Source organism: Carex rostrata, chromosome 2 (genome assembly GCF_964058835.1).
Source record: "Carex rostrata chromosome 2, lpCarRost1.2, whole genome shotgun sequence".
Classification (NCBI taxonomy): Eukaryota; Viridiplantae; Streptophyta; class Magnoliopsida; order Poales; family Cyperaceae; genus Carex; species Carex rostrata.
This window is the reverse complement of record NC_135919.1, coordinates 11,094,802-11,147,900: the sequence shown is the minus strand read 5'-3', so window position 1 is coordinate 11,147,900 and position 53,099 is coordinate 11,094,802. Positions and strand designations below refer to the sequence as shown.

The window sequence follows — 53,099 nt, the reverse complement described above, 5'->3', positions numbered from 1 at the left end:
AAACCGAAATTGTAAAAAAATACAACTAGGAGTTACACTCCATGAATATGGGCATCGACCCATGTTTTTCCTAAAACATAAGAAATTGTTCAAAATTCAACCGAAATATATAACAAAATTTCAAACAAAGTTTTTGAGACAAAGTCAATAATTCACATCATACTATGTGATAACAAATAAAATTAAATTAGAATTGCAAGATTTTCAGATAGTTCTTTTTAAAAAAAAGGTCATTATTCGTACAATTCTTAGTAATTCACAATATATCAAGTAAACGTTCCTATTATACTAATTAATCATTTTCATTTCATTAAGGAATTAATTTGATTATTGACTGATGATTTTTATTTCTCAGCTCCAAAATCGATGTGATAATTTTTATAGTACTAAGTGATAATTCAGAACATGGAAAGTAATAATTTCAAAAATGATTTGGTAGTTGTTTGCAACCTAAGAAAATCGAGATGCAACATGACTTTTGTCAAGTATATTGTAAGCATTACAAATCGGTGATGTAAATAACGGTATCCGGTTGTTGGACGGACATGGTACTGTCAAATGATTAATCGGTCATAATCGAAAATAATTGGTCATAATCGAAAATAATCGGTCGATTAGTCGAAAATAATCGGTCGATTAGTCGAAAAAATTCGTAATAGTCTGATCACCATCAACGACTAATCGACCGATTAATTGGTGTAAACATATGTTTTTTACAACACTTACAAATAGTATCAGATTGATTCAGGTAAAAAAATCAAATTGAAGACAAAAAGCTCTTATAAATACGGACCCCGTATAGGAATCTCTTTTATCAATATATTCCTCTGAGGTTCTGAATAGAAGTTTAAATCCATATATATTCTCCATCAAAACAAAAAAGTCATGAAATAAAGAAACAGAAAGTTGAAAAGAATAACGGAGGAAACATGAGAGAAGAGGTCATTGCGAGAGAGAATAACTGGGTCCCCCGTATTCGACCTCAATCATAAGTTGTGGGATGAGATACTGAGGCGAAGTTTGTGAAATTCGGATGATGAGATACCTGATAGAGTGTTGATTTTATGATTTCCGAGGAGATAATATTTTTTGAATATGTTTGTTATGTTTTTACAAGAGTTCCTATCTCTATTTATACAAAAATTTTATCTAAGTTACCATTTGTACTATTTTGCTATTTATGCCAATACGATACATGTTACCGTTTATTTTATTTCTATAAAAGTATATTTCCTATTTTGTCTATTCTTGATCCTTTGATCTATGATGAGTGTCTGAGATCAATCTTCTTGATATTCTTCTTTATTTTCAACATAGACTCAGATTAAATTCGAATAGTTTAACTTAAGTTTGCACAAATATTTAAATAAAGGAAGCTGATAATTGTACCCCCAAACAAAGTACCCGTGCGCGTCCTCCAATCTTCTAGAATATCGAAGACAAAAAGATTAGGTTTTACTTCATACAGCGTAATAACAGTACCAATCTTTTTTTATTGTATAGAATTTCGCTGCATGAAGAGAAAAAAGCTCTGTTAAACAAATTTAACAAAAGCACCGCCAAATGCAGCGAAATAATCGTATAATTTAAACATATAAAGAAAAGCGTTTAATCTACTGCGTTCAAGTGTTTAACTTTCATTGTAAATGAGTTAAATTTTTATTTTTAAAAACAAAAATGAATCCCCGAATTCGTCCCCGAGCAAAAATTTACAGATCTAAACTGGAACGAATCCCCAAGCGCATCCCTGAGCACGAAATTTACACCTCTAAATTTGTATTAATCCCCGAGGGCGTCCCCCAGCACAAATTTTCTTCATTTGTGCAGAATGTGCCAAGAATAGTACATGTGAACAAGTAAAGCATGTAAACCGATATGTACTGGCAAGCAAACAACATAAACAAAGCATGGAAAAATTGTTACAAACATATAAACCTGTGTTTACAAACACATTTTAAAACATATAAACCTGTGTTTACAAAAATTAAAAAAAATCTGTGTTTACAAACATATATATGAACCTGTATTTACAAACACATTTTAAAGCTTATTCTTCAAACACATTTTAAAGCATATAAACATGTGTGTAAAGCAAGTAAACCAATATATACTGGCAAGAAAACAACATAAACAAAACAATACAAATTTGTGCATATAAACCTGTGTTTACAAACACATTTTAAAGCATATAAACCTGTATTTACAAACATTGAAAAATTTGTTACAAACATATAAACCTGTGTTTACAAAAATTAAAAAATCTGTGTTACAAATATATAAACCTGTGTTTACAAACACATTTTAAAGCTTATTCTTCAAACACATTTTAAAGCATATAAACCTGTGTGTAAGGCAAGCAAACCAATATGTACTGGCAAGCAAACAACATAAACAAAGCATTGAAAATTTGTGCATATAAACATGTGTTTACAAACACATTTTAAAGCATATAAACCTGTATTTACAAACATTGAAAAATTTGTTACAAACATATAAACCTGTGTTTACAAACACATTTTAAAGCATGGAAACTTCTATTAAAAAGCAATAAAACTACTAAGAAACAATAATTGCTAGCAAACTTATCAATTATTTTATGTTGTGAAAAATATAACTTTTCACAATAATGACAATTTATAACCATGCAAACTCGTATTAAATAATAATGAAACTACTCTTCGAAACAATCATTATTAGCAGACACATCAATTATTTTATATTCTCAACATAGAACTTCTCACAACAATGACAATTTGTAAGCAAACAAACATGTATTAAATAATAATGAAACAAGTACTTCGAAATAATAATTGTTAGCAGACTCATCAAATATTTTTAAAAGAAAGAAGAAACGAAGCAAAACATAAACAAAATAGAACTTCAAAATGGATGCTCTTTTTTTAGTTATTAAATATCAAAAATAATTTGTTTAACTTTAATTAAAATTTGTGCTTATCATTCAAATTAAAACCAATCCCCGAGCTAGTCCCCGAGCTAATCATTATAACTTGTACTTTAAAGTACTTATAACTAGTTTAACTAGTTAAAGTACTTAATTAGTTAGAAAATGATTAGAGGATCGTTAACAATATGGGGGACTAATTCGAGGATTGGTGATTACAACTGTTCCTAACAAACTGTCCATGAAATTAAAACACAGTACAAAAGCATGTAAAGTTGACGTTTAAAACAATCAAATTAAACCGAAATTTTTATAAATACCCAAAATAATTAACAAATTACGGAATCTATCCCCTTGTTGGTGAAAATTCGAAAACTAGCCAATCCGGTTAACCAATAACCGGATTGGGCCCTTCTTTCCGGTGGCCCAATTCCCAGAATAGTGAAAATGGGTCCGGTTATTGGTTAACTGGAAATGTGGGAATATGCATTTTTTTTTAAATGGAACAAACCCGGTTAGTGGTGCACCGGTTTTGGCCTTTCTTTTTTTTTTTTTTTTTGAAAACAGAATTTTTTATTTTTTATTTATTTTTTGTATTAAAATATTAGAAATGTTGAATATATTTCCTTGAAAATAGATGGAATACAATATAATTTGATTTAGTAGAAAGACTGCAACAAATAACTCGGATCAATATTTTTCAGGCCGGATTTTTCGCGGCTGTAAGAAAAATTAATATATTTCTTTATGTATTATTGGAAAAAAATAAAAATGCTTAGATTCTGAGTTATTGATCCCGGTTCAAAAGTCACTTCTAGGTAATCCAGAAAATATTGTGATATTTCTAGTACATTTAATTTATTAAAAGTTGTATCTATTTTTGAAAAAAAACAAAAACTTTAATTTATTTAATAGTTGTTATTCAAAAAGAATTCTCAAAATAGATACAACTTTTAATAAATTAAATGTACTAGAAATATCACAATATTTTCTGGATTACCTAGAAGTGACTTTTGAACCGGGATCAATAACTCAGAATCTAAGCATTTTTATTTTTTTCCAATAACACATAAAGAAATATATTAATTTTTCTTACAGCCGCGAAAAATCCGGCCTGAAAAATATTGATCCGAGTTATTTGTTGCAGTCTTTCTACTAAATCAAATTATATTGTATTCCATCTATTTTCAAAGAAATATATTCAACATTTCTAATATTTTAATACAAAAAATAAATAAAAAATAAAAAATTCTGTTTTAAAAAAAAAAAGAAAAAAAAGAAAGAAAGGCCAAAACCGGTGCACCACTAACCGGTTTTGTTCCATTTCAAAAAAATACATATTCCCACATTTCCAGTTAACCAATAACCGGACCCATTTTCACTATTCCGGTAATTGGGCCACCGGAAAGAAGGGCCCAATCCGGTTATTGGTTAACCGGATTGTCTAGTTTTAGAATTTTCACTAAAAATGTGATAGATTCCGTAATTTGTTAATTATTTAGGGTATTTATAAAAATTTCGGCAAATTAAAATTGTAATGCGTTAAAACAACAATTTATTAATTAATGGCAAATTAATAAATTATCGTTATTAGCGGACGGTTAAACCCAATTAAACCAGTTCGGGGACAGGCTCGGGTTTGATGGCTCGGGGTACAAAAATATTTCTCTTAAATAAAAGAGGAGAAATGAGAGGATTGATCAAAGTGAGAAAGATATTAATTGTTTTTTTTAGAAAAAAATATGGATCTAAGTCCACATTTAATTCTATTGTTAATTCCATTAATAATGGTAAAAATTACAAAAGTTTTAAAACAAAAGAAAGGTAAAAGCTCAAACAACTGAGTCTGTTGTGAATGTAAACAAATAAAATAAAATAAAATAAAAATGAAATTTAAAGCTGAGATTTTTTTTTTAAAAAAGGCCAATGCCCATTTTATATTAATGAAAAAAGAGAATTAAATAAAAAATTAAAGGAGTTGAAAGCAATTAAAGGGAGAATGAAAATTTTGCAAAAGAGGTCTATGGTTTTCTTTTTTCCTTCCTTGCCGCATCATGTTTGAACAGTACCAGTTCGGTATGGAATACCAATACTGGTAGATCCAGTTCCCTTTCGGTGTCTGTACCGCATCGTCCCCCTTGTTAGCAGCATACCAGTTGATCCTAATACTCCCTTGGTCCGTACCAACACCTTCTTTTCCCACCTCATTGAATTGCCTTTCTTTTATGATGAATTGCATGATCAACATGCCTTTTTTTTTTTCTTCTGATGTGTGGCTTCATATGACCCGCCTTTTTCTTTGTAGTTATCTCTATTTTTGATATGTCTGGCCATCCCGAATCCGGTTTGCTATTCCTTATATTCTCGTATAACGGCTGCGTATGTACAATCTTCAAACAGGTGCTTACCAGTCTCCACAGCCTCCCTACACAGGTTGAACATACTCACAATTTTCCATCCTCGCTTTTGTAGGTTGTCGTGTGTGAGAATTTTGTTTTTGATTGAAAATTTGCATTCTCGGCGGTGCTTTCACTTACCATATTTTGGAAACCACCATGGTACGCTGATAGTTGTGGGACAAGATATTAATTATGTTTCCATACTTGACATGGGTCATAGCTGTGGGACAAGATACAAAGGCGAAGTTCGTGAAAGTTAGATCTCATGTGGTACCTAATAGGGTCATATTAGATACGAACAGTCGACTTAAGTTTGTACGGATATTAAAACAGAGAAGATAACAGAGGAAAAATGAGATGACAGTTCAAAGTGAGGAAGGTAATAACTGTGTTACTTCACATCGATCACAGTTGTAGGACAAAACACCGAGGCAATGTTCATGAGATTTGGATCAGGTGAGATACTTGATAGGGTAAGATTAGATTTGTATAGTTTAACTCTCTCTTTTTTTAATTAAAAGACTTCTGGTACATCTCAGTATCTTTTAGATATTATTTTTGAGAATTGAATCCTGACATCTTCGTAGAGAGACGAGGCTCGTGCCCCTACACTCGAGAATTTAAGTTTGCATTAATATTAGAAGAAAAAGAATAATGAAGAAAAAAAATGAGAGGATATATCAAAGTAAATAAGAGAATAATTGTCTCCATACTTGTCCTCGATTATAATTATGGGACTGAATATCGAGACAAAGTTCGTAACATTCATATCAGTTGAGGTATCTCATATAGTCAGATTAAATTTGAATCATTTAACTTACCTTTGCACGAATTTTAAAACAGACTTTGAAATTTTTTGTCTAAGTTTTGACTAACATGACTGCATTAGATATCTAATCCATGCTAAAAAGTTCTTGTTTGGTTGTCTTGATTCAGCGGTAAAAACTAAGGAGACTTAATTGTGTGATAGATCTGTCTTAAGGTTTGGACAGATAATTAAGATTCGGATAGAAGAAGGTTAAATTAGAGGATCTTAATCCTCGCTAAGGAGTATGCATTTGTTCGAAAGAATTAACTAAGACAGCTAAAGGAGGTTAAAAGATGTTTAAAGAAACTTAATCTTGTGTTGCATAATGGTCCTGTACGAGTATTCATTCAAATTCGTGGGTGCAAACCATAATTCCACTAAAATAATGGATCATTAACTTGAATGTTTATTGGTGATGATTAGACTAGAGCAAGATCCTTGTACCAATTCTCCAAGATTAGCTCAGTCTTGCTTGTTTCAACCTGTAAAAATAGAGCCACGTGTCTCAAACAGCCATGTCATACTTTTTTCCCCTATCTTCTTAAACACTAGATCATTTTGAAGATAATTACTGACAGACGCAATTATAACACCGTGTGATTTGAAAGACGGAATCCAGATTAATCTATAAACTTCCAAAATTGATGTGACTAGATGGCGATTCTCATTGACTATCGGAGGGAATAAAATTGTAAGAAATTGAGAATCATTTTTTTAAGAGAATCAAATCAATACTGTAGCGGAAATCGATTTTTTAAGATATTGTCTTGTTTTTTCTTCATTATTTGGCACTTTCAAAGCTTTTTCACAGAATTCTCTTCGTGCAAATTCGAATTATTCGCTAAGTGGAGACAATTTTAAGAACAACTAAATTGGAGAGATGTTATGTTTGATCAATGGAGTTTAACTTCTCATAACCTATGCCTCTGCCCCGCATTCAAAAAAAAAAAACTTCTCATAACCTATGGTTGATTTTTTCCTTAGTGTGTCTAGATTATAGAGCAAAATTAGAGTGTGATATGCTTATAAAAAGGGGTTTGTGAGCAGGGGCGGAAACATAATTTGAATTTGGGGGCTAAAATTTTTTTTTTTTTTTTTGGGGGGGGGGGGGGGGGTGGGGTTTGAGGGTGTTAATCGGTATGCATCTGTGTATAACTTGTTGATGCATGCTTGCCCCCCCCCCCCCCCAAGTTTCGTCCCTGTTTGTGAGCAAACTTCCAAAAAGCTATTGAATTGATTTTGATCTACGAATTTAAACCGTTGAAATCTAAATGTTTTTTGACTGATACATGTACATGTAAAAAATTTAAAGTTTCGTATCATTTACTACATAGTCAAGTGGTCAAAATAATGAACAGTTTGTAAATTATTTTTTTAATTGTTTTATGTGTTAATTTTTCATCATTTGTTGACTGCTTGATCATGTACTAAATGAATTTGAAACTTTAAAATTTTACATGTACATGCATCACTCATGAAGTACTTAGATTTCAACTCTCTTGGTGAGCACATCACACCCTAATTTTGCTCCTATATTATATATTTAATGTAGACACGTCAAATATATGAGAGGAATTTCTAAATATTAGATCAGCAAGTGTTAGAAAAGTAGGTTAACATCTTTTGACTAGACACTTGGCGGTGGACCAACAAGCACCGGTACCTAGGGGTGTCAATGGGTACGGTATGGGTCGGGTGGAGACATTTTCATACCCATACCCATTATAATTGATCTTACCCATCCCCTACTCATACCCATTAAAAATTGATCTTACCCTACCCTACCCTTACCCGTTAATATTATCGGGTAACGAAACGGTAGTGGGTGAATAACGGATAATACTAGTATAATAATTAGTTTTATTATATTTTACAAATTAAACATCAAAAACTCATTCATTTTAACACATATATAATTGTATTTCTAATAAAAAAATAAAATAAATATGCAATCAATTCCAACTAAATTATTTTTTATAAAGAATAAAAATTCAAAAACACGAATATACATTTAAGTGGGTTGAAAATTGAATTGAGTATACATTTAAGTGGGTTGAAAATTGAATTGAATATATATTTGAATTTTATAATTACCCTATAGGATAACAGGTACGAAATAGTCATTACCCATACCCTTACCCATTTATTTAACGAAAAAAAATCCTTACCCATACCCGCCTTATCGAATACGATACGGGTCGGATAAACGGCTAAAAAGGTACCATTGGCACCCCTACCGGTACCACACGATCTTGCTCCATTATTAGTTACTAATTAATCACATTCTACGGACTATTAACCAAAAAAAATATATTAATAATCACATATATCACGATTACAGATTCCAAATGGGGAACTCCGTATACGTGCAGGACAACACTATATGAAACATATAATTGCACATATGTTAGGTACGAGAATTAATGCTGACCTAATCTTTTCCTACTACTGGTCCAAATATATTTTCAAAATATACTTATTTTTTCATGTCTTATTTGTCAATATATATATATATATATATATATATATATATATATATATATATATATATATTTTGTCATTCTTTCTTTATCAAAAGATTATAATGTTTAAAATAGTTATACATTTATATCATGTTTTAAAAAAAATTCACTGTACCATCACGAATATTTCGTCGGTAATAATGAAATCCTCAAAAATAACAATCGGTCTTATATCCTCAACAATAATATATTTTTTTTCATTAATACATCATATATTCTTATAGGCCCAATCTTATTTTATGATTCTGCTCCTGTTTTCATCCGAGAGGAGACCCTACATATATTACCGATCCAGGCTACAACGCACCTCAGATCGGGTCTGGTTGGTGTGAAACCAACCCGGCCAATAATTGCCATCTCAGCATATAATTAGTGTTAATTTCTTGTTATGTCCCTTTCTAGGTCCAAGGCGTTTCATTCTTTTATTTACTGTTGTATTCATCCGAAATTGGTTGTAAGCACGAAGTTTGGGGGAACTTGCTTTTGCCACGGATGATCAGCTATATCACAGCGCATGTGCATGCATCAGTTCCAAGTTTCTAAGTAGAGATGTAAATTTGTGTTTGTCGTGAGTAGTGACTACTCACGCTGTGACTTAGGTCACAAATAATGTGGTATACTCTGATCAAGTAAAAAACCTGTGATTTAGGTCACAAATTATGTGGTATATTGTGATCAAGTGAGTTTGTAACGTGTTGTATCATGCTGTGATTAAAATTGCAAAGAATGATCAAAATATTTTAGTCATGCTGTGATTAAACGTGATATAATTGGTTACGTTTGATCACATGTATGGTCACATTTGAACAAGTTGTTTTATTATCATTTTTTTTAATTTTAAGTTTGTTTAAGAAATAAATAAATTGAAAAAATGTCGTAAATGCGGAAAATGTGTACATAATTATAAATAAAGAAAAATGTTGTACAAATATATTTGTGTACAAAAATAATTATTGTCTAAAATTTGAATTGTTGTGTGGAATAGATAATGATATAAATTTATGTTGTTTGGTCACGTGTAGTTACGTTTGATCACATGTCGTGTCATGTCATAACCGTGCTAGTTCGCGTATCGTACTATTTTCTTAAATTACAACACACGACAAGTGAATCATGTTATGCACGTGACCAACACATGTGCCGCAAGGTTTCCTATCAGTTGTGACTTCTATACATTCATAGTTCCAACTTTTTTTTCTTTTTTTTTTAATACAAGCCCATAGGCATTCCTATAGTTCCAACTTTGTATATACGGTATATATTTCATAATTTAATTAATGTTTCAGTCTAGCTTTATATAGGATCACAAGTGCAAGTACAAGATTGGTATTTTATGATTCTATTGTCCAAGTGCATCCTGTGTTATGTTGGTATTAGTTAGAACTAAAATGAAATTTGTTGAATTAATAATGAAAGTTAGAATTCTTCTTTTCCCCCTTTGGAAAAGATGGCCTCTTCGCTTCAGCAACGCCAAGAGCGACTCCAGGCGACTCTCAAGGCGATCAACAACAACAAACACATCCCACCACATCCGACGAAGCCCTCATATGCAACGGTGACAGCTAGGCATGCTATACTAGAGAGAGACTTGAAGGCGCAGAGAAAAAAGGAAACACAGGGAGCAACAGCTCACACCCAGGGAGTACCTCACCTTAACTCTTTTAAGCTCATTAATGGCCATACCAACCAAGGTATGAAAGTACCCCAGGTTCCTGTACAAACCGCACAGAAAACCCAAACTGAGGAAGAACAGGGTTGGATAAAGGTGACAAGAAAACGTAAAACCAGGCAACCCAAGGACACTAGACACAGTAAACCCATTAATCCCTATCTCAAAAAGAGACAGCTGATGTTGAAAGCTCAGGCCAGATGCTTCAAGTGCCTTGAGAAAGGGCATAACAAAAGCCAGTGTAGAAATGCATTTAAGTGTCACAAATGTCAAGGGATAGGCCATCAGTCTAAGAGTTGTACCCTGCTTAAAAAACCTCCTATTACAAATAGAACCAACAAGCAGGAGAACAAACACCAAACTCAACACAAACCTCCACCTGAACTTCAGAAACAAACTAACACAATGAATCTTGAGAACTGGGAATCAATGGAAATGATTAACCCAGAATACGTTAATGTTGGCCGGGACGACGATGTCCGAGTCTTTATGCCGGCAAGAGCAGACCTACGCCCGGCAAATGCAGCCCTAGCAAGGGCAGCTATTGTCATGACAGGGCCCCGAGTTGATAAGAGAACCCTGCCGGCACGCTTGGCAGCAAACCTTGCCGTGTACTTCAACCGTCACCCACACGACTTCAAGGTGCGTAAGGTAGAACCCACTACGGGAGATTTCATTACTATTTTCCCAACTGTTGAAATGAGAAACGAAGCAGTTGAGGTAGGTGTTATCGTCATAGACCAAACCACCGACGTGCAATTGGTACGGTGGACCCCAGCTAGAGGCATGGTAAGGGTGCCGGTTTCACATAGAGCTCGCATAAAACTTCTTAATGTTCCACTTGGACACTGGAACTGGGAAGCACTTGACCACATTGTGTCAGGCTTTGGTTATCTCTTGCGCATGTCAGAGGTGCAAGAAGAGAATGGCAATTATGACGACCTAAAAATTCTCATTGCATGTCATAACCCGGTCACAATACCACACACCATGCTTCTCACAGAGGAGATAAGAGGTGAAGCCTTCTCAGGTGCCATCACCCTTGAGTTGGAAGGTTGGTTGTTAATATCCAACAACCCGAACCCCCCAGATGTCAATGAAGACGAGGTGGACGAGGCACTGCGCCAAAACCGTAACCGTATAGCCGAACGGAGAAGACAGAGGGGCCAAGCCGTACCCAGGCATGCTAGGAGACAGAGAACTGAATATCAAACGGATGGGTCCAGTTCTAGTCGTTCCTGGAGAGGTAGGCAACAGGCAAAGTGGGTCCCAAAAGAACAAAAGATCACGCTTTTGAGAAAGGACACTGAAAAACCGTTTGGAGTTGTTAAAGTACGAGGTGTAGAGTACTCTAAAACCCAGTCTCAACAAGTAGCAGTGTCAGGCCCTTACTGCATTAAAAACCCACCATCATGCGGGATTTTCGTCTCAAGGTACAGAGCAAAAGGTAACAATCAACTTTCCCAAAAAATTCAGCCTTTCAACACACTGTGTGCAATAGTCAACATCCAAAACGTGACAATCAAAGTGTCTCTCACCTACCCCACAACCTTTTCTCCTGGAGACAACCTGGCAAGGTTCAATCCTACCTCTACCCCACTAACTCTCCCTCTACAGACCAACCAGCAGTGGTGCGCACCCACCCAACAAGCCTTCAACTTTGATAGTTTATACTACCAGCCTGGCCCACACCCAAAAATTAAAAAGTTAGCTTTTGAGAAAGAACTTTTTAAGGAGCCCGAAATTGACATGGGCCTCAACCTAAACAAATTCAATAGCGAGCCAGCATTGATCCAATTGGATGAGAATTCAGATTCGGATGGGCCTCCTCCAGGCTTCCCGTTTAAAATTCTAAATCCATCTGGAACTAATATGAATGAAGAGGAAACACTCCTGGGCTTAGACTTTGAGGAAGAACAGTCTACTCTCACCACACCACAGTTCCTTAGGCGCAGTAAGCGTATTGAAGAGAAAAACACGGGAGCCTACACAACAGCAATTGAAAAGGCACAGATCACCCAGGGCTACTCTGACAATAGCGGCCAAGCACCAACTCCAAGGGCCAAGAAGAAGGAAAAGAAGCCGGTCAAACTCACCTATCTAGAGTCGCACGACCCTTTATCTGCTGCTCAGGCAGAGGCCGTGGTCTCTATGGCGGGTGTAGAGCTCGGCCAGGAGCTAGTTGACAAGATTCGTCAGTTCGTACCAGATCAGTTTCAATCCTTTAAGGATTCGGCTTAGTTAATCAAAGCCAATGGGAAAAAAGATGGTAATTTAGTTATCAATGTGTTGCAACTTTCAGTTATTATTATTTTTAGTTTACTGCGGTTTGGGATGTCTTTTTGGTTATTTCACGGGACAGGGGCAAGAACTACTAAGGTTAGCAGACGGGAAGTGTCAGAATCCCCTCTCAGTTAGGATAACTGACTTGTATCACTTGTATCAGACCCTCGGGTCCTTTGTTTTAATGAATTCTGAAGCTACTTTTGTTTACCAATGTCTCACACCATCAAATTAAAATTCTTATCTTGGAATGTGCGTGGACTGAATGAGAAAAACAAGCGATTAGCTGTAAGACAAACAGTTCTGTTGGAAAGACCTCAGTTTATTTGTTTTCAAGAAACAAAAATGGCTTTGATAGATGAACAAATTGTTAAAGAAACATGTGGAAGAAGGCTAAATCAATTTAATTGTCTACCAGCACAAGGTACAAGAGGTGGTATCTTACTGGCTTGGTCAACAATGAATTTCACACTAATGCAAGAACACAGGGGCAGATTTTGCATCACAGTGCAACTCAAAAACATTCTAGACAATTCAAAGTTTTGGATCACAGGTACCTACGGACCCTCTACCCCGGAAGGCAGAGATGTCTACTATCAAGAACTCTCATCCATCAAACCGACTGATGGCTTACCATGGCTAATTTGCGGTGACTTTAATGTCACGATACAACCCGAAGATAGAACCAACAATCAAAACACTTGGAGGGAATCACTACACTTTGCCTCACTAATCTCAAACTTGGGACTTTTGAATATTGCAATGGGAGGAAGGCGGTTTACATGGTCAAATGAACAACAAAACCCGCACATGGCACGACTCGATAGATTTCTGATCTCGGGAGAATGGAATACTGCCTTCCCCAATTCGATACAGCAAGCACTCCCTAACACATCATCGGACCATTGTCCGATACTCTTAACCGCTAGAACATCGTACAAGGTATCTAAAATCTTTCGGTTTGAGAATTTTTGGTTGAACTTCGAAGACTTTAAAGAAATGATCAAGAGAGAATGGTCGGCTATGCCAATTGCAAACACTCCTATGCAGTTGCATGAAAAACTTTGCAAGTTACAGCAACAAATTAAGGAGTGGTCAAACAACAAAATTGGAAATATTAAAATTCAGGTCAACACAAGTAGAGAGTTTCTTGGCTGGCTAGATAAGGTCAAAGAAGACAGACCAACAACAGACCTTGAAAAATTTATCTCTTGTATCATTAAACAAAGATACACACGGCTTTCAACATTAGAAGAACAAATGTGGAAGCAAAGAGCCAAAATTAAATGGGAATTACAAGGTGATAGAAACACGAAATACTTCCACGCTATTGCAACTAACAAGAAAAGAAGGAACACAATAGCTCAGGTGGAATTTCAAGGCACGCAACATTCTGATCATAAAACAAAGGCGGAGGTATTTTTCAGATTTTATAGAGAATTAATGGGCACTGACTCGAAACAAACACCTCAGATTTTCTGGGATAATTTGTACCCGACAAGAGAAAATTTGGAGGAAATGGGAGATCCGATACTAGCAAAAGAAATAGAAGCAGCAGTCAGTAGTTGGCCCAACAATAAGAGCCCGGGCCCGGATGGCTTCACGGGAGAATTCTACAAGAACTTCATGCCCCAAATACTACCCGATCTTCTCAAAGTCTTCACAACAATCACAAACAATCAAACCTCTTTGGCACCACTTGATAAATCATACATCATTCTCCTACCAAAGCAAGATGCGCCGTCTACACCATCAGATTTCCGACCTATTAGCCTGTTACATGGTGTGCATAAAATTTTCTCAAAAATTTTGGCTAACCGTCTTCAGCTACGGTTACAAGAGTTGATCGAAGAAACCCAAACTGGCTTTCTCAAGAACAGAACCATCACAGAAAGCTACATGTACGCACAACATGTATTGCAACACGCAAAGAAAGTCAAAACACCGATAGCGCTCTTCAAGGCAGACATTCGTAAAGCCTTTGATACGGTGAGTTGGGACTTTATCTTACAAATATTGGATAAAATTGGGTTTCCATCACAGTGGCACTCATGGATAAAGAACACGGTCCTAGTTGGCACCTCTCAAATTATGATCAATGGTTTGTTGGGAAAGAAAATCATCTTGAAAAGAGGGGTCCGTCAAGGGGACCCACTCTCACCACTACTATTTATAGTGGCCATGGACTTCCTAGCACGCTATTTTCAGAAATTAACGGACTCTGGTGCAATCCGACTACCCTTTGAGAATATGAAACCATGTCTCCTCTATGCCGATGATGCACTTTTTTTCGTGAAACCAGAAACTCAACAGATACAAGCACTCACGGTGGCATTAACAGTCTTTGAAAGGGTCTCCGGACTACAGATTAACAGTCAAAAGTCAGAATTAATTTTGCCTCAAGAAAATCAGACCGAAGCATTGATCCTAGCCAACATTATAGGTTGCAAAGCGGGTTCCCTACCTTTCACTTATTTGGGCCTCCCACTGTCAAACAAAGCACTCCACAAATCCACATACCTTCCACTAATAAATAGACTCAACAGTAAACTCGCGGGTTGGGCAGCTGCTCATCTATCCATTGCTGGAAGGTTAATTCTCTTGAATGCGGTCTCATCCTTGCCTACATACTACATGACAGTTATGAGACTGCCGCAATGGGTTATTAAGGCAATTGACAAAATCAGAAGGCACTTTTTATGGCATGGGGTCGCAGAACAATCCAACAAAATTCACCTTGCGAATTGGGAATTGGTAACAACACCCAAATCCCTTGGAGGCCTTGGGGTGCCGGACCTCGGTACCTTCAACTCGGCACTGTTAATGAAATGGCAATGGAACTGGCAAAAACCGGAAAGAAACCTGTGGAAACCGATTATACAATACACGGTAACAGTTTTAAACTTCATACCACAAGCACCACTATTCACAAAAACCCTTGTACATGATTATGACTTCTATAACATGTCAACAATTCACAAGCTGGGTAGTGGGTCAGAAATTGCATTCTGGAACCACGATTGGGGTTTGGGTTTCTTAAAGGACAAATTTCCTAACTTGTTATCACATGCCATGGACAAAGAAGCAACAGTACAGTCAATCCTCAACATTGTTCCATTACGCATGAATTTCAGACACATACTGACAACAGAGGCAACTCAAGAACTCACAATTCTGCAACAAAGGCTTACCGATATAAGACTGGTACCGGGTCAGCAAGATGGCTTACACTGGAGATGGTGTAGGAATGGTCTATTTACGGTAAAATCAGCCTATATGGAATTGAAAAATATGCCCAGAATAGCCTCGGAGGTGCACAACATTTGGAAAATAAAGGCACCACCAAGAATAATTGTTTTCGGATGGTTAGTGTGCAAGAATAGAATTCTTACACTAGACAATCTAACACGACGAGGATGGCAGATTGTAAATCGCTGCATTCTATGTAAAAGGCAAGCCGAATCAGTTCGTCACCTATTCTGTGAGTGTCCTTTCTCTCTAGCCTTATACAACATAGCGATCCAAGGTTGGAGAACCATGCAGAGAATAGAACCATTGGACTTCTTACTAGATGTCACAATAGATGAGGATACAAGATCGACGCTACTCATTACACAATTCATACTGTGGCGGGAACGATGTTCTCGAACTTTCCGAGAGAGCAACAAAAACAGGGGACAACTGCTTGAAGAAATTCAAGCAGAGAGGCAAACTTTGCTATGAGAATAGAAATCATGCCTTGACTTTACTTTACTTTACTTTACTTTACTTTAATTTTCATTTCTTCATTTTGCATTTTGCACCTGTAGCTTACTGTTTTTTTTCCTTTGCTTTCCACTTTTTTCATTTAGCTCAAATGTTTTGAGCAAATTGTATCTTTTTTACAATTGCGTTACAAAAACCTTGTAACAAAAACTATCAATCAAATATGGGCTTGACCCTTATTTTTTCTCAAAAAAAAAAAAAATAATGAAAGATAGAGGTAAGTGGGAAACAATGGTCCCAGCCAGGAAAAGGCCCAACTTGAAATTGGGCCCATTGGAAGATGGTAGTGGCCTTGGATGAATTCATTTCACAAGTACAGATAAAAGGACAGATGACAGGACAAAGGGGGCAACTTGGAATAGTGGGGTTGCTTTTATTCCAAGGTCAGGCTTCTTTTAAGGACTTAAAAGAGAAAAAAAAAAATGTGTGTGTTGTGGTGGTGGTTGGGGGTGTGAGTGTGTGCATTAATAGGATGGTTAGGACCGGTTGGGTCGGTCTTGGATCATTGTCAGATTCATAATCGGATTTTAAGTTGTCTTACTTGGGAACATTTTGGGTCTCGAATTGTTCGGGTTTAGATCATTTCTGATGCTCGATTGTCTTTGATCATAGATTATTTTCAAATTTACTACCTTTTAATTTGTTTAATCTGTACATGATCAAAAGAGGTTGTATAAGAAGAACTAGTCTTTGATCTAGTGGCAAAGGCACATGGCCTCTATATGGAAAGTCATGAGTTTGAAACCCGGATGGGAAAAACTCTTTGTCATATTTAGAAGGAAAATAGTTTGATGACTTAACCTCCAACTTTTACTTAAAAAAGAGAGGTTGTATAAGTAGTGGTGATCACATTTTAATAAAACTAGATTGATGAATGCAAATATAACTTCTTATTTCCAAACTTTTGTATATTCACCAAAATGTCATATTGTATAACTGTCTTTCGCAATTCTGAAATCATACGTATTGTAGGTATGAGTACAATTTATGAGTCTACCATGCTTTTCCTATGCTTGCAACACTGTGATGGCACAGCAGTGTTATTATTACAGGAACTCAGAGAGTACTTGCTTGATTACAGTCAGAATGTCAAGCATTTCCAACTGGATAAAACAATTTTACTGTTATTGTAAAATAGGACGGTTCAGCGTGCAGATTAGAACTACACAGTTGAAATCCGAGTCAGAGTTGGATGGTTCGGATATAATTATTATAGGCTCGTCAAATGACAGCTAGGAGCATGCATAAATTAAAGTTTGATGCAACTGGTAAAAATGCTAAAAGAAAACATTACTTGTACCACTTCCATGTATTATTGCTTACTGATTGGTGCCTTTGTCCGGTTCAGTGGGCTACAGCACTTTTTAATTGGATATATATGCACTCAACTTGGCATTTTACAACAATCCTAGAAATTTCTTGGCAAACTACCAGTTCCGTTTTTATTTTTATTTTTTTTTAAAAAGATTGAAGTTATTATAAAATAAGACATGCAAGAAAGAAATGAAACCGATAGAGACGGTACCAGAGGCGTCATTTATAGTTTAGTCAGCATCCAATATAGAAGAAAAAAAGGAGGGATGTCTATATGGGCCCGGTTCAAACAAATTGGTGACAAGAGTAGAAAAGGCACTAGACTCAATGAAACCCTGTACTGATACCGTACCAGTGGTCCAAACAGCCTTTTTTACCAGAATAGATGTCACCATTCCACTTGAAGCACTCCAACCGTACTAGCCACGTGGTCTTCCCACATTGTTTGGACCACATCTGTGCCAGGCGCATATATACCGGACCGTTCTAGTATCCATACTGTACCACAATACACCATTTACAAGTTTGGCAACCAATTTTTTTGCAACTTTAATTTGATTGTAAGAATGACGTAGCAATAAAATATCGCAACCGAATGAGCGGTGGCTTTTGCGCATATTTAGTGTATGGCAACGAATTTGGCGTGATACCAATATCATGTAAAAGAGCAAATTTGGTGTCGTGCCAATAGCATGTAAGGTGTCAAGGGGAGCTAGGATTGAAACATGTAGCCTCAAAGAAATAATTTTGGCATTATAAGTATGTTATGGTTTACTATTTCAGAAAATAATGTAATGACTTTCTTGCTGTGGGATCTACTGGACCACTGCGATAATTCCTACACAAGTAAAACAGGTAAAGAAGATGCTTTGCTTTGGAATAAAGTACACTAGCTGACTAGAGAGAGTAAAGTTTCACATATGATCATTATTCAAGTCGAATTGCAGCTAAGGATCTTTCGGGGCGATAATGCGGCGCCGCGTCACCCTCTAGTACGAACTTCTAGCATTGTGAGCGGTTGGTTATTTTTTTTTTTCTACTTTGCATGTTATGCAAAACAGTGTTCACACTTTTAAAGTAACCAACTGATGATAACAACACTAGCGATAGGGGAAGAGCTAAAAAATCGAATAAGGTGAGACAAAATTTCAAGGATCGAACATAATTGAACAATTATCTTAAACACAAGCATATTTTCATAATTTTTCTATAAAAAACAATTTTTTTTTTAGAATTCCGGATTAAGCAAATACCTCCCCTGGACCCTACTAGCTTCACCCCAGGCTGGCGGCTGGGTGCTGGTACGTCCTAGCTAGGTATCTAACCAGAAAAATATATTACTCTTTACATGCCATGCATTACTGAATTTTTTTTCGAGAGTAGTTAAGACCTAAGAAGATGTTAGAAGTAAACCGCCAAATTACAACTTGTTTGATAAGTGACAAATTGGCTTTCTAATTATCAAGCAAAACTTGATATATGAGTATATGTCACTTTTAAAAATAATGGAAACCGTATATAATTTTATTTCTTTTGTTCGAAAGTATATATCAAATGGGTGACGTATGCTTTGTATCGTCAAATGATTATGAGACAAAATAATGCGGCGTTTATGCATACACGTTGATAATTATTTTGAAAATTTTAGTTACAACGTCCAAGTCTTATCGACAAATATTTCAAGAAGTTTAGAATTTAGACGCTTTTGTAATATCTTTTTGGTTTCCAACTAAAATTAGGGGCATGCATACCATCATCTTATTATGAAAAGAAAAAAAAAAAAGATGCAGATCCAATTCAAGATTTAATTAAAATGGCTATGTTAGAATTTGAGATGGAAATTTTTTTCGAGTGAAGTTGGGGTCAAACCACCCAAATGTTTTTAATATCCACTAGGATTTCTATCTAAGTTTTGAACCTACGGCCTGGTTCTTATTTGAGATGAAATTTGAAAATGAAATATTTCATTAACTAATTGTGATAATGCTTACCAAGTTTGCAGAGATTTATATAGACACACTAGCTGTTTTGTTTTGCCGTACGTATTTGTTACTAGCCATTATAGGCTTTCCGAATTAAACAAATTCCAATTTGATTCAATTTTATTTGGTTGATAATGCAAACTTAAAATAAAATATTGGTAACATTGTGTTTAACAGGGATGCTATCTGAATTTAGGTCATTACTAATTTTATTGGATCCGGAATCACATTAATTAATTTGTCTCCCTTTTAATTAGTTTTGTAATGGATTTGGACAGAAATCTTACATGGATCCAATCCAATTAAACAAGGCTGTTCATTTTTAAAATTCAGGAACAACAGTAAAGTAATACTAACAACACTTTATTGTGAGTGCAATTAATCCTTAAAATTTATCAATTCAGCAAAAAGAGACAAATTAATAAATAAATCCATGTTCCATCTGAACTTGTATTATATAATCCATCAAAATGCATATACAAAATTTAAAGCAGAGGCTTTAATCATATTCAATATAAGCATATCACACACATTGAAAATAATTAGCTAGTGCTTAATTTGCAGCTGATCAAATTCCTAAATATTAGAAAATGTAAGAATCTTAATAGCACATTACAGGGGGGGAACTTTTGTGGCAAATCCTATCCATGATTACCAGAAGTGCCATAATTATTTGACATTCAACACCTGGCTGTAAAATAAGGCTAAATACATCATCTGAAAGCATCACTGGCACCTCCCCACTCGTTGTTTTTCGTGAAATCTTCGCAACTTCTCTACCATTGCTATCTATTACTCTACAACACCTCTTTTCAAAGCAGCCATCTATTGTAAAAGTAGGTCTTAATTTGTTACTGTTAGTGTTGCTGCAACCTATGAATACTTCTAATGAGTCGGTGTTTTGAAGAATAGCACATCGCTTCACAGAGAAAATTGGAAGTTGCGATCCATCATTTGTGCATTCTTCAGTGCTGTAGACATTCCATCGATCATGCATGCTTAGAATCTGCAGTGTTATATACCATAAATTCGGTTAGTCTAAGCTTATATTTTACAACTGATTTCGTTTCTTTTCACCACATAATTACTTTTATACGGTGGCATCAGACAAGAAGACAATGAAGGAATCCTGATTACTTGAACCACTAAACAAAATTGGCTTGAGATATAGGAAAAGCAGCACCTTACATAAAGAACTATTTGTGGGCCAAATTTTGCTAATTTCCTTTATGTTACAAATTATTATGAGGCTACGTACCAGTCATCAAATGTACATATATATATATATATATATATATATATATATAATCCAAATTACATCCTGGATAAGAAAATTATACAGAAAGAAATTAGTATAGTACTGGACCAGTTTAGTAATGTTTCCTCAGGGTTTTGACTATATTATAATTCATTTTGGAAATTTATACAGGAAGGTCGTTGGTCGATTTATTTTGTAGCAACACAAAATGAAATTAATTTTGTCTAAATAGTAGCTAGGCATCTGAAGATACAAACCTGAGGTCTAAGAGCTAGAAGCGCCTTCCCACCCCCATCCAAGAGAAGAATCTCTCTTGTTAGATACTTATGCCGCCTCGAATAGTTGTCAACACGAAATGCCAGTTTTCCTTGGCTGTCAAAAATCGAGAACCCGTCGGTTCCCTGAAATGACATGCTCGACTTCTTCCACACTGTCCATACAGTCGGTTGATTACTTGTCGAAGCCGATGATTCTGCGTTATTATCCGTATTATTCTTCGCCTCCGTAGGATATATCCTGCTCATCTTGTTTGTGTTTGAGTTAATAATAAAATGCTGAAGTGTAGAGAAAGATAAAATGAATGGAGAATACGCAACTGCGTTTACCCTCTCTTTATAGCTAAGCAGAGCTTGTCAAGTTTTCAAAGAAAGAAAAAGTTAGCATTTGAAGTTTAGATTCTCTCCATTTTACAACAATTGGAGACTTCAACTTAAATATTAATTATATATTTTCTGAGTTGAATTCGATTTATTAAAATGCTAATGGGAATCCTTGACATGCGGAAATTGCCATCTAAATCAACTTTCTATTAAAAAAAATTAAGGATATCATCAAAATCATCCATTGTGATTATTTCTTTTTATTAATTCGAAGATAGTATTTGCAATCCACCCGAATACTGCTGTGTTATGAGGTTAGAAAATGAAAAAAAAAATGATAAATTCATATATTTTGTGCTCTAGACAAAAATAATCTTTCTTTATATCTGAATATTTTATCGATTTTTCATTGATTAGTAATTTTAAATTAGTTTAAATGAAAATTATGGTAAAAATATTATCACATTATAAATATATCTTAGAGATTAAGTAACATAAACTTAAAAGTTCTCCTCCTGTTGTGAAAGAGACCCAATAAAAAAGTCCCTCTGCCAACGAAGTATTGAAATATATATTATGTTAAGAAGGTTTCTAGATCACTCTTTAATATTTATTTGTTAATTGAATATCATTTTTACTTCCAAAGAATTATATCACATTTTACTAAAAAAATGCTAAACCTATAGACTACGTCATATAATATTTGTTTGAATTTTGAAACAACAAATGTGACCTAATCCCCATTAACACCGCCTGTCTTGTTTTTTTCAAAATGGAGAGGATTGGAACTCATTAGTAAAGAAAAGGTCTATAAGTTGCAAGGGGATTAATATAGATGGTTTTCTGAATGGGGTTACGTAGGATGAGAATCTCATATCAACTTTATCAAAGAATGTCTAAGTTGGACTTTGTAAGGAACGAGAAAATTAGTTATATAATTATATAAAATCATATTTAATAAGAGAATTAGATACTTCCTATCCATTCTTTGGCCGAAAGTAAAAGAAGTGCATGTATGCAGGATCTTCCTTGCCTCTTAATTCTTAAATTATTAAAGTACAGACTTCAAATGAGTAAATTGGCTATAAAAAATAAAAATAAAAATAAAAACATTAATATCATCAGAACTTGATTGAAAGCCAATATACAAGTGTACTTGATAAAAAAAAATTAAGAAGTCATTATAAGAAAAAAGAATGAAGATACATAAGCGATTGGTGATCAGACATAATATATATTAGGTGAATCATTTTGAAGAATACAAATACATTCTTAATAAAAAATATTAATTACATCTTAACAGCTATGGAGATAAATTGTTCTTATGTTAACCATTTCTATAATTAATTATATGGGGGCTTGACCCCATCTTTCTCTTAAAAAATAAATAAAAACATCTTAACAGTATTTAGACAAACAAAGAAACAGTTTCCACTCTGAATGTACGCTTAAGCTGTTGAGTCCAGGTAATATCACATCAATGTCATTTGACACCGATTTTCAAAATCTATTGGATAGACTTCATACTACATATTCAAACTATTCAAGCCGACCGACTTCATGAGTAATGTGTTTACATGCAAAATTTACAAATTTGTGAAATATTTTAATGTCAATTCAAGCGGACAAAAATTGATGAAAAATGAATGCATTAAAATTAACTTAAAAAAACTCTTCATTTGACCACTTGATATGATATTAAATAAATTATAAAAATTATAAATTTTACATGTAAATACATTACTCATCAAGTATATCGGTCTTTAGACAGTTTTGATTCATCGTTTGAAACCTATCCAGTAGGTTTTGGAGTTAGTGTCATCTAGGCTGAAATGACACCAATGTCATACTGGCCGGACTCTAAACTGTTCTTTGGTGAATCATTTTTAAAAATAGAAATACAACCTTAATTACTTTTTTTTTTTATTAAAGGGTCCCAGTACATCCCAACATCTTTTAGATGTTATTCTCTAGAATTGAACCTGTGTCTTTCTTCAAATTAAAAGACGAGAGGGCTTGACCACTACACTAAGTCTGTAGTTTATATAACGTTAATTACTTAATAGGAAAAAAAAAAATATGAATTACATCTTAAAAGTATTTAGAAAAATAAAGAAACAACTTTCACTCTGAATGTACTAGGAAATGGGGATCTTAATAATTAGGTTGATGAATATATCAATATTAAATGTTAATTGATTGTTTCGTTTTCTTTTCTTTTTTCTTTTTTCCATTTCTGATGTAGATCTGATTAAGTAATGAACTAATCAGATGAGGCATGCAATGACAACTTTAGGTGAAGGAGCATGCATCAGATGCATGTTACCTGACATATGCGTATTTTGGATGTGCATACAGTGTACTCCAAATAAAAATACGCATGAGTAAAGAAATGCTTAATTAACAGTTGGTACTTGAAATAGTAGTTAGGAGAGAAAAAAATTATGAAAAGTTTGGTCAGTTTTAGTTCCTTTATCTGTTCCAATGTAGCAGTTCATGCTTTCCACATCACCTCATTCCTTCAGGTATGATGGCATGTGCATCCCACTGTGTATTACACATATAAATAAATATATAACATCAATTTTATCCTAGCTAATTAAGCCCTTTCTAGTGTAACATTAAAAAGGTGCCCTTGTATAATATATTAAAAAAAAACAGTTTTTTTAGTTTTCGATTTCCTTAAAATATGTCACAACATCATATGTAATATTGTTCATTTAATCCATTTTTTTCTACTAATTTGTACAATCTAATGGTTAGTATTTTTTTTATTAGATTATTAAAAATAATAATTCTAGCATAAATTCAACTTCTATGACATCAATTTATTTTTCCCCAATAAGAAGTTAGGTCAAGCTAAATAAGAGTATAAGACCTATTTTTAAGAGGACCAAGCTAAATTCTTTTAAAATTCTTGTTGTGCTATCTTAATTTGTTCCAGACAGTAAATAATCTAAATTAAAGAAAAGCGTTTTTTTTTTTAATATTTTTAATTAAAAATGATTAGATGAAACAATGGGCCATGGACAAATTAATCCATCATGAATTGACAAATCAATAAAACGTGTAATTGTGATCCATTAGACAGTGACCCAATAGCACTATTAATATAAAATTATGAAATTAATACTACCATGTTTTTTTTTTGGGCGAGCCAAAACCTTGGGCTTGCATGATAATAAAACCAATGTGTCTAAATCACATTCCTCTCTTTATTAAACGAAACAAAAAAACTTTTTTGATGATCAACTATGCTCAGTGCTGTATGAGTCACATAATATTAAGGTGCGGAATGTACTGTAATCATGTCGGCTGCCAACAATATAGGGTCAAGTTGGCAACTGGATTTGGAGATTCTGACCCGACCCAAAACTTTCTGAAACCCGAAACCCAAATGAATTTGGAATTTAGATCCCAGTTGGGTCTGAATTTCTCATAAAAATGCCATGCAACTCTTTTTCGGATGTGATGTTTTCTTCGAAAATTCAAAACTTGCATCATTAGTTTGATTTGAAGAGATCTGTCAATGCGCTTGTTATTAGGTGTGAATATTTAAAAAGAAAAATGTCAAAAAAGTAAATATTCCGACCAATAAAATTGGTGCCTTTTGTTGAAGATTTATCATTTCTACATTTTTTCCTTAGAAAATATTTGATTTGTTGTATTACTTGTAATCAGCTACATTAGGCATTTAGTAAACGACTAGTGAAGTAATATTAGAAATCACTCAAGGACTCTTTAATTAGACCTTGTAACTTATCAATAGGCATTGTATTAGAGCTTAGAAATAATAAACTGAATTCAATCAGACAATTACATTTGCTCTTAAATTCTTGACCTTTTTTTCTTTTCTTTTCTTAGAATTGGCTCATGGTTTCATTAGATGAAATGACAAGGACAGACTGTGAAAACTGGAAAGTAATAGAGGCTTTAATAAAAAAAAGAAAAAGAAACGCAGGGTAGGTTTTTTAAGTACAACTACAAGTGGACACTCCATAAGACAATGTTTGGAGTTAATCTGTCATCTAAATTGGTTTTTAATCTAGGAACCTGATTTTGACTAATATATACTGCAATTTGAAAGATACCAACAAAAATTGGAGAATCTCCCCCTTGATATCATAGATCACTTTAGAATATTGTAAGAAAAAATAATTGGGTTCTCAAATCCTAAGCTACGATACTATGACTTCCTTTATAGGACCTAAAAAAGTAAAATAAAAATGAACTCAACTAATTATTGAAATATGAATTATTGAATGATTATTTCGTAAGTAAATTGTTATAGTGTGCTTCTGAGAAAAAAAATATATCTGAAAAGGAATGTTTTAGTTATGAAAAGTTTTGTAACAGAAACTTTAAAGTATCGTCGGTAGGATTTAACATTTTTATTCGGTTCAATTTTATTTTCAGAAAATTGCAGATGCATTCTTTGTAAGATCCGTTTGTTTCAAAGTTACCTTTCTTGCATTAATCACATAACATATTGGACTTCATTTAGCCCTGGATAACTTCCCCAAGCAATGCGACAAAAGCAAATGCAGCAAATTGGTACCATAGCTTACCGCAATGTGACCAATGCAAGTTCAATACCGATTTTCCTTCTCAATTTATCACCATTGAACTTGCGTTGATTATGAGTCGTAGAATGATCAAAAGATGAGATGCTGCTGAGTATCCTCTCTCAAGTACCGCACCTACCAAAGGGAAATCCCAGCGAGCATATTTTTTTGGGGACTACCTGAAAAAAAAATATAAACGGTCTAAATCTCATTCCACCAGATCAGATACCTGACTGGATCGAGAGGAAAAAGAAAGTAAAGATGGGCCAAAGAATTTGGGCTTTTAGCGAGACAAACAAACGGAAGGCCCGGATTGAGAAAGACCGCCAGGTGAGACCCAAGTGCTCAGAATTTATGAAAGAGAGGAGCCTACAGGAGAAGTGTCACTGATCATTGGGACCCAGACGGCAAGGAAACAAGATTAAAAAAGGAAGATAGAAGGAAGAGAATGACAAATGGGTTCCATTGGTAAATCAAGTTGAAAGCCAATTAAATTTACATAAATCCAGAAATAATAGTTTCAATCATTTTTATTATACCCGCCTTTTTTCACCTTGATCTTTATATGAATAATTAATTAATTATACTAATCCCCCCACACCTTTCCCCCCATTTATCTCCGCACTCTCTCTCTCCAAATTAACTTCCTTAACTGCATTTTATCCCCCCATTAATTCCGCTAAGAATTTCCATTTATCCCCGCATTAATTACTGTGAATTAATAACAATCCCCGCATTAATTATATTATCCTTTTTATTAACAATCCCCACATTAATTATACTTTCCTTTAATAACAATTTCCACTAATAATTATTTATTTGTTTATTGATGTTCAAGAAAGTATTTATCATTGTCCCTGACATGTTAATATTTTGATTTGATTAAACATTACTTATTGACAAGTTCAAGAACAAAGTTCAAGAAAGTATTTATCATTGTTCTGACAAGTACTTACCATTATATCTGAGAAATATTTATCATTGTCACATACGTTTTACTGTAAGTTGCAATTATGTCTGAGACGTATTTATCCATGTAACATAAAGTATTTATCATTATCCCTGAGAAGTATTTTACTGTAAGTTGCAATTATGTCTGAAAAGTATTTATCTATGTAACATAAATTATTTATCATTATGACTGAAAAGTATTTATTATAGATGTTTTACTGAAAGTTGCAATTATGTCTGAGAAGTTTTTATCCATGTAACATAAAGTATTTATTCATGTAGTATAAAGTATTTATCATTATGTCTGAGAAGTATTTATCATTGGGTGAGGGGATTGTTTATTTAATGGTCCCTAGTTGCGCGGGGACAATCCAAAAAAAAAAAAAAAATTTTGTGCGGGGATAACTGATAAGTATTTATGAGGGGATTGTTTATTTAATGGTCCCCAGTTGTGCGGGGACAATTGATGGATTGATTTGTTCAGTCATAAATAGAGATCATTGCATAGGGATTAATACTTTGCAAATCCAGAATAAATACTTTGACACTTTAAGTTAAATACTAACAGTTTCTACGGGGTATTAATGATTGAGCGGTCCCCCATGACTTTTTTAGCAATTAGTGCGGGGTTTTTTGCGAGGTTGAGACTGCGGGAATTGTTATCAGGATCCATCTTTATATATCCTTTTCGTTAGCTCTTAATTTTGATTGTTTTGTGAACAGTTTTCTTTATCCTATTGTTTAATTAAGAAAGGTGAAAAACAATTACACTTATATTTTATCCTATTGTTTAATTAAGATCCAAATGTTTCAAGCATTGATTTCGGATAAAATTACATTAATTTATGCTCAATTACAATAATGTTAAATAAAGATGCAAATTGCTTAATTGAAACAGCCTGTGAAAGTGTAAAGTAACATTTCAGTCCAAATATCTGCTTTTCCCAATTTCACTTGGCAGGCATACATATGACAAGCTTGTACTAGTTGGAACAACAAAATTGTTGTCATTTTCAAAACTATCAAATTTCTAGGAGGGCTCAAATGCTCCAGTAGTTCATGCCCCAATTGTACTCCAATATCTTTTTTTTAGTTTTAAAGTTCAAACAGATGATCCAAACCACTCAACATGATATCCACGTTAAAATATGATTGGAAAATAAATTTCATATTTCTTGAAAAAAATTTACTATTTTTTAAGATAGGTACAAAATCATTGTTTTTAGATGGTACACAATTTACTAAAAATATTAATTTTATACCTATCTTAAAAATTAGTAAAAAAAAAATTCAAAAAAAATATAACATGGATATAATGTTTTAAAAAAAAATTGTAAACAAAATTTCAAAAAATAGTAAAAAAAAATTTGGTCTCCAATCATATTTTACATAGATATCATGATGAGCAGTTCAAATTATCTGTTTCAACTTTAAAATTAAAGATAAAGATGTTATAGTACAATTGGAGTATGAAGCAATGTGACATTTGAATGCACCTCAGTTTCTAATTGGTCTATCAATTTTTTTAATCAAATTTTCCCATTAAAATTTCTAACGGCTTTCGTGGGCAAGAACTAAGGAATTTTGATAACAAAATATATCGGTATGTCTATCATACATCTCACAATAAACCCAAAAGACTCGCTAATCAGCCACCTTAATAAAAAAATATGTAATTTTTGAAATAATGCTAGCATGTTTTTTACCCGGTACTGCTACATTATACAATGAACTGCTGAGGACAAAGCACCCCTACACACCCAATTTAAATTTCCCCTGCTGCATTATACGATACGTCATACTTCTCTATAACCTGTATAAAGCTTGCGCAGCCCATTTTACGGGCTGTTGGCTTCTTTAAAAGAAAAAATAAAATGAAGTCTATGAATCCAATTCGGACTCGTACCCTTCATGCAAAAAACAAGAGAGTTATCTTCAGCCTTCTCTAGCAAAATATTTTTCATGTACATTCAAACAATGCAAAAAAGGGGAAAAAATGAGAGAAAATTAAAAAAAAAAAAAGTTCTCTCTACATAATTTACATCATATGTGCAACAATCTAAGTGTTTCTAATAGTAAAAAATGTGATGTTTCATAATTGTGTAGATAAACCACCTAATAGCTCACTCAGATATGTAAGTTCTGTTCTCATAGTATTTCCTTTCACTAGCTTCTTTCATCTCATTTCTCTTCTGCACCCAGAAATGCAACATTTAAATATTTAGTGCCTTAACAAATTCATCCTGTAGAAGAACAAACATGGCACTGTGTAAAGAAAACAAACAGATAGAAAAAACAATGGAAATCTACGAACCTGATATGCTTCATGATTAGCAACAATCCTCCTAATTATTGCACTAGTTGTGATATTTAATGGACTCTCCAGTTGCTTACAGATGCCCATATCCATTGGAACCCTATATGGGTTCGGTTGCTCCTGTAGAAGCAGTCCATATATCAAAACAAACAAACAAAAAGCAAATTTCATCTTTAAAATAAAAGATCCTTACAATCATGAAATTTATTACCTTCATAAAACCCATATTTTCAGCAATTGTTCCATGCACTACCAAGGAAATATTGAAGGTCGTGATCTGCACCGCAAAGAAAGTTTGCACATGTAAATTGCTCAACACACACAAATTAGGAAGCAAATGTAAGGGCAGAATCTACAATTTCTAAAACCTACCATATCTTTTGAAACCTCATGAGGGGCTCCTATTATAACTTCATCTACATATCGACAAGCTAAGACACTTAGGCTTCTTTCATGCAGATTCATTATTGGGCGATGTGCACCTTGGACCGAGCTGCATACAAAGAAAAAAATAATTCAGCAAAAAAGCCCATTAGGAGACAAAATTAAACAAAAAGAAAAAGCAGCACAAGTGCATAAATAAATAGGAATTGTTTGGCATGGGTGGGGCCGGCTGCACACACGTTGAGGGAGGAGAAAAGACCTGACTGTTTGGTCACTATATATGCCAACTAGTAAGAAATCTCCCAGGCCCCGAGCAACCCGTAATATCTGTGTATACAAAAGATGAATAAAAGTAAATTAACAAGAAAATGGAAAAGATTTTTTTTTTTCATTAGAATAAAAAAAAAAAATAGATGAGAGTGCACCTCCACATGTCCAGCATGGAAAAGATCAAATGCACCATCAATATAGATTATTCTAGACTCTGAACCTGGCCCCTGCATTACATTAAACGAAACCCCTAATTTTTTTTTTTCCCTCGATGAAGTACACTAAACTGATAGTCAACATGTGAAAATATAGCTAAATTTAAACCTTTCCATTAGAGAACTGGACTATACGCCTAGAAGTGGGCATGAAACGAGAAATGCGGGTCCCACTTCTAGGTGAACCACTGCCACCATCTAATTTCTGGCCATGGCCATGACTGAACTGCCTTTGCAATGATGTATGGTCATGCTTATCTCCAGTAGATCTCTCTCTTACACAAAGAAGCATGCGACCTGTTAATACACATTAACAAGAGAAGGTTTTATAAATGAAAGTAGAGATTTGCAACAAGACCCTTGCCTTCTCAGGCATTTGAACACCTACTGTTTGACATCTTTGAAAACTGACACAAGCTCAACAGTGAGAAAATTAAGTGGAATGACAGAAATGCCCATACACTAAATATCAAATCCATAAGAGAGGGCTATATCAGTAATGACAGGTTCTTCTCATTTGAAATACTAAAACTACATTAATACTAGAAGGTAAAGTTTAACAAACAACACTGCCCTCTTCACAATTTTACTGAAAAGAAATGGAGGAGCACATAATAAATCGTACCGACAATATCAGTGCTGGAAACACCTTCAGTTCTTTTGATCTGCTTGTACCGTCCAGCCTTCTTGGCAAGGGCATATGCATCGGTACCATCTGGAAGCAGGCAAGAATCATCTCCATGTATGATATAGTCTATGTTATACTCAGTGAAAAGCTTCTTCATAAATTCTTCATTTATCGCATAAGGGGCGTCAGATATTACTTCATCCACCCACTTCACTGCAGCTACCATTAACATTCTGCACAAATGATTAAAAAAAAAAAAGTAGTGTTGCAAATGTCATTTCCTGCCATAAAAATCTATTAACAGATATCAGAGATGAAAATTGATAGACCAATAAGAACTCCCCATTTAAATTCACAGTCTCGACTCTTGAGTCTTGCTTGAGTAACAATTCATTTTCAGTCTCACGTAAAATTTAGTTCCCAATTGGTTTTCAGTTCAGTTTCAGGTCAACTTGGATTTTATCAGTTCGCTTCAGGCCATTTGCTTTTTGCACAAATTAAAGTGGGTAGCTTGGAACACACTATGAAATTACCATGGAGCTTCTAAAATTGCATAATTATCGGAATTTAAGCTTTAAATTAAGTTAAATTTGAAAGACAATAGAAAATTGGAAATGAACCGCTCGTATAAAGGGCTGACAGGTGGGCCCTTGTTAGCAATGATCTCCTCATCACTCACTACACCGACCACCAACTCGTCTCCAAGCGCGCGGGCCTGTCTAAGAGCGTTGCAATGGCCATAGTGCATCATGTCGAAGCATCCATCCATGTATACTCTCACCGGCTTCCTTCTCCTCCCACTCAGACCTCGCCATAGAGAAAAGAAGACGAAGAAGAGAAGAACAACGGCGCCTATGATGCATGTGCCCACGATATTCGGGTCTGAAGATGGAAAGAGATCCGACAAGAGGTTCGAAACTGAGAGGACTTCCATTGGAGAAGGCAAAGGGAAAGAGAACTACGTTTTGCCAGGGAACGTGGTTGGTAGGAGCTCAGGCATCGCGCTTTCGCGAGAACGCCATGGGATGTCTCGTGGAGCTTGGAGAGACCGGCACGGAGATCACGGAGATCACGGAGCTTCGAGAGAGCTACACGGATTCTCTACAAACAGTCCTCCTGTGATCATTGTGTAGCAAGTCGATGGCCATCCTCCCAGGCCCCAGCATATTAAAATTTTAAAGAGATGTAGCAACTATTTTGGGCCTCTGGGCTGTATCCGTTTATCTTCCTAACGGCCTATTATAAACCAATTCAGTACTAACATTATTAACATTTTCTTTTTCTAAGGTTGGGTTCCCTAAGAAAGCAGGCTCGATCAATTTTCATGTTTTTGTGTTGGATTGTATGTGGTTAGAACTCTTTTATTGCTTAGTATATATTTTGGTTGTAGTAGGGCTGTTTGATTTGGCATGTTATGTAATGATAGTATTCTGGTCTATTTGGTACCAGTACCAGTACCAGTAAACTCTGTATGATTTCGTTTGTTAAATGAAATCAGTGGGTTTTCCCACTGTTATAAAAAAATATATTATCTTGGTTGGCATAAAAATTTATTTGATCTGTGACTTTTATTCAAAATTAACAATTCAATTTTTGGAATTAACACACAGCTACATACATTTACACATAAATGTTTTTAGATTCATAACTCATCTAAACTTATGCTTAATAAGCTCAGAATTAACACTTGCATATTGAATTCAGTATGTCATGATAGTGAATTACAAGTAAAGGAGGGACATAACCGCCATGTGAGCCCTGGATGAAAATTGCCGAGATAATTAGCATACCTTTGTTTTTACTTGTACAATGAGACTGTTCTTACAATTCATTTATCAATACAAAAATGGTTGTAAATATGATAATTACATATATATGTTCACACTTCATATCATAATTAATTTTATGTTCATGAAGACATGATGCTCTTTCTAAAAAAAATACAAATAGTAATGGTTAATAACTTAATATAGCTCAACCCTTAAGTTACTAAAGCGACTAATAAATGACCATGCATTCAAATTTTTATGGGTAAAAATTGATTTGTAATAATTAGGTGACATTTTCTATTAAATTTTAAAAGAAAAAAAAATTCAAAAGTCATCTTTCCACTCAGTGTAACAAAATGCAGTCTATACGGCCGCATACGTATGTGGTTCCGAACTTAATCGGCCGCATTAAAATGCATTTAAAATTTACTGATTCAGCAAACCGCATATCTGAATTATTTTATTAATAAAAAGCGGATCGAATATCCAGTTTAATGGAAATCCAATACCATATCCTCATCCGGACTCTGGGGTCCAGTTAAGTTAATTTGAAGGGTATTCTCCGACTTCCTTTATAGACTTGCTGAGCTGCTTGGTAATATTAAATAGATGGAGTAAGGCTGCGGTGCTATGGGTTGCATAGAGGGTTATGGTGCTATGGCTCAATATTCGAGTTTTCAAAATCATAATGGTCGATCCGAACCATTCATCTTGTTCTCCATATTAATGTGTTTGGAGACCAAATTTTACATTTTTTGGAAACTTTTTACTATTTTTTTAGATAGGTAGAAAATCAAATATCTGAATGATGCAGAATTTTTTAGATCAAGTGGTTTTCTACCTATCTAAAAAAATAGTAAAAAATTTCAAAAAAATGTAAAATTTGGTTTCCAAATATATATTAATATGGAGAACATGATGAACGGTTCGAATCGACCGTTAAGATTTTGAAAACTCAAATATTGAGCCGTAGTACCGTATCCCTCTATGCAACCCATAGCACCGTAGCCTTACTCAAATAGATGATGTGGGACTAATAACTATACCGGAGAAGCACTGAAACTCATAGACGAATTAGGCTTTCAATTCATTTACTCTCTTGTGGCCTGTTAAGGCTGTGCTCCACAAACTGAGAGTAAAACTTCATTAAAGTGAAGGGAAGGGAAGGGAGGAGACAGGGTGGAAGCTCCCCTTCAAACAGTAATCTATACATCCCGATTTGGGAGGTAACGATTTCGTCAAAACTGAACATGGAGCTCACCTCCGAACAGTGTTTTCTCCCCTCCGCTCCCTCTCCGATTCTCTCCTTCTGGAGCAAGTAAACTCGCCTAATCAGATCCGGTCTGACGTGCGTTCATCTCCGCACAGTGATTTCGCCCTTTCCCTCCCTCCATGTACCCCCATCTGGAGCACGCCCTTAACATTAGATGGGCTTCGAGCCTTCCACAGAGAATATTTGTTTTCTTTTTATATGACAACTACTGAATACTCAACGACTCATCAACTACATATAAACTTTTATTTATTTTTTATTTAAGAATTATGCTGCAAACCTATTTGTTAGACTAGTTTTCAAAAAAAAAAAAACCTATTTGTTAGACTCTAAAATGTCTCTAAAATTAATGGATATCACATATCAACGAAAGAATCTAAACACAATTGGTATGATTTATATGTTATTTGGCAAGTGTCATAATTAATATTTGATCAAACTAAAGAATATTAAATATTTTATTAAGAGTGTCATATTTAATATTTAATGAAAAAATCCACATATATCAGTCCGCATAAAAATCCGCATATACGGCCGCATACCGTATATGCGGTATGCAGTGACCTTCCGCATACCGCATAGAAACTACATTTAATAACACTACTTCCACCTGATACAAACCATCTGCGGATACCGATTTCTCTTCTTAATGAGAATTCAATTTCTTTTTTTTTTTGTAAATATTCCTCCTTTCAGCATTCAGGATAACTTAGATTTTATATTTTCTGCCGGTACAGTGTGTATATTATAAAATCTACTAATGAAGGTTTCTATTCTTTAAAAGAAACTCTTACAATAAAATTCACTTTGCGAAATCTAAAGTTGGAAGAAAAACATTTCTCTAAATTATCAGCACCATATTTAGAAGCTGAATTAGAGGTGAAATTTCTGTAAATATTCCTCCTTTCAGCATTCAAGATAACTCAAATTTTATATCTACTGCCGGTACACAATGTATATTATAAAGAGAAATGTTCTAGTACCCCGAGCCATCAAATCCGAGCTTGTCCCCGAAGTGGTTTAACTGGGTTTAACCGTCCGCTAATAACGGAAATTTGTTAATTTGTCATTAATTAACGAATCGCTGTTTTAGCGCATCGCTGTTCTACGTTGATTGTTTTAAATGTTAGCTTTACACAGTTTTGTCATACGTTTTAATTTCGTGGACAGTCTGTTAGAAGTTGTAGTCACTAATCCCCGAACTAGTCCCCCAGCTTGTTAACAGTTCTGTAATTATTAATTAACTACTTAAGTATTTTAACTAGTTAAACTAGTTATAAGTATTTTAACGTACTTTGAAGTACTTTAAAGTACAATTTAAACCCAGTTAGCTCGGGGATGCAGTGGGGGGATTTGTTCTAATTTTAATTATGCAAATTAACAACTTTTGATATTTAATAACTAAAAAAATAGTCTTCATTTTGAACAATTAATCTATTAAATGAAGATGTTTCAATATTTGTAAACATATGTTTATATGCTTTAAAATGTGTTTGAAGAATAAGCTTTAAAATGTATTTGTAAACACAGGTTTATATGTTTGTAAACACAGATTTTTCAATGTTTATAAACACAGGTTTATATGCTTTAAAATGTGTTTGTAAACACATGTTTATATGCACAAATTTTCAATGCTTTGTTTATTTTGGAAAAATAGGCATAAGCCCTTCCATTAGAATAATATGCAAAATACAAATATTCAAAAACATACAACCATTTGCAAGTAAAAAGTAAAGTCTAGCTCAAACAAAGTTTAGGAACTAAGTGCGTCTAACCTTAGACATTAACAGAGGGTTACTCACATAAGGAAAATCCCATTTATTACATAGAATAGAGCATGCTCAGAAAAACAAAGGGAAAATGCATAACAGCCAAGTGAGTCAGGCATTCATCAGAATGGGTACCAGTGGTACATGTGGCATAGGTGGCAGAATAGCAAGCACAGGGGAGAGGGATTGTAGCGGCACCATATCCAAGTCTTCGGGCATCCACTCAGCAGTAAATGGCCTCACAGTTCGTTTTTTGTATCCTGTCCAATAATCCAGCAAAGAGCATATAAGTAAAAGCATATTTCTAATTGTAGGTACAGGAGTATTATCAAAACATATAGCATTTCGTGTTCGACAAACACACCAACATATGGCACTAAGCACCATCAAGATAGCTTCTTTTTGGTTAGGGTTTAGAGTGTGAGCTAAATGAAGGATTTGTTCTAAAGAAGTCCAATCCCCATAGAAGTTTTGAAATTTGCCCATCCAGAACCAAATTTGTGCAACATATGGACATTTCAGAAAAAGGTGCAAGGTGGATTCTATTGCACAGTTACAAAAGAGGCATGTGGGATCGCCTTGCCATTTTCTTCTAGTAAGGACCTCTTTGGTAAGAATTTTATTTTGAAACAGTAACCACATAAAAATTTGTATTTTCAAGGGAATTGGTACCAACCACCACATATTAGCAAAAGAAATATTTACACCTCGAAATGCAAGAAAGTTATATAAAGAAGCAGTGGTAAATTGTTGTTTGGCATCCCATTTCCATTGAGGACAATCAACTGTGTCACTCAACGAATAGGAGGACATGAGAGTAGTTAATTCAAACCATTCTAAAAGGAGGATGCAATGTAAGGACCTCCTAAAAGTAACAAGAGTTCCTTGAGAAGTAAGAGCATGATTAACAGTAATAGATTTGTTAGAGCAAAGTTCAAATAGTTGAGAATAAGTGATCGCTAAAGAACATGCAGAGTGCCAAGTATCAAGCCAAAATCGAATTGTTTGGCCATCTCCAACCTGAAAAGTACAGGTCAGCTGTCCAATATGCTGTAATTTGCAAACTTCTCTCAAAAAATGTGACATTTTTGCAAGTGGGGTAGAGACATGATATTTAACTTGTATTAATTGTTTCCATAAACCAGTATAGTGGGGATGAATCATTTTCCACCACCATTTAAGAAGTAAAGCTATATTCATGAGATGCAAATTTTTAACACCTAAACCGCCAAACTCTTTAGGATAGCAAACTAAATCCCAATTAATCAAAGAAAATTTCTTACGCGGGCCGGCATTACCTTGCCATAAGAATCGGCGACGAATACGATCAATTTGTTGCCGAACTTTGACCGGCATTTTGTAAAGAGAAAGCATATATAAAGGAATAGCTGTTAAGACAGAGTTTACCAATGTGAGTCGACCCCCAATAGAAAGCAAATTCCCCACCCAACCTTGTAATTTTTTGGTGACCTTATCAATAATGCAACTCCAGTCAGCAGTAGAGAGTTTCTTATCACTTAAAGGCACCCCTAAATATTTTAGTGGCAGGTGAGAAACTTTACTGCCAAATATATCTGCAAGGATAGCCCCATTAGTAAGAGAAATGTTAAGAGGAATTAATTCTGTTTTTTGAAAGTTAATTTTTATACCTGACATGGCTTCAAAACAGTACATAGTCCAAAGGGCTGTTTCAATATTGGTAGACGTAGCTTTCAAAAATAAGATTCTGTCGTCGGCGTAGTGACAGTTAATAACCCTATACCCATTAGCTAAACAGGGGCCAAGCCCCTGGAGAAGACCAATGTCTCTACCTCTGTTAAACAACTTACATAGTACATCACCAACCAGCAAGTAAAGAAAAGGTGAAAGGGGGTCACCTTGTCGGACTCCCCGTTGACATGAAAAATAAGAAGACAATTTACCATTAATATTAATACAAGTATTACTACTATAGAGCAATTGTAGGATCCAAGATACCCACTTAAGGTCAAATCCTCTAGTAATTAACATTTCTTTTAGGAATTGCCAATTTACCTTGTCGTATGCCTTCTCAAAATCAATCTTTATAACTACACCTTCTTCTCTGTTTGTCTTACAATAGTGAAGTAATTCATGGCTTAACACTACATTATCCAAAATATATCTACCACGTATAAAGGCGGCCTGAGTTTGATCAATAAGTCTATCCATCACATGCTCTAGTCTAACAGTAAGCAATTTAGAGATAATTTTCAGACTACAGTTCACAAGACTAATAGGCCGATATTGCTTGATATTAGTAACTTCCTTCTCTTTTGGTAATAGGCAAACAACAGCTTGATTGAGGTAGCTTAAATCTATTTTATTATCTACAAAAGCCTGCACTAACCTATTTATATCAGATTTAACAGTGTCCCAAAAATGTTGATAGAATCCAAACGAGAGTCCATCTGGACCAGGAGCACCTGATCTATCTGAGGAAAAAACTGCGTGTTTTATTTCCTCTTCAGAGAAGGGGGCAATCAAAAGTTTATTATCAAGGGAAGTGACTTTTTCATTATCAGCCCAAAAATCACTATGTAATGACCCCCCTTTTATTTCAGGTACACCCAACAAGGTTTGGTAATAGTCTACTATGTGAGTTTCAATGAGAGGTAATTGGTCAGTCATGTGACCATTAATTTCCATATGCAAGATAGACTGTTTTTTGGATCTATTAGTGGCACTTTTATGAAAATAGTTAGTGTTGGAATCTCCTTCTTCCAACCATTTTTGTTTGGATCTATGTTTCCAATATTTTTCTTCCTCATCATAGAGTTGATTGAGATTGAGTTGACACTGGTGCCATTATTGGCATTCCTCATCATTGAGTTCCCTTATCTCTTTTATAAGTTCTAACTGTTGTAATTGTTCTAGGGAGTGTTTTTTCTTTTTTCTTTTTTCTCCTTCAAAGTTTTTATTCCATCCTTCCATTTTTTGAACAAGGAATTTGATTTTTCTGTGCCAGCTCAATCCAATCTCATTCTGTAAAGGGAAGGTATTCCACCATTTTATAAGGAGATTACAAAATTCGGGATCCTCTAACCAAAGGGGATCAAATCTCAAGGGTTTTTTAGGTGCAGGAACTTTGGGTGAGGTTTGCAAGAGTAACGGACAATGATCAGAGCCAAATTGCGATAAATCTCTAACCGAACAAAGTGCATATCTATTATCCCAGGCAGGGGAGCCAAAAAATCTATCTAGTAAGGCAGATTGAGTGCCATTACTCCAAGTGAAGCGCCTATTGCGCAATTTGTACTCTAATAGATGTGAATCATGGATAAATTCATTGAATTTCCTACTTAACCGGACATTGAAATTATGTCCTAATTTCTCATCTCTAGTTCTAATATTATTAAAATCTCCACTAAGTAACCATAATCCCGTCCAATTTAATCTAATATGTGTGAGTTCTGCCCAGAATGCTGTTTTCAAAGTAATCACTACCGGACCATAAACTATAGTATAAAGCCACTCTACATTATCAGTTCTATTTTTCATAACTACATTGAGAGAAAATTGGTTTTGAACTACAGAAACTACAGAAATTAGGGCACTGTCACAACCGAATAATATGCCTCCTGAGCGGCCAACAGAAGGGAGCCAAAACCAAGTATCAAGTTTAGTAGAAATCGATGTCAAAAATCGTTTACTAAAGTCTACCTTTTTAGTTTCTTGAATAGCAACAACATCAACAGAATTTTGGGTAATCAAATCAGCCAGAATGCTCCTCTTTCTACATGCATTTAAACCCCGAATATTCCAGTTTAAAATATTCATTTAACACAACAACTAATCCCCAAGTCAGAATCAATTAGTACTAGTTCAGAATCTTTGGTCAATGCCAAAGCCTGATGAATTATATCCTCAAAGGAAGGACGGGGACAAAGACGCATATTCGCAACAACAAAATCACGTTGGGCATCAGAGTTACCCAAGGAAATACGATAAACATCAAACTCAATGCTTTGTTTATGTTGTTTGCTTGCCAGTACATATTGGTTTACATGCTTTACTTGTTCACAGGTACTGTTCTTGGCACATTCCTTGAGTTGTTTGTCTACTTCATTAACAGCAGCTCTATTGGTTTGTTTTGCGGATCCGTCTCGTTCCCCCCTTTTCGAATTGTATTCATACGCACAAATTCGACTTTAATAACTAAAGTTATTGCTGTTTAAAGGTTTTCTAAAAAACAACGATGCTTCCGTGCAAAAACACTGATAATGGACCGATGCTTTATGCCCAACTTAACGACAGCAGAAGTGCATCGATTATCTCTAAATGGCCATAACTTTATTACTGTCAAAACATCGATGGCGCACCCATGCTCTCTCAACAACCATAACTTTAAAATGCATTTACTATTTATTGTGTGCGTTTGTTTCTTTTTTTAGTGGATTACAATTTTATTTATTATTCAAAGATCATTGAAATTATTTATGATTGTTCAATATATGTCATTTATACAGTAATTATTTTCTTTTCAAAATTCAAAACCGTCTCCTCTTATATTTCATAATCTTGTTCTAAACTTGTTTGTTGATGTTTTTCATGATTATGGTTATATTTATCATTCAAAAATCATCGAAAGCATGAATTATGGTTATATTTATGATTCAACAATCATCGAAAGCATCTTGTTTGGAATAAAAAAATAATAGTTATATTTATGTAGTTGACATCAATGAGACAATCTAACCATATTTCCTTGTGTATATTTGAATAAAATAAATTATTAAGAATCAATGTTAAGTCCTTAATTAGTGTTATCTTTAGACTTGTGATATCCAACTGACAAATTAAGTCAAAGTTATAAAGAGTTACGACATCATTCATCAATATATCAAATATCTTATTTTTTTTGGCATACACTCTAAATAAGAAAACTAAAACTCCACAAAATTATTTAAATGAAAATACTAAGATCTAAAAAATAAAAATGGTAGACCGCCCACTTCGGGGGGGGGGGGGGGGGGGGGGCGCGGTCAGGTCCCAGTGGACCGAAATCTCCGTCTACATCACTATAAAAGTAGCAACCATTGAATATATATGGATTAGTGGATTACTCATTTTCTTAATCAATTAACAAATTATTTTATTTGGAATTTAAATCATAGGACTTGTGTGGACAAGAAAGTTTTGGATTTTGAACTTCCTTTTTTATGTGAGAAAAGGTTCTTCAATATAATCAAGTCTTAAAAAAACAAGGAGCAAACATGCACCTTGTGTCTAATTTCTACTTCCTGCCACCTTTCTAGTCCCACATGCAAGAAAAAAAAAGTGGGGAGAGCGCTAAGAGTGTACTCCATAAGAGGAGGGAGAGGAGAGGATGGTAGGGGAGAGAAGGGGTGATCAGATTATCCGAAGGTTATTTACTTGTTCCATAAATTAAATTTTTAGGGAGGAGCCAAAAAAAGGGAACGGGAGAAAAGGGGAAACAAGACACAAAATTAAATAGAGTCCCCTCTAATATATACTCCCCAATTTAAAAGATAGCTCCCTCCCTTACTTCTTTCATCCCCTCTCTTCCCGTTCCATTCCATTTGAATTTTGTACAGCACACCTAAGGTTTCTATTAGAGCCAAAAGAAACTCTTACAATAAAATTTACTTTGCGAAATCTAAAGTTGGAAGAAAAACATTTCTCTGAATTACCAGCACCATATTTAGAAGCTGAATTAGAGGTGGAATTAACAATCTAAACTAAAAAAAATCTTAATTGACATAATTATCTAAAGAACAAATATTAAAGAGTTACAAAGTTAGATCGATCCCACTACTGTATAAGATCAGAATCTACATATCTTATTACAATTAATTCCAGCCAACATTGAAAGGTTGAATAGGGCTAGAAGTTAAATTTGACATCCTCACATTAGCATTGTTTAGATACTGTTGCACTGGCTGGTTATTCATGGGGCTCTGCATTCCTTGTCTCATGGCAGTTACCGGTGCCGGTTGGGCCCCTTCTGGTACATACTGTTGTATCACTAATACTGACACCACCATAGAGAAATCAGATGAAACCAGTATGTCCCCTATAGGTCCCAGCTCGGGACAATCAATCCATTCTTTCAACCCAGTAGTTAGTTCAGTGCTTGCATTTTTGTAGCTTCTCCCGACTATGAAAAGCTCGTGGCGGCTCTCCATCTTGCGTATTGTACTCACTGCTTCCTCACTATTGCTTACAAATTTTTCGATATAGTTAACACAATCACGTCCAACAGTCCTGACATAAGAAATAAAATAGTAAGCAAAATATATTTACTATTGACTGTCTATATTTTAGTACTACAAATTGTCTATATAGTAAGTTAGATCTCTTAATACCTGACACGAAACTCATGAAGGCATTCTTCATCGAGCATGCGTTGATAGCCTTCTGCAGAATTTGTATTCGCCAGCGGATAATTGTTCACAGCTGATGATGAAGAGACTGCAGTTTGTTGTTCCTCTAATGGTAGAAATCGAAGAATTGTGAGAGATATGGATGGGTTTTCAATCATGCGCATGGAAAAGGCTAGAGCCTCACGGTCATCTGGACCACCAAAGAATAGAAGCATTACGTGGCGAGAGCTTGCCAAACGCACAGTTGATGAAGAAAGGCCGCGATCGACAAAAACTGCAACTGAGCACGGTGCGGTGCTGAGTATGGTTTCATTTAGATCCTTGACTGATGAGTTCATTGCCTCCATTCCTCCGTCGACTGTTTGTTGCTTGTGGAAAGGAATTACAATTAGAGAGACATGTTTGTCTTCTGCTAAAACACATACATCCTCATGCATGGTTGAGTAGGGCGAAACAGTTGTTAGGGGTTGTACCGACACACCACCGGCATGCTGTTCAAACGACTCGAAGGCAGAGAAAATATGAGGGAAGGATGAGGTGTTGCTCTTGTGAGGAGTACGAGAAGAGAGCGGAGTAGAATTGGCAGTACTATGTAGAATAAGCATGTTGGAGGCACGGCCAGTTAGTTCGACTAGGTGAAGTGCATATACGAATATAGGAGAGCGCTTAGTTGGATTAGCAATGCCTAATAGAGAGATGATGGAGGGAACATTGCGCGGTGTGTGAACACATGCCAACATTCGGAGCTCGCTATCCGGATTGGAAAGTTGAAGATTGCGTCGCTTGTATCCAATCATACGCCGGGTCCCACGATTCATCCCCGTCACAACAGGTGTCACTAAAGCTGTCATTAACACAGAGACCAGTACCATGGTTGCAAAGGACTGGTCGTCTAGGACCTATTTAAGAAGTAGCATATTTTTGTCTTAATTATCAAAGTGCATACAATTTGATCGGTTTATGTGTCAAACTAAGTAAAAGATAAAATTGATTTACCTGCTTGTCACGACCGATGTTGAGCACAATCATCTCTACAAGCCCCCGAGTGTTCATGAGAAAACCAAGCGCGAGTCCCTCATTAAATGGAGTATTATAAAGGGCAGCTATCAATATAGTACCCACAATCTTCCCAATACTTGCAAGCACAAATACAAGTACCAGCAGACCAACCGTGATCGGATCCCTCAATTTTGTCACATCCGTCCTGAGCCCACTAATTGCAAAGAACAGCGGCAGTAATAATATAGTAACAAAATCCTCTAATTTTTCTATTAGTATTACACTAACAGGTCCATTCGGGATGACTAGGCCATAGACGAATGCACCAAAAACTGAGTGAATGCCAATAGCATCGGTCACGACTCCGGCGAACATGACACCAGCTAGGATTAGACAGATATGTCCATCACTGATGTTTTCTCCCTCAGGAGTGCGTCGCATGAGCCACCACATGATAGGTCGTACCACAAAGAAACACACTAACACAAAACCAAGTCCTGAAAAGAGAACCTATAACGAGAAACAACAATATAAAAACAACCTATAATTGTGTCATTTGTATTTGTATCACCATTAATTAATTACAAAACCTTGAGGTGTCAACAACAGTTAATAATCACTTAATTTGTTGAATTAAAGAATTTTTGGTTGAAAAACATAACTTACGTAAAGGGAGGAGAATGCATTTCCTTTCACCTCGGCAATTGCAATGGCAAGTGCAAGTAAGACCCATGCACACATGTCATTGATTATAGCAGCCGACATGGCAATGCGACCCAAATCTGAATTTAGCAACTTGATCTCTGCAAGAATACGTGCCAGTACAGGGAAAGCGGTAACTGAGAGTGCAACACCAAGGAAAAGTAGGAAGGCAGCTTGGTGTATGTTCTGTGAGATTTGATGTCTGAACACAAATGAGGTAGCTGTGCCAATGCAAAATGGCAGCGCCATCCCAGCTGCTGCAATCACTAATGCTTTTTTCCCTGAACGGCGAATCACAGCAACGTCCATTTCAACTCCAACTAGGAAAAGGAAATAGAGAAGGCCAAGGTGGGCCACGGTCTCGAGCATGAGGAAACTTTGTTGCGGGAACACCATTTCACCGAACTTCTTGAAGCGGCCAAAGATGGATGGCCCAAGGACCACGCCGGCCTAAAGAGGCTTGTCATCATTAGTTAGCACGTAAGTCGGAGGTATTTAATTGAAACTATACGGTTCAAAATTGTACCATTCGGGGTCTCTTGCCAGTATAGTGTCTATTATGTTTTTGTGATGAAGTTGGATGAGTTTGATTTAGCTGTATCAGAATCGGAGTCTAATGGAAACATGATTGACATATTTGTTTAAACTGTGCTGTAACTAGTATTTAAAGGATTGCATGTTAATATGTTATATGAATGCTATTTTGGCCCAGAATTATACCGTAAGGTTTTTTAGTGCAATTTAGTTAGCCTCTTATATAAATTAAAAAGAAAAAAAAAACTTTGAAAGGTGGAATTTGAATAGCAAAAACTACATAATATATATTACATAACATTTTCTCATTTTAAAATGATAACACCTAAATCCTCTTGTGACAATTTGATAGAAAATAATAAATCAGATTGCAACAATAGCTGAAGTAATAAGAATAAGCCTTTTATTTAATGGCCAAGACAATGTTCTCTACATGAAAGGCTGCAAGTTTGAAATTCAATTGAAAAATCTCATGTAGATAATCAGAAGTAAAAGTAATTTTTATCTTAAAAAATAATAGCTGAAATAATATCTCAACAAAATACGCTTGACTTCAAACATAAAACTCCATTCTTAATCTTATTTAGACCAAAGTTTTTTTCATTATAATGAAAACAAGAAAAAAAAGTAAAAAAATAGAAATGTAAAAAGAAGATTAAATACTTCTCCCCTCACTCCTCCCCTAAGTATAACAAAAAAATGATTTTCAGGAAGATGAAACCTTAAGCAGAAACAACAAAATTGGAGGAAAATTACAATAAAATACCATGATCTCGGCAATAACACGGGGTTGGCGGAAAGGCTTGAGGAGGACAACGAGGATACGCGTCATCACGACAATAATCGTCATTTGTAGGATGAATAGAGGGAGAGAGTAATCCAATGGGTTGATTCCTTTCCAAATACCGTTTGTTGTGATCAGCATTGGTGAGTAGCATATCACCCCTGAATTATTGTTAAAAGTTACATGTGCCACATTTTTCACCATGTTCGTCGACAACTTCTCGTTCTTACTTAGATGCATCATTGTAGAAATTTTCATCTGTCTTTTGAAAATTCAAGATTGATTACATGGAAAGAGGTGGTGATAGCTCTATCTCCTTCTTGCAGATATTTCCTTTTTGCTTTTTCCCCTTTCTCTTGGTGATTTCCACCAAAGTTTTCACCATTCTATCTTTTGCTAAACTTGTATAGACAGTCAAACTCCGTAAATTTAGGATACTAATGAAAAATGTTAGGGAACCTGAGAAGATGAGAAGGGCAAGAGATAAAAATAATGTCATTTTCAAAGTTACGGGGACTTATATAAAAACTGGTTAAAATCCAAATTTACTAATTATAACGTACGTGTGTGTCTAATTTTGAAATTAAATAATAAAAGATGGAAGTATTAGTAGTAGAGTTATTCAATAATTCTTTTTAAAACATAAACAATTACATGCCAAAAAAAGCTAAAACCGTTAACTATATATCCTTGGTCTGTGCAAGTATTTACTATTTCAAGGGGCTGGCATTTTATTGAGCAGAAATGTCATAGCTGAACTGATGGCATATGAATATGATTTACATTTTTTTAAACTACCCAAAAACATGTTCCTTTTTTTATATTTCATTTTTGTGGAGGAGAATCTCAGACTTTGTACGTATTACAAGAAATACAAATCACACTAACATTTTATTTTATTTTATTTTATTATGATAATTTATTTGATGTAGGAATATTCTGAGGTTCTGTAGGATGCACAAGAAAAAAAATTCCAATGAGTAAAACATTTTTCTCACTCTCTTTTTTTGGAAGACTAGTCCATATTTCAGTTATATATAACTGGCTCACCTAAAAATTCGGCACTTATCTATTAATCAAAAGCATTTTTTTATCTTGGTATTTTGTTCACATTTAAGTTTGCTCGTATTCACCAAGGTAATTGATATCACACACATACCATTCTGTGTTTAGATTTACAAAAAAAAAAAAATACAGATATGAGCTGTGAGTACAAAAGGATAAACCATACAATTGCAAAAAACATCCAACTGATGTTAATATTGGAGATACATAGCAAATGAGATGTAGTGGGAGACGCACTTCTTTGGTATACTTAGCATTTCAGCATATGGGATTTTTACATTATTATACCCTGCTTTCTTTCTTCTCCGAGATTTTTATATTTACCCAAAAAACAATATTTTTTATTAAAAATAACCACGATTTGGCAAAAATTTTAAAAATACCCAACCCGTGGAAAAAATCCACGGCCCGGGATTTTTTATTCCGCCCCGTGAAAAAATCCGCGGCCCGGAAATTTTAATAATTTTTTTTTTTTGGAGATTATGTTTTTGAGCTCAACTTTGCACACCTGGTTAACATAGCAAACTATCTTCAAAAGTCATGAAAATTGACCGACATGCAGTCTTGACATCGTAAAACAAGACTCTGAAGTTTCACACAAAATCTCAAAACAGATCACAAGATATCATCTCTCAAAAATTGCCCGAACTGCTGAAAGAGTGCTTCTGAACCCAACTTTGAACCTCTGGTTAACATATCAAAGCATCTTAAAAAATCATGAAAATTGACCGACATGCAGTCTTAACATCGTAGAACATGACTGTGAAGTTTCACAAAAAATCTCAAAACAGATCACGAGATATCATATCTCAAAAAATGCCAGAACTGCTAAAGGAGTGCTTCTGAGCCCAACTTTGCACCTCTGGTTAACATAGCAAACCATCTTCAAAAATCATGAAAATTGACCGACATGCAGTCTTAACATCGTAGAACATGACTGTGAAGTTTCACAAAAAATCTCAAAACAGATCGCGAGATATCATATCTCAAAAATTGCCAGAACTGCTAAAGGAGTGTTTCTGAGCCCAACTTTGCACCTTTAGTTAACATAGCAAAGCATCTTCAAAAATCATGAAAATTAACCAACATACAGTTTTAACATCGTAGAACATGACTATGAAGTTTCACAAAAAATCTCAAAACAGATCGCGAGATATCATATTTCAAAAATTGTCCGAACTGCTGAAGGAGTGCTTCTGAGCCCAACTTTGCACCTCTGGTTAACATAGCAAAGCATCTTCAAAAATCATGAAAATTGACCGACATGCAGTCTTGTTCTACGATGTCAAGACTGCATGTCGGTCAATTTTCATGATTTTTGAAGATGCTTTGCTATGTTAACCAGAGGTGCAAAGTTGGGCTCAGAAGCACTCTTTCAGCAGTTCGGGCAATTTTTGAGATATGATATCTCGCGATCTGTTTTGAGATTTTTTGTGAAACTTCATAGTCATGTTCTACGATGTTAAAACTGTATGTCGGTTAATTTTCATGATTTTTGAAGATGCTTTGCTATGTTAACTAAAGGTGCAAAGTTGGGCTCAGAAGCACTCCTTTAGCAGTTCTGGCATTTTTTGAGATATGATATCTCGCGATCTGTTTTGAGATTTTTTGTGAAACTTCACAGTCATGTTCTACGATGTTAAGACTACATGTCGGTCAATTTTCATGATTTTTGAAGATGCTTTGCTATGTTAACCAGAGGTGCAAAGTTGGGCTCAGAAGCACTCCTTCAGCAGTTCGGGCAATTTTTGAGATATGATATCTCACGATCTATTCAGAGATTTTAAATAAAACTTCACAAACTTGTTCTACGATGTTAATACTATATGTCGGTAAATTTCATGATTTTGGAAAATGCTTTGGTATGTTAACCAGAGGTGCAAAGTTGGGCTCAGAAGCACTCCTTCAGCAGTTTGGGCAATTTTTGAGAGATGATATCTCGTGATCTGTTTTGAGATTTTGTGTGAAACTTCACAGTCTTGTTTTACGATGTCAAGACTGCATGTCGGTCAATTTTCATGATTTTTTAAGATGGTTTTCTATGTTAACCAAAGGTGCAAAGTTGAGATAAAAAACATAATCTCCAAAAAAAAAAAATTATTAAAATTCCCGGGCCGCGGATTTTTTCCACAGGGCGGAATAAAAAATCCCGGCCCACGGATTTTTTCCGCGGGTTGGGTATTTTTAAAATTTTTGTCAAATTGTGGTTATTTTTAATAAAAAATATTGTTTTTTGAGTAAATATAAAAATCTCGGCTTTCTTCTCCTTCCGATACCAACCAAAATAGAATTGTACCGTTATCTTTTATCTCCATTTCAATCTCTTTTATCAACGACTAAATTGTCCATGTAATTAAATAACTAGCCACTGTACATTGATTGTAAACATGAGAAAACATTCAATGAAAATTTAAATCAATCAATTAAATAATTATTTCAGTTACCATTTAAAACAGGTCAAAACTTCCAAAGACCCGGCCTATAATCAACCAGTATTCAAATCCGACGGCTGTGTTTTCTCTCTGTGTGTGACAAACTACGTTGCTTTCCCCTGCTTTTCACATTGACCTTGAGAAACCTTTTAACACGGCAACTCAAAATTAGGGGGCTTTGGTTCCGAACTGTCTTGGCTGCACCAGATTCACTGTGCACCAGTTCTAATAATTTTTGCTTGTATCATCTCTCTTCGCAGCTTGCCGTGTTTTGTCTTCAAGGTTTTCCAAATTCTATGTCAACTCAAAAATAGTAAGGGTGCATTTAATTATTTGAACTGAACTGTTCAAGTCATGTATTTTAAAAATCAGCGAATTCTATGTATCTTTGTTTAATGCGATTTTGGGTCCGCTGGTCTGGTGTTTGTTTAGTCTTCTTTTTCTTTTGGTTTTCAATTTTAGGCCTCTGTCAAGAAAGTTACCTTTGTTTGCCTTAATATTCTAATAAAAATATTATTATTTTGACTTTTAAATATGTACAATATTGACTTGAAACATTGTATTTGTTTCTTTACAAAAGAAAATTGGGTATACCTGGGGCAATGCTATCTGTCTCTGTTTCAGTTTCTGACCTTTCTTTAGTTTCTTTGTCTTACATATTATATTCTATTACTTTTCTCAAATTGGAAGATAGATTCGTTATCAGCACCTTGGGGTTTAAATTGGTTTGACATCTGATCAGAGATTGTTTGGTTAGAATTATCAGATTTCCCAAATTTTAGGATCCATGGATCAGGATTTTGGTCCTACAGACCAATTTTTGTTGCCAGTTTCAGTAGTATCAGGGATACTTATGAGTAAAGCTGTAAGTATTTGTTTTAGTATCAGAAACCAAAATCAAATATGTTATCAAAGCTGTGAGGACCTCTTGAGATAAATTGAATAGATAATCTTTTTATTTTTGTATACCGCTACTTTTTATAATATGGGTGATTATGTCTCTGTGCTCTTTCTCATATGGCTTTCCTTCATCTCTGAAGGTATATGACATCACTGGTAAAGTTAGCTCGCAACTATACAAGGGGTACGATGGTCTAAGAAATAATGACAGAGTTGAGTGGAACAACCGGTATGTAGGAAATATATGTCAATTTTTTCTCCTTTTTTTCCTATATTTGTTATTACTGATGGCAATATTTTCACAAATGACTTGTATTTTTTACTTTTTTAAAATGAAGGGGTTTCTCGACATTTCATTCATTGATGGTTACAATAGTTTCCTTTCATCTGGTATTTCTTTCGGATATTTTCAAAGAAGACCCTCATAATCCAATAATACTATTAGAAAGGAAATCTCAGCTCTCTGTCAGCTTACAAGGGGTATATTTATAATTTTCTCATTATGTATGGTTTGCTGTTATTGCTATTTTAATGGCCTGGTACATATATGTACCAGTATGTTTTAAATAAGCAAACCAGTCAATTTCTCTAACTGGTATGATAATCAGTGTGATCATTTATTTTTAAATTAACTATCTCTAATTTGCAATGTCCAGGTTTCGCTTGGTTATTTCATCACAGATTTTGCCATGATAATCTGGTTTTTTCCATCATTAGGTGGCATGGAATATGTAAGCACTTTAAATGCTGTTACCTTATACAGAGAATTTCAGTTCATATTTTTTTTTTCTTTTTATCTCATTTTTCTAAATTTTTGCAGGTGTTGCATCATTTGCTCGCAATTTTTTCAATTTCTCTAACTTTAACAAGTGGGAAAGGACATGTGTATGTACATACTCTACTTCTTACAGAGGCAACTACACCCTTTGTTAACCTCAGATGGTATGTGTTAATGACAACTAATTTATTTATTTAACCCTAGTTAGTTCAGCTCAAAAAGGCACCAGTTTAAGTTGAACCAGAAAACAATTCATCATACACATTCTTACGCAAAACATTGACAGATCAAAGTAAGAGTGGACAAGAAACCATGATACTTGTATGGTTAGCCAATTGCCTAGGAATATAAACAATTATAGCATCAGAAATATTTTCACTTGACTTCAAGTACTCCATGTACAAATCCTGAAACAGTACTAACGAGAGAAAAAATATAAGTTTCAAGCCACATACACAATGTAGATTCAATTGGTTATCAATACACGTTGGATGTGGCCGTTCCGATCTTCTGACAACTGATGATCTGTTTCAAAGGAGCACTGCGAAAAGAAAATGGATGCTTGATACCAGGACTGGTACCAGAACCAACAGATCAGTAACCAGCAGAAATTTTCTTCTACTAAAAAAATAATAAAAAGACATCTTTGTCAAATCTGAAATCGACATCTGAGTGAAGGTGTGAAGGTGTGAAGCTTAGCTCCTGGAAATTACCAAAAAACCCTTGAAGAAAATGAAGTTAATAAGCCGGAAGATACTGAAAACCAAGTTGGATTCGAGAGCCTTGATAAACGGAGAAAGTTCTCAAAAATAAAAAATCTCAGCAGAATCTAGTAACAAATTGCATTTGTTCTTCCAATATGACCATTTTTAATTATCATTGCAAGTCTGCAACAGTAGAGAATTACTAAAATAACCCTCAAGACTTTAGAAAATATAATTGTTGGCATGTGAACAAACAATAAGGCCAACCAATTCTCCATATGACGAAATTGCCCCCTGTTTGATCAACTATTGTATGAAAAAGGAAGGGCTCTTCATTACTTAAAAATTGCAAATAGATCTCTCATTGAATCATTGTGCAAGTAAAGAGAATAAAATGCACCATTGAAATTACTGTCTGAGAATATCTCTCCAGAAACTTTATAATACACACAATAACCACTTGTTCTCAGGTTGAGTTTGCAGACTAGTAGTAGTACCAGTATCATCTGCAAAGGCCTGGCATTATATCAAAAAATAAAGATAGCAATTCAAAGTTCAAAATCTTCTCTTATGTTAGCACTTTTTAATATCAGCCCTTGTAAGATCAATTTAAAATCAGCCCGAGTATTATTATTCGAAGAAACTTTTATCTCAACCCGAATTTTGAGAAAATAAAAGAAAATTCTTAAATATTGATAAGTGGCGAGAGAATAAAATTCTCTCTTTTTATTTTTGCATATTCTGTCCAATTCAGAAGAGGCAAATTTTTTTCATTTTAGAACTGACACTACACTTCAAAATCTTAATTATTTTCTTTTCATCTTTTCTTTCTTTTGAGGTACTTGGAACTTGCTGGGAAGAAAAGCTCAACCCTTTACTTGTATAATGGTTTGGCCATGTTTTCTGTATGGCTGGTAAGGGATCACTATTTATATTTGATAAGCTTTTTGAATAACAAAAATTGCAAAGGTTTTCTTTTCTAAAAAGTCCTGAGATTTGAATCTTTCTTTTCATTACAATTAAAATTAGTACCCTAATCATGTCGGTAAATGTTTTTCATTTCAGGTTGCAAGGATTCTTCTCTTTGTATATTTCTTTATACATTTATGTTATCATCTTGATGAGGTATGCTAACTTTTCTTTGTTACAATCAAACTATATAACATTGTAATTTCTTTTTGTGAAAATTGTATTAATTACAATGATTTCATTTTAAAATCATGAAATAGAATATTAGTAATTCTAGCGTACATCAAACTCTTATGATACATATTTCTGAAAAATATTATTCACATTAAAAAATGAAATTGTAAATGTGTTCTCAATTATTTAGATAGAGAATGTTTCAAGTTTGAATTGATTTTAAAAAAATAGCCTTTCATCTAATAATTTCAAATTTTTAACAATAGAATTTTAGTTGGTTTATAATAAATGACCATTCCAATTCTAAATTGACTCAAATTTAATACAAGCCTGTCTAAATAATTTTGGGCACGCCTATAATTTTATTTTTCATAATTTTAATAATATTTTTCAAATATATGTATCATAAGAATTGGAAATACCATAAAAAATGGATGTACAGTAGAAATACTCGTAGAACATATAACAATGTTTCCCCACAAAAATAATTATGAGAATTCAGAAGGATTTGTAATGACCGAGCAAAATTTTCTATTTCTCACAAATCTCTTGGTTATATTTTCAGGTGAAGAACAATTTTCCTTTCGGGCTCTATTCTATGGTAACAGTACCTTCAGTGTTGGCATTGATGAACCTCTTTTGGTTTTTAAAGATTTTGAAGGGAATGATTAAGACTTTAGCCAAAAAGAAACATTGCTGATGAACTAAAAATGAAATGTAAAGAGGAAATTCATTTTTTTTTTTTTTTTGGTGGTGGATCGCTAAGCAAATAAATTTAGTACAATTAAAGAAAATATAAAAACTAATGGCGATGTAATTATAGCAGTAAATGCATTCAATAGAGGAGGTAGGAAAGTTAGAATTTTGTAAATAATTATTTTCTTATTAATACACTTCTTAGTGCCATCAAGCATACTAAACTAAAAAATATATAATATAAAAACTATCAACAACTATTACTTCGACATTTTAGGGTGAATTGATCAAAGATGGAAATGATAGAATTTGAACATAAAAAAAATGTCTTGCTACAAGTTTATGAAGTGGGATA

General features: G+C 34.5%; 5 protein-coding genes across 5 annotated transcripts; 1 reads left to right on the top strand and 4 right to left on the bottom strand.

Annotated features, from left to right (window-relative positions):
• Positions 1-20,014: 20,014 nt before the first annotated feature.
• Positions 20,015-21,494, bottom strand: LOC144549829 (protein LURP-one-related 5-like). Its single transcript, XM_078298476.1, has 3 exons — positions 21,160-21,494; positions 20,256-20,650; positions 20,015-20,220 (listed from the first exon to the last, which is right to left on the bottom strand). The coding sequence occupies exons 1-3, from the start codon at positions 21,424-21,426 to the stop codon at positions 20,187-20,189; spliced, it is 696 nt and encodes a 231-aa protein (XP_078154602.1). The 5' UTR covers positions 21,427-21,494; the 3' UTR covers positions 20,015-20,186.
• Positions 21,495-28,939: 7,445 nt separating this feature from the next.
• Positions 28,940-31,977, bottom strand: LOC144574600 (ethanolamine-phosphate cytidylyltransferase-like). The gene is made up of 9 exons (XM_078324599.1): positions 31,452-31,977; positions 30,829-31,064; positions 30,313-30,500; positions 30,144-30,215; positions 29,978-30,045; positions 29,707-29,827; positions 29,546-29,611; positions 29,332-29,454; positions 28,940-29,209 (listed from the first exon to the last, which is right to left on the bottom strand). Exons 1-9 carry the CDS (start codon positions 31,763-31,765, stop codon positions 29,141-29,143), a joined length of 1,257 nt encoding a protein of 418 aa, XP_078180725.1. The 5' UTR covers positions 31,766-31,977; the 3' UTR covers positions 28,940-29,140.
• Positions 31,978-35,753: 3,776 nt separating this feature from the next.
• LOC144547863 (uncharacterized) lies at positions 35,754-38,291 on the bottom strand. The gene is made up of 4 exons (XM_078296550.1): positions 37,677-38,291; positions 37,292-37,430; positions 36,941-37,216; positions 35,754-35,902 (listed from the first exon to the last, which is right to left on the bottom strand). Exons 1-4 carry the CDS (start codon positions 38,289-38,291, stop codon positions 35,754-35,756), a joined length of 1,179 nt encoding a protein of 392 aa, XP_078152676.1.
• Positions 38,292-41,399: 3,108 nt separating this feature from the next.
• On the bottom strand, positions 41,400-45,456 carry LOC144549812 (cation/H(+) antiporter 15-like). The gene is made up of 5 exons (XM_078298475.1): positions 45,009-45,456; positions 43,673-44,158; positions 43,004-43,516; positions 41,990-42,906; positions 41,400-41,888 (listed from the first exon to the last, which is right to left on the bottom strand). Exons 1-5 carry the CDS (start codon positions 45,282-45,284, stop codon positions 41,474-41,476), a joined length of 2,607 nt encoding a protein of 868 aa, XP_078154601.1. The 5' UTR covers positions 45,285-45,456; the 3' UTR covers positions 41,400-41,473.
• A 3,360-nt stretch (positions 45,457-48,816) lies between these two features.
• On the top strand, positions 48,817-52,878 carry LOC144574591 (TRAM, LAG1 and CLN8 (TLC) lipid-sensing domain containing protein). The gene is made up of 8 exons (XM_078324587.1): positions 48,817-49,388; positions 49,564-49,652; positions 49,762-49,903; positions 50,080-50,154; positions 50,244-50,365; positions 51,744-51,819; positions 51,971-52,030; positions 52,614-52,878. The coding sequence occupies exons 1-8, from the start codon at positions 49,311-49,313 to the stop codon at positions 52,746-52,748; spliced, it is 777 nt and encodes a 258-aa protein (XP_078180713.1). The 5' UTR covers positions 48,817-49,310; the 3' UTR covers positions 52,749-52,878.
• The last annotated feature ends 221 nt before the right edge of the window (positions 52,879-53,099 follow it).

Excerpts from the sequence above, each read along its gene's own strand:
- LOC144549812 (XM_078298475.1), bottom strand. The coding sequence starts at position 45,284 with ATGAAAATTTCTACAATGATGCATCTAAGTAAGAACGAGAAGTTGTCG. Across the intron at positions 43,517-43,672 it reads ATGCATTCTCCTCCCTTTAC|GTTCTCTTTTCAGGACTTGG; the intron begins GTAAGTTATGTT and ends TTCTCGTTATAG. Across the intron at positions 41,889-41,989 it reads CTTCATGAGTTTCGTGTCAG|GACTGTTGGACGTGATTGTG; the intron begins GTATTAAGAGAT and ends TTCTTATGTCAG.
- LOC144549829 (XM_078298476.1), bottom strand. The coding sequence starts at position 21,426 with ATGAGCAGGATATATCCTACGGAGGCGAAGAATAATACGGATAATAAC. Across the intron at positions 20,651-21,159 it reads TTCTAGCTCTTAGACCTCAG|ATTCTAAGCATGCATGATCG; the intron begins GTTTGTATCTTC and ends ATAACACTGCAG. Across the intron at positions 20,221-20,255 it reads AAAAGTTCCCCCCCTGTAAT|GAATTTGATCAGCTGCAAAT; the intron begins GTGCTATTAAGA and ends TCTAATATTTAG.
- LOC144574600 (XM_078324599.1), bottom strand. The coding sequence starts at position 31,765 with ATGGAAGTCCTCTCAGTTTCGAACCTCTTGTCGGATCTCTTTCCATCT. Across the intron at positions 30,216-30,312 it reads TCCAGTTCTCTAATGGAAAG|GGGCCAGGTTCAGAGTCTAG; the intron begins GTTTAAATTTAG and ends AATGTAATGCAG. Across the intron at positions 29,612-29,706 it reads ATGAGGTTTCAAAAGATATG|ATCACGACCTTCAATATTTC; the intron begins GTAGGTTTTAGA and ends TTTGCGGTGCAG.
- LOC144547863 (XM_078296550.1), bottom strand. The coding sequence starts at position 38,291 with ATGACTGACCAATTACCTCTCATTGAAACTCACATAGTAGACTATTAC. Across the intron at positions 37,431-37,676 it reads TTGAGAAGGCATACGACAAG|GGGCTTGGCCCCTGTTTAGC; the intron begins GTAAATTGGCAA and ends GGTCTTCTCCAG. Across the intron at positions 35,903-36,940 it reads TCGCCGATTCTTATGGCAAG|GATACAAAAAACGAACTGTG; the intron begins GTAATGCCGGCC and ends ATTATTGGACAG.
- LOC144574591 (XM_078324587.1), top strand. The coding sequence starts at position 49,311 with ATGGATCAGGATTTTGGTCCTACAGACCAATTTTTGTTGCCAGTTTCA. Across the intron at positions 50,155-50,243 it reads CATTAGGTGGCATGGAATAT|GTGTTGCATCATTTGCTCGC; the intron begins GTAAGCACTTTA and ends AAATTTTTGCAG. Across the intron at positions 51,820-51,970 it reads CCATGTTTTCTGTATGGCTG|GTTGCAAGGATTCTTCTCTT; the intron begins GTAAGGGATCAC and ends TTTTCATTTCAG.